The 72,089-nt window shown below is 33.8% G+C and overlaps 3 protein-coding genes across 3 annotated transcripts; 2 read left to right on the top strand and 1 right to left on the bottom strand.

Annotated features, from left to right (window-relative positions):
• The first annotated feature begins 18,978 nt into the window (after positions 1–18,978).
• LOC149555140 (uncharacterized) lies at positions 18,979–20,041 on the top strand. Its single transcript, XM_089829154.1, has one exon. It carries the CDS (start codon positions 19,202–19,204, stop codon positions 19,889–19,891), a length of 690 nt encoding a protein of 229 aa, XP_089685280.1. The 5' UTR covers positions 18,979–19,201; the 3' UTR covers positions 19,892–20,041.
• A 28,075-nt stretch (positions 20,042–48,116) lies between these two features.
• On the top strand, positions 48,117–49,057 carry LOC149555141 (uncharacterized). The gene has a single exon (XM_089829155.1). The coding sequence runs from the start codon at positions 48,213–48,215 to the stop codon at positions 48,900–48,902; it is 690 nt and encodes a 229-aa protein (XP_089685281.1). The 5' UTR covers positions 48,117–48,212; the 3' UTR covers positions 48,903–49,057.
• Positions 49,058–55,206: 6,149 nt separating this feature from the next.
• On the bottom strand, positions 55,207–56,199 carry LOC149555142 (uncharacterized). Its single transcript, XM_089833590.1, has one exon. The coding sequence runs from the start codon at positions 56,124–56,126 to the stop codon at positions 55,437–55,439; it is 690 nt and encodes a 229-aa protein (XP_089689716.1). The 5' UTR covers positions 56,127–56,199; the 3' UTR covers positions 55,207–55,436.
• Positions 56,200–72,089: the final 15,890 nt, after the last annotated feature.

Here is a 72,089-nt window from a genome sequence, read left to right on the forward strand (position 1 = left end):
ATGTGCAATAAAAGGAAAAGGGTATATTAAGCTTACAGACAAGATCTTATGTGACAATGCTTAATATGTTGAAGGACTAAATTATAACTTGTTAAGTGTGTCACAATTGAATAATTTGAGATGCAAAGTTGAGTTTCAAAAAAAATTAGCCAAGATATATGATACAAATGGAAATCTAATTGGAAAAGGTGATCAAATTAACAAAAATCTATTCTATTTGGATATAGAAGATGTTACTTGTCTTATTGCAAAATTTGATCATGTGTGGCTTTGGCACAAGAGATTATGTCATGTTAACTTTGATAATCTAATTAGTATCAATAACATAAAAAGAGTTAGAGGTTTGCCTAAGTTGAAGAAACCAAAAAAAGTAATGTGCAAACAATATCAGCTAGGAAAGATGAAAAATTCAAGCTTTAAAAGTAGAGCTTACGCCTCTAAGGAAATAACTAAAATTGTTCACAATGATTTTTGTAGACCTATTGAAGTGCAAAGCTACAAAGGAGATAGGTATATTATTCTACTTATTGATGATTACTCTAGAATGATGATAGACATGTTTCTAAAACAAAAATTAGATGCTTTTCAAATATTTTTATGGTACTTAGCAAGAGTTGAGAAAGAAATAGAGAAGAGCTTGAAATTTTTGAGATTAGACAAAGGAGGTGAATTCACTTCACATTAATTTGAGATGTTCTGCAATGATAGAGGAATCAAGAGATAGAAATTAGCACCTAGGATCCCTCCACAAAATGGAATTTCTAAAAGAAGAAATAGATCTATAATGAACTGTACAAGAACACTAATGATGGAGAAAAATGTTGCCCTGAAATACTAGAGATAAGTTGTAAGTACTATAGTATACACTATGAACCATGTACAAGTAAATAAAGGTACTCATTCTACACCTTTTGAATTATGGTATGGTCATCCACCTACTGTGAAATATTTTAAGGTATTTGGAAGCAAATGCTATATTCTTAAAGATGTTAGGAGTGGAAAGTTTGATGCTAAGAACAAAGGTATATTCCTTGGTTACTCCGCAAGAAGTAAAGCTTATAAGTGTTTAATTACTAAGACTACCAAAGTTGTGGAAAGTGCAAATGTGAATTTTGATGAGTTTATAGAAACATATGAGGCTAAAACTACAAAAAAAACAAAAGACTACAAGACATTTGCATATTATTATGAAGGAATGCCTACTGAAGCAGATGTTACAAATCATGCAGCAAGTCAACAGCAAGTTTTAAAAACTACCAAGTCACATCCTATGAATGCTGAGTTGCATTTAGATGCCAAGTTGCAAAATGAGGAGAATTTACAATCTAATTTCGTGATTGGCACACATGAAAGAGATGCTGAAATACCTGACAAAGATGCACATAGTGATATTGAAGCTGAGAGACAAAATGCAGCCACAAGAATTGAGCCAAAATTATCCAAATATGTTAATAGATACCATCCTATAGATCAAATCATTGGAGACAAATATGTAAGGCCAATGAAAAGAAATAGGTTGAGAAGTGAATCATGTTTTCTAAGCATGAAGGAACCTAAGACAGTGAGAGATGCATTGGAGGATGATGATTGGTACAAGGCTATGGAAGAGGAAATTCAACAAATAGAAAAAAAAAAACAAGACTTGGAGCCTAGTTCCTAGACTAGAGGACAAGAATGTGATTGGCACAAAATTGGTATTTAGGAACAAGTTAGATGAGAATGGTGAAGTGACAAGAAAAAAAGAAAGATTAGTTTTCAAAGGGTATGCACAAGAAGAAGGAATTGACTATGGTGAAACATTTTCCCTTGTTGCAAGAATGGAAGGAGTAAGAATTTGGCTTGCTCATGCTGCATACAAAGGTTTCAAAGTTTATCAGATGGATGTTAAGTCTGCATTTCTAAATGGAATATTAGAAGAAGAGGTATACATAGAATAGCCAAAAGGTTTTGTGGACAAAAATAATAAGAGCATGGTACATAAACTGCACAAAGCCCTATATGGATTGAAACAAGCACCAAGAGCATGATATGAGAGACTTCATACTTATCTTGTTAAGATTGGATTTGAAAGGATAGATGATAACAACAATTTGTACATGAAAATAGATGAAGAAAAAGGTATACTATTATCTGAAATATTTGTTGATGACATTATATTTGGAGGACAAGATGCTTTGTGTAAAGATTTTGCAAATCAGATGAAACAAGAGTTTGAAATGTCAATGTTTGGTGAGATCAAATTCTTTGTGGGATTACAAGTATATCAAATGAAATATGGTGTATATATCACTCAGTCAAAATATATCAAGGAGATAAGACATTTGGATTGAGAACTCAAAACTAGTAATTACACCTATGGTAACAACACTCAAGCTATCAAAGAATGATGAATCAATTGAGGTTAATCAAAGATTATATAGCTCCATGATTGGAAAATTGTAATATGTAGTACAAAGTAGACCTAATATTGCATTAGCTATAGAAATAGTTGCTAGATTCTCTACTAATCCTAGATAGAATCACTTGATGGTAGTAAAAAGGATAATGAGATACTTGAAAGGAATAGAAGAGTATGGCTTATACTATAAGAAGAGTGAAAAGTTTGAACTCAAAGCCTGCATTGATGTTGATTGGGCTAGAAATATTGATCACAGAAAGAGAACCAGTAGAGGAGCATTTTTCTTAGGTAGAAGGCTTGTTACATGGACAAGCAAAATGCAAAGTTGTGCTTCCCAATCTACTGTTGAAGCAAAGTATGTTGCTACTACTATTAATTGCACAAACATTGTATGGATCAAACAACTACTTAAGGGAATGAAAGAAGAAATCACTGAACCAGTGACACTTTATTGTGATAATATAGGTGTTTTAAATATATCAAAGAATCCTTTTATGCATATAAAGACAAAGCACATTTCAATAAAGTATCATTATGTAAGGGAGTTGGTTCAAGACAAAGAGGTGAAGATGGAATATATCATCACAAAGGAGAAAATTGTTGATAGCTTCACCAAAGCATTACCTAAGGATGCATATGAGTATCTAAGAGGTAAATTAGGGGTAATACCCCTATCAAAGGCTATGTAAAACATATAGAGAGTACCCCACATCAAACAAGCTAACATTCATTTCATACAAATTGATGTAGTGTATCTTACTTTAGGAAGTTTCCTAAAGTAATTACAGAGCTAGAATTTTAAATCAATAACAAGTATGGTGATAGAGGGAGAAAATTAAAGAGCCTGCAAAAGATTATATCTGCATATGTCAAAGATGTCAAGTGTTGTGTATATTTCTTTAGCATTATTGTCAAAGAGGGTGAATGTTCAAGAAACTAATCAAGTGCATATTGATCAAGAGGGAGATGATCAAAGCAAAAAATCAAGTTTAGAGGGAGAAAGTACATTGGGAGAAAGTTCAATAAAAGAGGAACAATTAAGTGAAGGCACATCATCAGAAGATCAGAAGATTGCAAGAAAGAAAAAGGGAGAAAGCAAAAAGAAAAAGAGGAAGATATTATGATATTCTGCTAATCCATGGAAGAAGAGAATGTTATTTTGTAACCTAAGAGGGAGTTGCTGATAGAGGGAGAAGTTTTATTCACAAGATTTATTTTTGGTATTGCCTTATTGTTTTAACCTAATTAGATTGATAGAACAAGATGTTCATCATTTGTTTGGTTGGTTGATCAGTTTGGTCTTCCATGAGTGCCAAAGAGGGAGATTGTTGATATATGATTGAAAAGATCACTTGAGTAAGAAAATGTTGAAAGAAGACTGTGTATTTTCAATCATTATTTTTTCAATGATGTCAAACCTACTATATATTGGTAAGACAATTGCTTACATGTTTCAAGCACTATCACTTAGGTGATTGATGAAAAGGATTTGATCAACAAGATGTAAAAAAAGTACCTAGAGGAAAGGTTGAGTTATGATTATGTATTTAAGTGTAAGAATTAGTGAAGACAGTGATAAAATAATGTATTGATGATCTACTTGAGGTTACAAAATGTTTGGCTACACTTACAAAGCTTAGAAGAAAAAGTTTGGACAAAGTTCATTTGCTAAGCTTGACCAAGTTGATAGAAGGTGCCGAAAAAATCATTGCAAGCTGAGAAAAAAGTCAGTTGGAGCCAAGTGAAAGAAATTTCTAGTGGATGTCGAGCTAATTAATTGGTGTCGAGTGATTTTTAGATGATGTCAAGCATTGGTAAAATCTAGTTAGAGCCAAGTGATTTTACAGTAGATGCCGAGAAACACAATATCTGTTGAGCATTAGTAAATTGATAATGCCCAACTGCTACATTATCAAAAAGATCAAAGATTCACCTAATAAAAGCTGACAAGTTTATTTTCTTGGAACTTGTAAATCAGGAGAAGATAAGATTGATGGGTTGGAGGCACAAAATCTTATGTAAACTATTTTGGAGGTGAATTCAAATGGATTTTTGGAGAAGTTTCTAGAGAAGACAAGATATGGGGTAGATACATTGTATCCTACCAAATCCATCAAAAAACCCTATTTTTTATATTGATAATGAGCGGGAAAAAGAGTTCTAATTCCCTATATGTAGGGATGTCTGGTCATGAAGCAAAGTTGGTTGGAGGTCAGAGAGTTTTTGGATGCAAAAATCTGACAAGGTGAAGGAAGAGGGTTTGCTTCATCAAGTGACCCAATAGGAGAAGTCTGCAATGGTGAACTAAGAAAGAAGGCTTAATGAGGATGAATGCTTGAAAGGTGAACAAGCTGTCAAAACTACAAAGATTGGAAACCAACCATAGTTGAGGACTGAATAGTGATCTGTAATCTGCAAGTAAGGCTGTAAGTTGTATTAGATCAAACTCTACTACTATTCTCTAAAAATTGTATCTAATTAGGGTAAATCCTTTGGAGAAAGGTTGACTTAATAGTCATTGGAAAATCTTTTAACAAGGTGGCATTCCAAGTGAATGACCTAAAGTCCTCTAACAAGGCTCACTTTTAATACGCTAATTGTGATGCAGGAGCATCCAGAGGTATAAGGGCAATCCTGTGTCACCCAAAAAAATGTACTTAGACTTAGTTTCTGTTTCATGTGTTTTCATTTTTGGACACCCATTTGGGTCAAATAAAGGTTCCAGCTCTCACAGTTCCACTGTTAGTGTGCTAGAAAATCCTGAAAAAATAGGAGCATGTAATTAGGCCATCATATTGGTGAACTAGAAGGTGTGAATTGGCTAGATGAGTGTAATTGTAATTTAAAGCATTCCAAAAAAAAATTAGGTCAAAAGGCCACACGGTTTGAAAGTTATTGCAGTTTTTCGGGTTTTGAACACCTCCTAAGAATGCTTCAAAGTCAGGTTAGGGGCATTAAATGACCTCAAAAAGGGCTAAAAATGGGGGACAAGAAAAGCTGGTCCATAGGGCTATAGAGCACTTCGAGAGCTTTTTGAAAATGTAAACGGTTTGTCAATCGGAGCTACAGTTCAAAAGTTATGCCTTCCGAAAGTTCGGTTACCATTTCTGGATTCTTCTAGATTTGCACCGACTTCTAACGCAACTTCTGGAAACTTCTATTTGGTCGGTGGATGCCTACTAGAACTTTCTAGAATGTACTCCTAGTCCTTAACCCTCTGGGGTCTATTTAAGGAGATTTCTGGCATTGTAAAAGGCAGTTCGGAGTAGAGTTTGAGAAGAGGTACTGAAAGGAGAAATTATCTCCAGATTTATGCTATTGTAAGCCCTTAGGGCATGTTTTGAAGTTTATTTTCTCTGTACTATTTGTACTAGCTTATTTTCTCAGTTAATATAATTTCCCTTTTCTGTTGTGTCCATTCTATTCTTGGGTTGTGTCCCCATCAAGTGGTATCAGAGCTGGTTTTCCTAAGTGTGTAGACAGAACGCCAACTGTGAGGCAATTTGCACTAGGACTGTGTGGTCGTGGGTTTGAGTTAGGAAGATGCCTCCATGAAGAGAGCGTGGTGGAAGGGCTAGAGCTATTAATCCTGAGGAGGTTAGAGCCCTCCAAAGGTAGGTACAAGCATTGCAAGAGGAGCTCCGTAGAGGAGCAAATGTTGCCGCAGGTGACGACAGTGAGGATGACAATGAAGAAGAAGTAATGGAACAAGAAGGGGAATTTGACAGGGAAGTTCTGAATCATGCAGAGGAAAGGCTTTTTAGGGCCATTACTAAGTTTGGGAAAAGACCCACAATTGAAGTGGGTGTATTTTCAGGAAATTTGAAACCAGATGAGTTGATCGATTGGATCAATGAACTGGAAGAATACTTTGAGTATGAGGATATCAGGGACCCGGATAGGGTTAAGTTTGCAAAGGCCAAACTGAAAGGCCATGCCAAAATTTGGTGGCAAGAGGTCCAATTGGAAAGAAATAGAAGAGGAAAGGAGAAGATCACAAGATGGGATCGCATGGTGGACAAATTGAAGAAGCAGTTCATTCCTGTGGACTATGAGCTTGATTTGTTTAAGAAGATGCATGGGTTAAAGCAAGCAGGAAGATCAGTCCAAGAATATACAGAGGAATTTTACTGACACTTGATTAGAGCAAGGCATGTAGAAGCGAATAAGGAGAAGGTTGCTCATTATATTAGTGGGTTGCGACCTAGCATCCAGGAGGAATTAAGTTTGGTAAGAATGACCAACATTGAAGAGGCATACCAGTTTTCCCTATGAGTTGAAGAGAAGCTGAATAAGAGGTTTGAAGGAAGAAAAAGAGGGCACAGTCAAGGAGGAAGGGGAAGCAGTAGATCATCTGGAGGCCGCAATGAAACCCAAAAGAAAAATGAAGATGTGGGTAATAGCAGGAACCAGAGGAATGAGGGTTTCAACTGCTCCCATGGTCAAGACTTTGAAAATCAAAGAGGAAGAGGTAGAGGACGTGGACAAGGAAGAGGAGGCTTCTGTGGTACCTGTTTCCATTGCAATGAAGAAGGTCATCGTGCCTTTGAATGCCCTCAACAACAAAGGACAGATAGGAGAGCTGAGGGCCAAGCTAGGGTTGCTCATGTGGATGAGGATGCACAATCATCACATTCAGAGGATGCAGAAAGAGGAGAGACCTTGGTAAATGAAAGATTCCTACTAAGTAGTGAGATTGAACTAGAACAACGAAGGAGTTTGTTTCGTACTAGATGCAAGTGTGAAGATAAATGTTGTGACGTGATCATTGATGGTGGTAGCATTGATAACTTGGTATTAGAAGAGATGGTCTCTAAGCTGAAGCTCAAGAGGGAGAAACATCCCCAGCCCTATCGGATTGCTTGGGTAAAAGATGATCATAAGGTCTTGGTAAGTGAACAATGTTTAGTAAAATTCAAAATTGGGAGTTACCATGATGAAGTTCTCTATGATATTATTTCGATGGATGTTTGCCATCTATTGTTGGGTAGACCATGGCAGTTTGATAGACATGCAATACATGATGGACATGCAAACACATACTCTCTGACAAAGGATGGAGTTCGCCACAAATTGAAGCCCATGAAAAAGGAAGGTGAAAAGGTATGTAGCAGTGCTAGGATTTGTCTTGTTGATGAAAGGAAGTTTTTAGATGGCATGAAACATCAGCATATGTGCTATGCTTTGATTCCTAGGAAAGATAAAGAAGGTAGTAGTGAAATACCACTAGAAGTTTCAGATTTATTAGGGGAATTTGGAGATATTATCTCTGATAATGTTCCAGATGGATTGCCACCAGTAAGGCAAATCAATCATCAGATAGATCTGATTCCAGGAGCTAGTTTTCCTAACAAGGCTTCTCACAGGATGACTCCTACTGAAACAGAGGAGCTAAATAGACAAGTTCAGGAGTTGGCGAGGAAGGGCTTGATTCGAGAGAGCCTGATTCCATGTGCAGTACCTACAGTAATCTCACCAAAGAAGGATGGAGAGTGGAGGATGTGTACAGATTCTCAAGCTATAAATAGGATAACCCTCAAGTACCGGTTTCCTTTGCCAAGGATGGATGATCTTATGGACTGCTTGAGTAGAGCTCAGTACTTCACAAAGATAGATCTCAAGAGTGGTTATTAACAAATACGGATTCGAGAAGGAGATGAGTAGAAAATAGCCTTCAAGACCAAGGAGGGTCTTTTTGAGTTGTTAGTCATGCCCTTTGGATTGACGAACGCCCCAAGCACCTTCATGCGGCTCATGAATGAGGTACTTAAGAAGTTCTTGGGAAAATTTGTTATTGTCAATTTGGATGATATTTTAATTTTCAGCAAGACTTTGGAAGAACATTTATTGCATATTCGTAGTGTCCTTGAAAGGCTAAGGGAAGAGAAACTGTTAATTTATCTAAAGAACTGTAACTTTGCAAAAAGGGAGTTAGTCTATTTGGGGTTTGTTATATCACCCGAAGGTCTCAAAATGGATCCAGAGAAGGTAAAAGCCATCTTGGAATGGCCTACTCCAAGATTTGCTACTGAGGTAAGATCATTTCATGGTCTGGTTAGTTTTTACAGGAAGTTTATTAAGAATTTCAGTGGCATATGTGCACCCCTAACTGATACAATAAGAGGGGATAGAAAAGAGTTCAAATGGACTGCAGTAGCTGCGAGAAGTTTTGAATTGCTGAAGAAGAAGGTAATAGAACAACCTATGTTGGCACTTCCAGATTTTAGAAAAGTGTTCCAGGTGGATTGTGATGCTAGTGGCAGTGCTATTGGGGTTGTATTAAGCCAAGAAGGTAAGCCTATTGCATATTTTAGTGAAAAATTGAATGATGCAAAGAAGAAGTATTCTGTTTATGATCAAGAGTTCTATGCAATAGTTCAGGCCTTAAAGAAATGGAGGCATTATTTATTGCCAAAGGAATTTGTTTTGTATATTGATCATCAGGCATTACAGTACCTAAATAGCCAAGGTAAATTAAATCAGAGGCATATGAAATGGGTAGAGTTCTTGCAGAGCTATACATTTGTGTTAAAGCATAGAAGTGGAAAATCTAATAGGGTTGCAGATGCACTAAGTAGGAGACAGTTGTTGCTTACAGTAATGCAGGTTGAAGTAGTTGGGTTTGATGAACTCAAGAATTTGTACCCTGAGGATCCTGATTTTGCTGAAGCGTGGAAAGGTTGTAAAGAACTTGTTGCTGTAGATAGAACCAAGTGGTTAGACTATTTGATTTAGGATGGCATGTTGTTCAAAGGTAGTCAATTGTGCATTCCAAGGAGTTCCATGAGGGAAAATCTAATTAAGGAGAAACACAGTGGAGGGATGGCAAGACATTTTGGTCGAGATAAGACCATTGCCATTCTTAGAGAACATTATTTTTGGCCTCAAATTTCACAAGATGTGAAGAAGTTTGTACAGATTTGCCAAGTTTGTCAAGTTGCCAAGGGGTTTAGTCACAATACTGGCCTATATCAGCCATTGCCTGTTCCATCAAGGCCATGGCAGGACATAAGTATGGATTTTGTTCTTGGATTGCTAAGGACACAAAGGGGTAATGACTCAGTATTTGTGGTGGTTAATAGGTTCTCCAAAATGGCACATTTCATTCCATGCCACAAAACTCATGATGTTGTCCATATTGCAGACTTGTTTTTCAAAGAGGTGGTAAGACTACATGGTATTCCAAGGAGTATAGTTTCTGACAGAGATACTAAATTTGTGGGGTATTTCTAGAGGACATTGTGGAAAAAGTTGAGAACAGACTTGAAATTCAGTTCCATGCATCACCCACAAACTGACGGCCAAACAGAAATGGTAAACAGAAGTCTGGACAATTTGGTGAGATGTTTAGTTGGGGATAAGCCCAAGGGATGGGATTTGATTCTACCACAAGTAGAGTTTGCTTACAATAACTCTATAAATAGGAGTACTGGAAAATCACCATTCCAAATTGTATATGGGAATAGCCCAAGGACTGCACCAGAATTGAGGAAGATAGAACAAGGGGAGAGGACAAGTGTTGAAGCTGAGGAATTTGCTGAACATATCAAGCGTCTACATGAGGAGGTTCAAGCACACATTACCAAGATGAATCAAGATTATAAAGCTAGGGTTGATCAAAGGAGAAGACATAAGGAATTCCAAGTAGGGGATCTAGTCATGGTGCACTTGTGAAAAGAATGATTTCCAGCCGGTACTTACAACAAGCTGAAAATGAAGAAATTTTGCCCTTGCAAAATTTTGAAGAAACATGACTCAGGAAATGCATATGAAGTGGAGCTGCTAGATGGTATTCACATTTCTCCTATTTTCAACAATACAGATTTAACAGAGTATCATGATGATGGTGCAGATGAGGAGCTGGTGTTAGAGCCATGTCCAATTCCTGCTTCTAAGAAGGAGGAGATAGAAGACATTCTAGATCATCGTGTGGGTAGGAGTACCAGAAACAGGCAGTATGAAGAGTATTTGGTCAAATGGAAAGGACGACCGATCGAGGACTCAACTTGGATTTCAGCAGCTGAGGTTTCCCATTTGGGATTTCCTCTACCATTCATAAAGTGACAGGGTCACTTTTCAATCTACCCTGGGTGTCTGATGCAGGAGCATCTAGAGGTATAAGGGCAATCTTGTGTCACCCAAAAAAATATACTTAGATTTAGTTTCTGTTTCATGTGTTTTCATTTTTGGACACCCATTTGGGTCAAATAAAGGTTCCAACTCTCACAGTTCCACTATCAATGTGTTAGAAAATCCTGAAAAAATAGGAGCATGTAATTGGGCCATCATTTTGGTGAACTAGAAGGTTTGAATTGTCTAGATGAATGTAATTGTAATTTAGAGCATTCCAGAAAAAGAATCAGGTCAAAAAGCCACACGGTTTGAAAGCTATTGCAGTTTTTCAAGTTTTGGAGACCTCCTAAGAATGCTTCAAAGTCAGGTTACGGGCATCAAATGACCTCAAAAAGGGCTGAAAATAGGGTACGAGAAAAGCTGGTCCATAGGGCTGTAGAGCGCTTCGAGAGCTTTCCAAAAATGTAAACGGTTTGTCAATCGGAGCTATGATTCAAAAGTTATGCCTCCCGGAAGTTCGGTTACCGTTTCTGGATTCTTCTAGATTTGCACCGACTTCTAATGCGGCTTCTGGAACCTTCTATTTGGTCGGTGGATGCCTACTAGCACTTTCTAGAATGTACTCCTAGTCCTTAACCCTCCAAGTTCTATTTAAGGAGATTTCTGGCATTGTAAAAGGCAGTTCGGAGTGGAGTTTGAGAGGAGGTACTGAAAGGAGAAATTATCTCCAGATTTATGCTATTGTAAGCCCTTAGGGCATGTTTAGAAGTTTATTTTCTTTGTACTATTTGTACTAGCTTATTTTCTCAGTTAATATAATTTCCCTTTTTTGTTGTGTCCATTCTGTTCTTGGGTTGTGTCCCCATCAAATTGAAATTCCTTAACTAGGTCACATTTAACAGTGTGTGTTGTAACCTTTAATAGAGTTGGCCTTTAACAGGGCATCACTTCAGAAGAGTGAAAAAGCAGTAGCATGTTGCTAGTGGTTTTTCCCAAATTGGGTTTCCACATTAAATCATTGTGACAAGTGTACTGATGGATATGTTGTGTTTTATGTTTTACATTCCTTCATGTTGATCTAATAGTAAAATATCAATTTTGGTTAACACATTAAATTCATGCATCGTTAAGAATGTTGTATGGGTTCACTGAATTGTAAAAAGGTTTTATTTGGACATTTGAACCTTGAATAATTGATTCACCGCCCCCCTCCCCCACCCCGCCCCCCTCAGCTATTCTAAAAAGAATTCCAACAAACATAGCATACCAACCTACGTTTTACTAACTTTTTGGTTTTAGGAATGTACAAAATAAAGAGCTTCAATAGAAATGGTGTGGGCTAGAGCCAATGCCCTACTAAATTCCCTTATCCCAACTATCCAACAATTTTGTGAACTTGACCTGCAATTACCCATAGATCGGCAAAATCCCACTTTTCACTAGTTTTTAAACACTTTTATTAGGGGCTCAGAGGTGGTTAAATATTGTGAGAGCATTGGCTCTTCAAATGTATTTTGCAGGACTAGATATGCCATGCTACATAGATAGTCAAGCTAGAAAAGGAGATCAATGGCTTCACGGGTTCCATCCCAGCCCAAATGGAGCTAGATGCTAGAAATCTTGTGGCAACCCTAAAAGATGTGTGCAAGGAATTGTAGTGTCTATGTACAAGTAGCACCCTGAATTGCATGATTCTACAACAAATGAATTTGTAAAAGCTTCCTAGATCATTCAACATTTAAATTTAGTTTTTTAATCCTTTTCCAAAAGACACTACTAGCTAAGTACAATTGCTATGCTCCCAAAAGTTAATATGCTTATGTGATTAATTGGAAATATAGATTTTTAATGAATATTGTTAATGTTGTTCAAGCCAGATCCAAGATTTGAGGAGGTCAAAGATTTCATTAGGAGAGGGGTGTTTGGAAAATATGACTAGTTTAGTAGTGACAGAACTATACATGAATATGCGAAGGATATATGGGAGATCAAGCTAGTCCAAATAAGCTAGGGATTACCTTTTTCTTCCTTGAAAGTTCTTGTCGAGTTTAGTCAATGTCACCAAATACTAGCACTTTTGTGCCAACTTCAATGAGGCTTAAGACATCAATAATCAAGCAGTTGTTGAAGTTATTCAATTGATATGTTTTTCAAAGCATTGTATGCTTTTCTTGATTCCAATGCAATGTTGTTCCTTCAAAATTACTGTAGTTGTAGGAAAGAACTAAACATGTAATTAAACTTATTAATAAAGGGAGCCCTTAGATTTATATGTACTACAAAATAAATCTCATTTTTATTATTCAATTATCCTATTTTTCATTTCTTTGGAAGCCCTTGAAATTTTCATGAATCTTATTAATCCAACTTGAAATGTTAAGCTATTTGTCTCAAACGGTGTTTGTTTTAATTTTATTGTCTTTTCTTGCACAGAGATCTTTGTTTTAAAGAATTTATAGATCAATTATAACTATTTAGCACTTAATGAGTGAACCATTCCTCTCTCTAATGTATTTTCCATATCAAGTCATTCTTGATAAAACTACCAAAAAATTGCAAGAGCATAGAAACTATTATAGGGACATAGAAAAATCTATTTTGTGCTTAAAATTATGCAATAGGACATTGCACTTTAAGATTGTAAATAACAATTTTGCAACCCATATCATAGAGTGATGAAGATACAGGAAAGAAGGACAAGGATAAAAATTATATTGACATATATGTCCTATACTTAGTCAAATTTGTTAGACTAAATAATTAATTTGCTAATTATTTATTCTATTTACTAAAGCTTACTTAGGTTAATGCATTTATTTATTAGTTGTAGTCTAGGAGTTTGTTATAAGTTGTTGACAATATGAGAGTTTGTTCTCTCTAAGTCATACTTATCCTCCCACCTTGTTCGAGGACTTTCCACCTTATGTGGATGTATGCTTAGTTGTCACACTTATCTCCTAGCATCTTCTAGCTTGCTCTAGAAGATTCTTTGAGTCATTTATATTCAGGCTCCCTCATTGTATTTTCATAACACATTCAGCATATTGTAAATACATATTTTCTTGTGTTTGCATATCTTGTTGTCTCTCATGTGACCCGTTTAGGGCTTTTCCCTAGCTCCATGTTCTTCCTTCCTTGGCTTCCCTTTGATAGGTTATTTGCATGCAGGTAATCTTGGGTGTCTTCAAAGTTGGATTTCATCAACTCTAACATGGTATCAGAGCCTTCCTTCTACTACTTCGTTGAAGGATTTTTGAAGCCATGATTTGAAGTCACAAACTCTAATTTGTTTATGCATTTTTCTTCAAATCAGGGGTAGACCAATTTTTTGGAGCACATTGAGCCCAAACGGACACTGCCATTAGATTCAGAAGGCATTTTTCAACTAGGATCCATATAAAATTTGTCAATTTTGGAGATAGAGCTCCAGGAGGCAAAAAAAATTTAATTGCAGGAGGTTCTGTATGGCTGTACGAATGATTTGGCATTAAAAAAATTTTAATAATCAATTTTAGGCCACACCATTGTGAGGCCACCCACCCTCCACTCACACCTGGCCAGTTGCCGGCTCACAACCATTGTAGAGCTCAGCCTCCTCCCTAGCCTCTCTACCGCTCCTCCCAGTTGCGCTTCCTGCATAGTGCCACCTCCGCTTCTAGTTTAACGCTGCTCCACCAGCTTTGTTTTGATTTTTTTCACTCTACTAGCAGTTGACGCTCGTCCATAGCCTCCATGCTGCCCCTATACACATTAGCACCCATGTTAATTTATCTGTACAATCAGCACACTATTGGCACTTACGTGGAATACTTTACTGAGTCAACAAAAGAGGTACAGTCAACCAGTACATTAGCACACTTGGCAGTTTTCCATACTGATAGGTTGCAGGGGTGTCATGTGGCACTTTGCCACGTGGACCCAGCCATGTCAGCCACACCTACCACATGGCACCCACGTGGCATATTTTTGTGGCAACGGCCTCCAAGCCGTCAAATTTAAGCCACTAGTTGTTGACATCAACATGATGTCATCCCAGCATCAGTAGATGTTCTTGACCTCTCCTCCAAGGTCCTTTTTGACCTACGATTTTTTGGCCATAACTTAGGCATACGGAGGTATTTTTTCGATCCGAAAGAAGCGCCAAAAAGTCAGTTCTGAGATAGAGACATTGGTGTAGGTCTTTTTTAGGTTTTGATACAATTTTATACTTTTTTTGCAGTCAAAGTCTAAAGTCCTATTTTTGACTCTGACAAGCTTTTCTTTTGCATCCCTTACCCGTTTTTTGAAAATGTTATATTTCTAGAAAGCTTTTTCTATCTACTTTTCAGAAATGTTGTTATTTCCTTCAAATTCTACCCCATGCTCTTTCTATCATTATTTTTGCATTTTTAGTCCATGGTGGATATCTTGGGTATTTCAGGTCTGAGGATCATTTTCTTAGTATGGGATCCTTTGTTTTGGACTCTACTATGTTTTGTATCAGCTTGTTTTTTGTTTTGATCATTGTAGCTATCATTTTGAAGAAATTTTATGTATCACACTGAGATAAAGTGTCACTCTTACATTTCGGGGGTCATGAACGTTGTTTTGAAATAGTTGTACTTGCACTATTTTTCATAAAGCGTCATGGGGGGATAGGTTTTGCCATTTTTTTTCCCTCTTCCTTTGTCAAGTGAGTGTCCCTTCCATGAAATTAGCCCGCGCAGAGTTAGTTTGACCATGCCTTTATGGATGTTTGTACCTCTTCATCTTTCTCTTTGTTCTTGGTTTGTCTGCAGGAGATTTTGGCCCATTTTTTCAGTTGCCTATCATCTCACCCTATCTGCATTAAGGGGGGGTTATGTTGTTGTTCTAATGCATCTTTGGTTCGATGGTTCGATAGTGTGAACTATGTATTCAGTAGTTGATCCTATATACAAGGTGATTGCAATGGTTGGCTACCTATGCATTTCGGTGAGATGGATCATCTACTAGATAGACACGCTCGGTTCATGCCTTCTTCTTCCATGGAGGTTCTTCATATCATTAGTTTCTTCTTGATGGCAGAGTTTTTACAGCTTCTTCATGCTTCAATGATGCTCTTCATGATCACTCTTTGTTCCTGTTTTAAGGGACATTCCCTAGTTGGAGGCTTCTTCAGTTCTTCACTAGGTTCTTACCTCTTTTTGGGGGAGGATTTTTCCCATGTGGTTTTCTCTCTTTCCCCATTTTTAGATGTTGCATTTTGTTGCATTGTTCATGGGTACCTAACATGGCCTCGTTGCCGAGACCCATTTTGTATTTCATCTTAGTTTTGTGAGCTTAAGGCATTTCCCTAAGTTGCGCTTAAGGGGGGCTGTTAGAGTAAATAATTAATTTACTAATTATTTATTCTATTTACTTAAGATTACTTAGGTTAATGCATTTATTTATTAGTTGTAGTCTAGGAGTTTGTTATAAGTTGTTGACAATACAAGAGTTTTTTCTCTCTAAATCATACTTATCCTCTCACCTTTTTCAAGGACTTTCCACCTCATGTAGATGTATGCTTAGTTGTCACACTTATCTCCTAGCATCTTTTAGGTCGCTCTAGAAGATTCCTTGAGTCCTTTATATTTGAGCTCCCTCATTGTATTTTCATAACACATTTAGCATATTGTAAATACATATTTTCTTATGTTTGCATATCTTGTTGTCTCTCATGTTCGTTTAGGGTTTTTCCCTAGCTCCATGCTCTTCCTTCCTTGGCTTCCCTTTGACAGGTTATTTTCATGTAGGTGATCTTGGGCATTTTCGAAGTTGGATTTCATCAACTCCAACAAGATTAGTGTGCATATCCACAAATCCAAGAATTTTAAGGCTGCAACCTGTGTCAAACTATTGAAATGGAAGAGTCTAATAAATGCTCTACTCTTGGCAATTTTCCTATGAAATCTCAATTTTATGTGGGATAGGAGAAGCCTATTAAGGATTTGAAGGAGATTTTGTTAAAGAGCAAGGTGTCGATTATTGGGGTTTATTGTATGGGCAGTGGTGGGAAAACTACTTTGGTTGTTTTGGTAGAAAGATGGGTTGTGTAGACATGAAGTACGAAATGGATGACTTGAATAAGAAGGAAAGAGAATGACTTCAAAGTAGGGTGACTTGAGAGTCTTGCCAAAGATTTCCAACAATGACATTTTCTCTCTTATCAAATTTTTAAAAAAATTCAAATGATTTATGATAGAAAATAATAAGAAATCTAAAAGAAATGCTAGATTTCAACATATCTAAATTTATTTTACAAATTTTCTTATTATTATTTGTTTATTTTGTTTGTCTAATACTCTTTGATGCATTTGTAGCAATTTGGGGTAAATCGGCTAGGATTTGGAATCCTGGGAAGTCTCTGCTTATCAATGCTTTGACCATCCAACTCCGTTTGTTTGTAAAAGTTAAGATAATCAAATTTTAAGATGACAAAACTGATAGCATGAAAGGCTACTTTAAAGTTAGACAAGACATTCAATAGAATCATCTGGTGGGTGAGTCAAGCGGAGTTTTCACATGTGTGTTGATTGGGTATTTGTTGCCAGGAATGGCTCGTGTTGGTTCTGCAACTGATTGGCGTGCACTTGCAGCCTTGGGGCTTAGTTTATTCACCTTTGAGTTTTACTATTTGACAGCTTTGTTCTACAATCCTCCACCAGTCGCCCATGAATTTTTTATAACCCCTTCAGTAATCAATATAGTTATAATCGTATCAATTATATTGGTAGTTTTACTTTCAAGCTATGCAATTTTAGCAGGTAAAACAATTCGTGGTACACTAGTGCAAAGGATTAGTGTCATTCAGTGCGATAAGAGGAAGAGAAGTGAAGAGGGACCATGGCAAAAATTTGAAGGTGAGATAGTTGAATCATATTTTTTGTCTCAAGTTTGAAGCAAGCGAAGGATACGTTCAAGAAAAATAAAGAAAGGGGTTGTAAGTGCAAGGATCTAATCAATTTCATCAAGCCTCACTTTCATTTGGACACCCATGATGATGAAAGATTTGTAACTTGAATTAAATGGTTGTCAATTGTTGTAAAGCAATGATATCAGCTCTTAACTAGTACCAATTAATCTGCTAGCCACAACCTCTACAAATCATTGTTCCATATGTTTGACAACTTCATGCATTTGGTGCATTTATAGTAGCTCCCTTCTCTATTTGGCAGAGCTCATTGATGCCCTGAAAATGCAAGATAATGTCTTATTTTCTAATCGTACATTTACGTGGTGGATGATGAAGGGTAGATTCACAATCCATATATTCAGCTGGTGAGATAACATTCACAGTTAGGAATCAAAAATCCATTGAAATTTATGCTGACAATGATGGAAACCAGTGGCTGTTTAATCATTAGGGTTTGACAAGAGGCTAAATGCGATTCTAATCTTTGAAAAGTCCATTGAACCTAACTGAGAACAAAACGCCATACCTCTATGGAATGCAGACTCAACTATGATAATCCAGATGAAACGTGAAGCCGCTGCAGATTGAACCCTGAAAATGGGGAGTGAAGCCATTGTGGAGTGAAAATGGAGAGTGAAACCATTATGGAGTGGAGAAGAAAATGATTTGGCTACCAAAACATTTTAACCCTTATGTGCAAACTCACGGATCCGAAAAAATATGAAATTTGGAATAATAGGATTGAGAATAGGAATGGCCTATTTTAATAACATTTTTTTGGCATAGACTTATGCTTGTTTTAGGGGTAAAATTGGAATACAAAACTCTATTCTCTATTCCGAATTGGCATACCAAGTACATAATAGAAAACATATTCGAGAATGTTTGTTCCTATTCCAGCAACGAAACGAGCCCTAATTGATAGCTCTTTTGATTAGTAGAGAATCTATACAGCTGTATTAGTCACATTTGTTGTAAAATTGTTGAAATAGTCACATAAATAGTTGCGACATTAATGTATTCACATCAAGTGGAGAATCTATACAACTGTATTAGTCACATTTGTTGTAAAATTGGTGAAATAGTCACATAAATAGTTGCGACATTACTGTATTAACATCAAGTGGAGAATCTATACAGCTGTATTAGTCACATTTGTTGTAAAATTGTTGAAATAGTCACATAAATAATTGCCACATTAATATATTCACATCAAGTGGAGAATCTATACAACTGTGTTAGTCACATTTATTGTAAAATTGTTGAAATAGTCACATAAATAGTTGCGACATTAATATATTCACATCAATTCTCATCCCCGACGACATTGATGTATTGAGCAAGAGATGCTTTTGCTTCCCACCGAGAGAAAATAAATCAATTATTGGACAAAATTTGACGTCAGCTATGGGATAACTTATGTCGTCAGGGATGAGAATTGAATAACACCAAGGACAGTTTTGTACAGTTTTGTATGGTCTTCGTTAAAGGATTGAATAACACCAAGGACAGTTTGAATGGGCTCTCTAATGTCGGTGTTTGACGAAGCATAAATGGCATCTTCGTATATGAGCCATATATTTTAGATAAGAATGCAAGCGTTATGAATGAGAAACTGCAAGGACATGAAGCGCACGTAGCTTTGACTGAGTTTTAAAGTGCCTTTAGAGTCCGTAAGTGACACGACATAGCCACGGGAACTCATGTAGATATAATCCCCTCCACACCATTCATTCTCGACAACAAACATAAGCTGCCTATCAACTCTGTCTCTCTACACCTTCCTTCTGTGGTAAGAAAATCTTGGCAGGAGAATGGCAAGTCGCGCTGCTTTAGTGCTGGGCTTCATAGCCCTTGCAGCGATTTTAATGTTTCATACAACGGAAGCGTTGGTTTTTGCATTCTCTAATCACGCTCAAGGAACCACCGGCGGCGACAAATTCGATCAAGAGATTGGGTCCAGCGGAGCCTTTGAAATTATGGACTCCTCCACCAAATTCATCTGGAACACCTTCCACCAGAGCTCCGCTACGGATAGGAAGAGTGTGGAAAAAGTTACTCTGATCGTGGAAAGCATGGACGGCGTTGCGTACACAAGTGCTGACGAAATTCACCTGAGTTCAGACTATGTTGGCAACTACGGAGGAGACGTGAAGGCAGAGATACGAGGAGTTTTGTACCACGAGATGACTCACGTGTGGCAGTGGAACGGCCAAGGGAATGCCCCCAGTGGTCTTATTGAAGGAATTGCTGACTATGTACGCTTAACTGCAGGGTTGGCTCCTTCTCACTGGGTTAAGCCTGGCAGTGGTGACAAATGGGACCAGGGTTATGATGTCACTGCCCTTTTCTTGCAGTATTGTGACAGTGTTAGCTCTGGTTTTGTTGCCAATATGAATGCTAAAATGGCTTTTGGGTGGAATCTGGGCTTCTTTAATGATCTCACTGGTAAATCCGTTGATCAGCTTTGGAGCGACTACAAGGCTAAGTATACTTCTGCCTAGACGAGATTATTGTGTGTTAATATGATCTTCCAGAAATGGTTAGCTATGTCAAATAAGTGAACCCCATACGGGAATTATAAATTACGCACAAACAAAGCTTGAAGGTGTTCAATTTATAGATATATAAAATAAAATTTTAAGTTGAATCAATCTCTTCTGATTGAGAGCCGATGGTTTATGTTAGAATTGAACCATGTTTTAATGCTATTGACACCTTTGGCGATAAATCACAATGCCAGATATATATGTTGTTTTCTTTGTATGATTTTAATAAATATATTCTGAAAGTTTAATTATCAATATGCCTCTTCATGAATATAAATCTAAAATATAAATGAGACTATTATATACAATTATATTCACCAGCAAAAGGTTAAGAAAAAAACTATATGATTGCACAACACAATTATATTTACCAAAATTACAATCGTAGATAAATATATAAAAGTCAATGATACAACAACAAAATTAACTATAGGTATGTATGATAAAAATTTTGATGAACAGTCCCTTTCTATTAATTAAAATAATAAAGTTACATATTAAAAAAAAAAGGGCGGCAGGATACAAAGATCATCCCACAAGAGTTCATACAGCCCAAAGTCAGAAAGCTAACAAATATTCATTAAAAAATAGATAAGTTGCCCTCAGACAACCAAAGCAGTGCCATCCGAGTTTGGAGGATTACATCAATCATTAGAGCCCCATACATCAGTGGGGTTTGTGGGTGGCTCGAGTGGAGCCCACACATCATCAATAACTGTATCCTTATCTATATCTTCCTCTCCCTCTGCCATAGGAGGTGAGATCACCAAATCATGGCGGTTGAATGACCACTTCAGATCTCTACTGGAGGAGGGCCAACCACAAACAAGATGAGGGACTTAAACTCCACCATTTAATAGAAATGTTAGTAGCTTAAAAACTAGATTTAGAGAACTGCAATTTTTTTTTTAAAATCACATCTTCAAATGTTGAATGCAACTATCTCCAATTTCTTGTTGAAGTTTAGATTTGTATGATTTCAAAAAAAAAAAAAGTGGCAACCTATACCCCCATTTTGGTCCTCCATCTTTGCACTCTTACTCTGCATACTTCAAATACAAAAATGAGCCCCCCAGCTATAGAGTAATTTTTAAGTGGGAGCATACCATTGTGATACTAATGCCAATGACACCCAAACCTGTCCATATATGAATTCATCTAGAGATACCACTTTATTTATGGATCTTGCATTTGCCTCTACAACTAATATAAATTATGTCTAATTCTAATGTTAATCAAATTTTTGTTGGCTTATATGAGTTAGGGTTTCATTTATTTAATTTATTATTCTTCTTATTTTTCTTGAAAGTTATGTGCACAACTAATATTTCTGTGTGTTTGTGAGTATTTTGATCCATGAATCACCAAATTCACATAAATACATATTTTATAGCTTGGATGCATCACTACCTATTATGTTATCTAGAATCCAACATTTGTAAATTTATTTCAGCTAATGTGAAACCCTAATTAGAAAGAGCAATTTGAAGCATGACTATCCCAACTTAGGAATGATCATCCTTAGAAGCCTTTTTTGAATGAAAGTGCAAATGGTGGACCTCTTGCATAATAAAGTAAGAAAAATATTCCTCCTTAATTCTCCATCTTATAGATTTGGTTTGCATGCTACAAGATCATTCAATTACCTACATAAGAATAATGAGAAAATCATCCATCAATTAAGATTGAATTATTGAGCATTTAACTTGATTGTTTTCTTGACTACATCTTATTTCTACCTTGGTTTTTAGCATTGGACTAGTCTAAGAAGATTTCCATAGAGGGTAAATTTTTTGGAGAGAAACTAAAATTATTTGCATTGCAACTATTGTTATAAGAAACAATGCAAACCAAATCTATAAGATGGAGAATTAAGGAGGAAGGAATATTTATTTTTCTTACTTTATTATGCAGGAGATCCACCATTTGCACTTTCATTCAAAAAAGGCTTCTAAGGATGATCATTCCTAAGTTGGGCTAGTCATGCTTCAAATTGCTCTTTCTAATTAGGGTTTCACATTGGCTGAAATAAATTTACAAATGTTGGATTCTAGATAACATAATAGGTAGTGATGTGTTTGATCCATGAATCACCAAATTCACATAAATACATATTTTATAGCTTGGATATAAAAGTTTTCAAGCTAGTCCTTCATCACGTTAGAGTCTCTAAAAAACTAAAAGATAACATAATCAAATGAAAACCAATTCACATAAAACATAATGACAATTACTAGTCACCAAGAGGGAGTATATTTTACGTGATACGTTGTGTTCAAGGAGTGTTAAAAAAATTACCAAACTTCAAAAATATGCATCACATCACATTTAATACATCTTGATAATCACATCTTTTCCTTTTTAATCTCACACATTTCTAAATTCAAAATACAACATGCAATATGTGTGCAAACAAAATCCATGTTCTTCTTACATATCATACTAGGTTACTTAAAGAACCGCATGAATCTGGAATCAAAAATCTTGCACCACATATGTATCACATGTCATTTACACAATAAAAGACATATTTTCATTTCTATCACAAGCCCAATCTAGAATTTTGCAGGCACTCATATCCTAGTTCAAAGTAAACCACCATTTGACTATCTCAATAGATACTATAAAACCACATCCTTCTTGGATCACACATGCAAAAATAAGTACTTCATGTATAACCATAACTATCTAAGGTATGCAGAATACAAATAATTCTAGAAATTTCCATTTTGACAGTCTTTAAAAGAATGCAAGGTCAACACAAAATCATGACATACATAAGGAGCATCCTATCCTTCTATATCAAACTAATCATAATTTAGAGAGACAATAATCAATTCAAAAACCAACACATATGCACATAGACTACACTTAGGTTACTTACAATTTCGTTTCATAGGGTTATGTTTAAATAAGCATAGTGAACTCAAGGCATGAGTGTGGAACTAAGAGATTTGATGCCATTTGTAAAGACTACCCTTGGAAAAACAATACCATAAATCTGCATAAAATGCAAAATTCAAAGAGAGTCAAGGTGATTTGAATATTGACTAGTAAATGCTAGTTATTAATTATCATTAAATTTTAAAAAGAACTATATCAGGTCTAAAAGACTCTTAATTTAGTCACCACAATATCAAGTTGTACCGAATATGTTGACCCAACTATCAAAGGCTCCAAAACCTATCAAAGAAAATAAAGGAGTGAGAATATTGTAGGAATGCTTTACCACCCTACCATGAACTTGTTAAGCTTCCTCATAATCTTTCTTGGCATGAAAGATATCCAACCCAACATCAAGGAAGACTAACCAAGAAAAACTATGAGCATTAATAGAATTTGTGCATCACATTGTATACCATATAATCATAAAGTCACCATCCACCCATGCTTTATCATATTTGTAACATAAATACATCCCTACCACTTTCTTCCATTATGTGGAATCCACTCCATATCACCATGTGATTAATTTAGTGGTGATTATTGTAATAAAAATCATCAAAGAGCAACAAATCATCAATAATATACAAATGATTATTAACTTCAAATAAATAAAATGTGAATAAATATGTATAATATTTGCCTTATCTAAACACATAGGCCTGTCAAATTTAACACAAGCTCTTAAGTGATCCCAAAGATTATTCTAACTATTAATTTATTTAAACATCATTAAACTTCACAAGATGATGCTTCAAAAAGACAAAAAAATGAAATTCTCTCAAGTACAACTCCCCCATTAAATTGAAATTACTTCTAACAAAGAAACTTAGCCCTCTATTAGGAATTTTGAAACCAAAATACTGTACTTTGAAACTTGCATCAGAATTAAAATAACACAAGTTCCTAACACATTCACAATTAACACAAGCTCTTAACATATTCAATCTTGCAAGAAAGCCTCATATGTTAAACTCTATTTTGTTTTCTAATTCAAGTTCATACATAACTGATCATAACATGATAAGTCAAGAGACCAATTCAACTATTATTATGCATCTAACAAGATGATTTTTTTTTATAGAATAAATTTCTCATTATCAATCAATATGGAATTTACACAACATATATAGTCTAGCTTAGCCTAAATACACAATTCACATTGTTACAATATGGAAGAACACCCCCAATTCTATCATTTCAATACCCAAGTGATACATTATCCCAGAACTTGTAATTTCTAAGAGATAGTGTGATAGCGTGTTTAAATCTAATTCTAAGAACAAATACTTAATCACTTCATCAATTAATTCACAAAAGAATTAATTGCTAAACAATTAATGTATTTGGTAACCACAAAAAAAAGTATACTACACTATCCATATGAATTCAAATGACATAAACGAAGAGACATTTAGCATTCTCGTAACACCTTCATAGAATTGTAATAATAGATATTAACAAATTCCCCAATAATTACTATTCACCTCAACAAACAATGATATTTTATTCCAACAAACATATAAGGATGAAGATACTTTTATTTGTTGTTAAGATAACATGCTATTTACATGCACAACTAGTAACAGAAAAATTGAAACATAAGATCTGAGGAGGCCTTCCTTTTATGCACCCAACTGCTAACACTTTTAAAGAATTATTTCAAAGAAAAGTCAACTACATGGGCCCTTCATCAACAACTTTATGTACCCCAAACATTTAACCATTCCGCTCTTATTACTAATTCCTAAATATGAGAATTGAATCTGACCGCTTGCCTAGAAGGTTCGGTTGGGCATCACTTTGAGATATTAATCCAAGTGGTTAATACATTTGTTTATCCCGATCTTCATTTGAATATATATAACGTACCAATATCTTGACTTCTGATCATTATTAGACACTATGACATTTAGAGTCATTATACAAATGATAGCAATTGAATAATATATTTCTGTGCATACCTTAAACCTACAGGGTCGTCACATGTTCCCATACCCTAATCAATTTCATGAATTGGCTGGTTAGAAGGCATTTGGAGCCTCATAGAAAAGAATGTAAACGTGCACTAGTAAGTCTTATAGGTTGGAGACATAGGCAATTATTGAACAAACTTTGTATTATATCTTGAATCGTGAATCAAGGTTAGAGTTAATGGCTTATTTGGATTTTCTAGTAAGAGGAGAATCATTACCAATCTCGTTAAGGAAGCATAAAAAATATTCCAATATAACAAAACTTCTCATGCGGTGCTATGAAGTTTCCTTAACAATATTTCAATAGTGTTAATTCAACACACAGACTAAAGGATTCAAATGACTAATAACATAATTAAGAGATCCATTACCAAGATACAATACCTACTCAATGGCTCAAACATTATTTTCCAATTACCTTTTGGACAAGAAGGAAACCTGAATGGAATTAGTGTCTCTTGCTTCTCTGATCCAAAGTGGAGCCCCATTCACTCCCCTTTCGTTTCTATTTCCCTTTGATCTGTCACTGCCCTCCTCGGAGGTTTTCTGTCAAGATTACGAAAGAAAATCCATCTCTCTAACATGCCCTCCCCAACTGGTTACTAGCTGCCATGAATTTAAGTTATAGCCGACCTTCTAATTTCCGCACACCCCGAAGTAGTTATAACCGTCTCATACATTTCAATGAAAATTTTCTAACTAAGAATTTTTTTTGATAAAAATCCACATGTCAAAGAATTATCGACTATTTAGGCATCCAATGAAGTGGGTTGTGACAAGGAGAAAGAAATACCTTCTACAGATAACTGTTCTCTGATAGACATGATTGTAAAATATTGAAGGACATGCCAACTGTTTGTTAGAGTGCTTCATAGGATTGTGTTTGCATGGAAACTCCTGCTTGCCAGATTCTTAGGAAGAGGATATAGAAACTCTTAATAAATTTTGACTTGCAGACTTCGATTTAGAATTCTTAGTATTTTCCAACGTCCTCAAGCGTTTCAATAGGCTACACGTGGAAATTTTTTTTCAGATGTAACCATTAAAGCCTGCAACTTCTCTCATAGATGTTTGCAAAAGCCCGAAGTAGGGCATATGAATTGTTGGTCCCCAAAGAAATATGAGTTCATAGAATGTGCTGATTGTACGATACTCGCAAAGAATATCCATTTGATAGTCTTAAGATACTTTGAAGAAAATCCAATTAGCATGTGTAAATGTTGAATGAGAATGAGAGACTTGGCACAGGGTATGAATATCTGTGAAAATATCGAAGATAATATTTTTTTCTAATGTTATTGTTGCACCGCTCTAGTACACATGTATGTAAAACGTGAAATCGTATACGAGACGTCCAAACTCTTTGACAATACGCCTATAGAAATTTGGGTTTATGGAATTCCATGATTGTAGGAATTCCCTGATTGCGGCATATGAGCAAAGGAAAATTGTATGAATATTAATGAACTTCAAGAATAAATGAATTCGGTACTTGTAGACCCAGTCATCTCCTATGATAAAAATTAATCTTTTTAACCAATCTTCTATAGTTTTGAATATTTCTTTTTATTGTGGCATCTTATGATAAAAATTAATCTTTTTACCAATCTTCCATAGTTTTGAATATTTCTTTTTATTGTGGCATCTTTTGTATTTGACGAAAAATATCTGTCATTCCCTCTTGGAAAGTGAACATGTAAGAATTCATTTTATAATATGATCACAAACTTCATAGACAATTATTTCTAAATCTTGTTTTAATTAATAATTTACTAGTTATATGAACTCTTTACGAATTTTTGTTTTTGATATACGAGAAGAGACTGTATTTAAAGTTTATCTCATGAAAATGTCTCTTTTTCTTAGCAGATATGTTGGTTCATATATATCATTTCTAACTAATTTATCTTCAATTTTCTTTAAGTTATTTTTGACTTCTTCAATTTAGAAATGTCAACATATATTACTGAAATTGCACTAATTACAGATACATATGGTATGTCAATTATCCTAAGATTGGGTAGTTTTTAAGTTTTCTTAGAGACTAGCGAGTCTTCTAAAGACCTCCTTGCATCTTCCTAATTAGATTTGTAAAGCTAAGAGAACTCCTTCAAGAATAAATAAATTTGGTACTTGTAGCTTTTGAATCTTTCTTTCTACTATGGCATTTTTTTTTACTTGACCCAAAAACTTTCTCTTCCATTCTCTCCAAGAATGTGAACATGTAAGAATTGATTTCCTAATATTGAACAAAATTTTTTATTTTTATTTTTGATACATCAGAGGAGATCTCTGACTTTAAAGTTTATCTCATCAAAATGTCTCTTTTTCTTGGAAAATATGTTGGTTCATATACATCATTTGTAATATATCTACAATTTTCTTAGAGTTTTTTTTGGCTTCTTTAGTTTAGAAATCTCAACATATAATACTTAAATTGAATTAAGTACAAACATATTTTCTATGCCAACAATCCAAGGTTGAATATTTTTAAAGTTCTCTCATGGACTAGTGAGTCTTATAAAGACCTCCTTGCCTTTTTCTAATGGGATTTGCAAGTCTAAGTGAACTCCTTTAAGAATAAATTAATTAGCTACTTGTCAAGCCAATCATCTCCTATGATAAAATGGGAGTCCTTTTTAAATTATTTTTCCTAGCTAGTAATTAACCTCTTTTCTAATTGATTCTCTACTTTTGAATATTTATTTTTACTATTTCATCTTTTTTGCTTGACAAAAAGATATTCTCTGGCAGTCCCTCTTCGAAAGTGACCATGTAAGAATTCATTTCATAGTATCGATCACAAGCATCATATACAATTACTTCTTAATTTTATTTTAATTTAAAACTTACTAATTTTATAAACTCTTTAAGAATTATTATTTTTATTTTTTATAGATGAGAGAAGACTCTTTGTCTTTAAAGTTTATCTCATTAAAATGTCTCTTTTTCTTGGGAAATATGCTAGTTCATATATATCATTTGTATTTAATTTATCTTCAATTTTCTTTAAGTTATTTTTCTCTTCTTTAATATAGAAATCTCAACATGTATTACATTAAGCGTGGATACATTTTCTATACCAACAATCCTAATATTGGAAATTTTTAAGTTCTTTGATAGAGTATTGAATTGGATAAAGGCGTGCTTGCCTCTTTCTAATGATATTTGTAAATTTAAGAGAACTCCTTCAGGAATAAATCAATTTGGTACTTGGAGAACTAATCATCTACTATGATAAAATGGGAGTATTCTTAAAATGGGAGTATTCTTTAACCTGTTTTTTACTCTTTTCTCTACTTTTGAATCTTTCTTTTTACTATGGCATCTTTTTCTACTTGACCAAAAACTTTCTCTTTCTTTCCCTCTGAACATGTAAGAAGTTCTTTCATAGTATTGACCATAGACTTCTTACACAATTACTTCTTAATCTTGTCTTAATTAAAAATTTACTAATTATATGAATTTTTTAAAAATATAATTTTTATTTTTTATATGTGAGAGTAGCCTCTCCCTCTTTAAAGCTTATCTCATCAATATGTCTCTTTCTCTTGGAAAATGTGTTGGTTTAGATACATCATTTGTAATTAGTTTATCTTCAATTTTTCTTTAAGTTATTTTGGGCTTCTTCAATTTAGAAATCTGAACATATATTATTGAAATTGCATTAATTACAGATACATTTTCTATGCCAACAATACTAAGATTGGATATTTAATAAGTTCTTTCATAGGCTACCGAGTCTTATAAGGACCATGTTGCCTCTTCCTAATTACATTTTTAAATCTAAGAGAACTCATTCAAGAATAAATGAATTTCGTACTTGTAGAATCAGTCATATCCCATGGTAAAATTGGAGTCCTTTCTAAATTGTTTTTCCTAACTAGCAATTCAAGTCATTTATAATCTTTTCTCTACTTTTCAATCTTGCTTTTAATTGTGGCATCTTTCTCTACTTGACCCAAAAAAAATCTCTCTCATTCCCTCTTAGAAAGTAAACATGAAAGAATTAATTTTAGAGTATCGATCATAAAATTTATACACAATTACTTCTTAATCTTGTCTTAATGAAAAATTTACTAATTATATAAAATTTTAAAGAATTTTTGTTTTTTTTTTTTGATACATGAGAGTAGACTCTTTATCTTTAAAGTGTATCTCATAAAAGTGTCTCTTTATTTTGGGAAATATGGTTGTTCATATACATCATTTGTAAATAATTTGTCTTCAATTATTTTTTGAGTTATTTTCAACTTATAAACACCTCCTTGCCTCTTCCTAATTAGATTTGTAAATCTAAGAGAACTCCTCAAAGAATAAATGAATTTGGTACTTGCAGAGCCAATCATCTCCTATGATAAAATGGGAGTCTTTTTTAAATTGTTTTTTGTGGCTAACAATCTCTTTTTTAATTTTTCCTCTACTCTTGAATCTTTCTTTTTACTATGGAATCTTTTTCTACTTGACCAAAATACTTTCTTTTCCATAATATCAATTACAAACTTCATACACAATTACTTCTTAATCTTGCCTTAATTAGAAAATTAATAATTATGTAGATTGCTTAAGAATTTTTTTCTATTTTAGTTTTGATACATGAGAGGAGACTCTCTTTCTTTAAAGTTTTATCTCATCAAAAGGTCTCCTTTTCTTGGGAAAAATACTTGTTCACATATATCATTTGTAGTTATTTTACCTTCAATTTTCTTTTTGTTAATTTTGGCTTCTTCAATTTAGAATTCTCAACATATATTAAGTTGAAATTTCCTTAATTAAGGATACATTTGCTATGTCAACAATCCTAACATTGGATATTTTTTTAATTCTCTTATGGACTAGCAAGTCTTATAAAGACCTCCTTGCCTCTTCCTAGTTAGATTTGTAAATCTAAGGGAACTCCTTCAAGAATAAATGATTTTGGTACTTGTTTTTACTACATAGCAATTAACCTATTTTGTAATATTTTCTCTACTTTTGAATCTTTTTTTTTTGTGGCATCCTTTTCTATGTGACTAGAAAACTTTCTCTGTCATCCCCTCTTGGAAATTGAACATGTAAGAATTCATTTCATAGTATCAACAACAAAATTCATATCTAGAATTGTACTTCTTAATCTTGTCTTATTTTAAAATTTACTAATTATATGAACTCTTTAAGAATTTCTATTTTTATTTTTTATACATGAGAAGAGAGTCTCTATCTTTCTAGTTTATCTCATCAAAATGTCTCTTTTTCTTGGGAAATATGTTGGTTCATGTACATCATTTCTAATTAATTTATCTTTACTATATCTTTGAATTATTTTCAGCTTCAATTCAGAAATATCAACATATATAATCAAAATTGCATTAATTACGGATATATTTTCTATGCTCAATTTGATATTTTATAAGTTCTCTCATAGGCTACTAAGTCTTATAAGGAGCTCCTTACCTCTTTCTAATTAGATTTCTAAATCTAAGAAAACTCATTCAAGAATAAATGAATTTAGTACTTATAGAGCTAGACATATAATATGATAGAATAGGAGCCTTTTTAAAATTGTTTTACCTAGATAGCAATTAACCTCTTTTCTAATCTTTTCTATACTTTTTAATAAAAAACAATTTATTGTGGCATCTTTTTCTATCATTCTCTCTTGTAAAGTCAACATGTACGAATTAACTTCATAGTGTCAATTGCAAACTTCATACACAATTGGTTCTTAATCTTGTCTTAATTAAAAACTCACTAACTATATAAACTCTTTAAGATTTTTTTTTTTTTTCAATTTTGATACATGAGAGGAGACTCTCTATCTATAAAGTTTATCTCATTGAAGTGTGTCTTTTTCTTGGGAAATATGTTGGTTCATATACATCATTTTTAATTAATTTATCTTTAACTTTCTTTGATTTATTTTCAGTATCTTCAATTTAGAAATCTCAACATATACTACTAAAATTGCATCAATTTTGGATACATTTTTTATACCAACAATCCTAAGATTAGATATTTTTATAAGTTCTCTCAGACTATCGAGTCTTATAAGGACATCCTTGCCTACTCCTTATTAGATTTGTAAATCTAAGAGAACTAATTCAAGAATAAATAAATTTGGTACTTGTAGAACTAAACATCTCCTATCATAAAATGTGCATCATTTTTAAATTGTTTTTTCTAGCCAGCAATTAACATATTTTCTAATCTTTTCTATACTTTTGAATCTTTAGTTTTACATTGGTACATTTATCTACTTGACCAAAAAACTTTCTTTGTTTGTCCCTCTTGGAAAGTGAACATTTTAGAAATAACTTAATAGTATCGATCAAAAAATTCATACACAATTACTTCTTAAAGATCTCTCTATTAAAAATTCACTAACTAAATGGACTCTATAAGAATTTTTATTTTTATTTTTATTTTTGATAGATAAAAGGAGACTCTCTATCTTTATAGTTTATCTCTTGAAAGTGTCCCTTTTTCTTGGGAAATATGTTGGTTCATATACATCATTTGTAATTAATTTATCTTCAATTTTCTTTGAGTTATTTCTAGCTTCTTCAATTTAGAAATCTCAACATATATTACTGTTCAAATTGCATTAATTACTAATATATTTTCTATTCCAATAATCCTAAGATTCAATATTTTTTAAGTTATCTCACAGACTAGCGAGTCTTATTAAGATGTCTTTGTCTCTTTCTAATTAGATTTGTAAGTTCATGTGAACACCTTCAAGAATAAATGATTTTTGTACTTGTAAAGCTAGTCATCTCCTATGATAAAATGGGAGGCTTTTTTAAATTTCTTTTCCTAACTAGCAATTAACCTCTTTTGTAATCTTTTGTGTACATTTGAATTTTTCTTTTTACTAAAACATCTTTTTCTACTTGACCAAAGATAATTCTCTATCATTCCCTCTTGGAATGTGAAAATCTAAGAGTTCATTTCATAGTATCAATCACAAGCTTCACACTCAACTACTTCTTGATCTTTTCTTCATGAAAATTTTACTAATTATATGAACTCTTTAAGATTTTAAATTTTAAATTTTTGATACATTGGAGGAGACTCTATTTTTAAAATTTATCTAATCAAAGTATCTTTTTTTATTAGAAAATATGTTGGTTCATATGCATCATTTGTAATTAATTTATTTTGAATTTTCTTTTGGTTATTTTGGGCTTCTTCAAGTTAGAAATCTCAACATATATTACTAAAATTCAATTAATTATCGACATATTTTCTATGCCAAAATCCTAAGATATTGGATAATTTTTAAGTTCTCTCTCATAATAACAAGTCTTATAAAGACCACCTTGCATCTTCCTAATTAGATTTATAAATCTAAGACAAGTCCTTTAAGAATCAAAGAATTTGGTAGATGTATAACTAGACATCTCCTATGATAAAATGAGAGTCTTTTTTAAATTGTTTTTCCTAGCTAGCAATTAATCTCTATTCTAATTCTTTTCTCTACTTTTGAATCGTTCTTTTTTCTTTAGCAACTTTTTCTACTTGACCAAAAAAAGATTCATTTTCATTCCCTTGTGGAAAGTGAATATGTAAGAATTCGTTACATAATATCCATCACAGACTTCATACAAAATTACTTCTTAATCTTGTCTTAATTAAAAAATTGCTAATTAAATGAACTCTTTAAGAATTTTTATTTTTATTTTTGATACATAAGAGGAGACTGTATCTTTAAAGTTTATCTCAATAAAATATCTCTTTTTATTGGGAAATTTGCTTGTCCATATACATAATTTGTAATCAATTTATCTTTAATTTTGTTTGAGTTATTTTTTGCTTCTTCAATTGAGAAATCTCAACATATATTACTAAAATTGCATTAATTAAGGATACATTTTCTATGTAAACAATAATAAGATTGGACATGTTTTAAGTTCTCCCACAGATTAATGAGTCTTATAAAGACCTCATTTCCTCTTCTTAATTAGATTTGTAAATGTAAGATAACTCTTTCAAGAATAAATGAATTTGTTAAGTTTTTAGAACGAGTCAACTATTCCCCCCATGGAAAGTGAACGTGTAAGAATTCATTTCATAGTATTGATTGCAAACTTAATACACAATTACTTCGTAATCCTTTCTTAATTAAAAATATACTAATTCAATGAAATCTTTAAGATTTTTATTTTTTATATTTTCATAGATGAGAGGAAACTCTCCATATTTGAAGTTTATCCCATCAAAATGTCTCTTTTTCTTAAGAAATATGTTGGTTAAGATACATCATTTCTAATTAGTTTATATTCAATTTTCTTTGAGTTATTTTTAGCTTCTTAAAATTATAAATCACAACATATATTAGTCAAATTGCATTGTGTAGACCAAACTATGCTCTTAAGTGGCAATACAAAATAGAAAATCATGGTTATGTCAACATAAAATGTAATTTTCTACTTATTTTTGAAGTAATTGATAGTAGCCAACAAGACAGGCAGCTGACACCAAAGTACAAAAGGCTGATGAAATAGCCAGAGGTAACCTCCCAGTCAACTAACCAATACCAACTTTAAACTTCAAAAAAAAATATATGTCCATAGTCAGCTTAAAAGTACTAACATTCTTTAAACTAATATGCATAATAGACTATAAAATAAAACAACAACCCTTAAAAAAATTGTTGCTATAAGTCCCCTCAATCGACATAAACATAAAGATCACGTGGGGTACCAAGTTCATAGGCATAATCATAAATACAAATGAAAAAGAAAAAGACATAGAGTTAGCTGCACTTTTCGAGCCCATGGTTTTCATCCTTCTCAGGCACATCATTGTCCCCATCCTCTCATTCAACTTTAACTAGTTTATTCGGGATGGTCTTTAACCAATCCTCAGCTAGGAACCCATAGATGGATCAAGTGGTCTTAATGAATTTTCCTAGGTTTTTCTCCTTTTTGTTTTCCTACAAAAAATATAGGGTGGTGGCCGCGTAGGGCATGATCTTGGAGGAAAACTCCACCAAGGTTTTAAACCTCTGGTGCATAGTAGTTTGGTTTTCAGCCAGGTCCCTCATGGAATTCTCCAACCTTTCCATCTCACCTTACTAAGGCTATGCTTACCCTTCTTTCCAACACCTTTCGAGGTTTCTTTTCTCAGGGATGTAATATCTTCCCCCCCCACTCCTAGTCATGGTAGCCTTGAGGGTGTTAGGGAGATGGGAGGGAGTTATAGGGCTTGGGGTAAGTTTTTAGTCCTAAGGCATTCTCTTCCTTTTGGCAAGTTTGGCATCACTTTTGGAGGGGACTTATATTTTTCCATTTGGAGACATTTGCTAGACCTCCTAGCACTTCGCTTAACCTTCTTAGAGTTTGAATCTAACTCAATTAGGGTTATTTTAACCTTAGGATTAATTTTGACATCTGGGGTAGGGATTTTCTTGAACTTCCTATGGCTAGGGCTAGGGCTAGGGTCAAAGGAGGTTTTATGGTTGATAGAGGCAAGAGGATTAACCAAAAGTGGTGGATTGAGGGAAAGATGTTGGATATAAATTTTATTCATTAGCCCTTGGTGGATGAAGTAGAAGGTTTTCCCCTCATGTTTCCTCATAGCCTTAAAATATAATTGTCCAATGAATGGAATAACAAAAATGGGAAGAAGACATGGTCCAAATTCCTAAAATGATTTATGATGGGGAAATAGTAGTAGTATAGTACCTAGAAAGAGTTCTCCAAGGTGATGTGTCACATGATAGAATAGCAGATGCTATCCCAGGCCTTAGGAAGGGCATCCCAAGAAGAGCCTCCATGCATTCTCTCTGGTTCCTCCTTGCCTTTGAAGAATTTTCCCAAGGTAGCCTCCTTATCGATATTGGCCTACCTCCACTAGTTAGTTCCTTCCATAGAAAATTCACCATCCCTCACAATGGTTTCCTCTAAAATGTAGAACTCATGCCATTGATAGTCACCTTCCCATCCCTTCAAGTCTAGAAGAATTGCATCGATATTACCACTTCATGATACCCTCCATTTATTGTAAAATGTCTCCTTCTTGAAGGTACGCCATTGCTACCTTGCTACTACAAATGCTATCTTCCCCGCCCACTAGTTCAATTTGATCACTATTTCCCATACCATCACCTAGATCAACCACTAATTCTTTAGATGACATAGCCTTATTGCAGGTTCTAACATTGCTGGATATAAATTGAAGAACCTTAGCAATTAAAATGAAAAGGCATTGCATGAACATCATAAGTCTACAATGTGTCCCAAAAATAAAATACCACTCTTCATGACACGTGTGAGAATTCTCTTTCCTTTCGTAAATGACTGTTGCTAGTTGTATCCTATGCAGGAATTCATTAACTTATAATTTTGATCATTACTATATTGTTTGCTACATCTTTCTAAATCCACCCTATATGTCCTTTTATTGTAGTAATCAATGTTCATGGCAACCAAAGTCACAATGCAAATCAGTAAGCAATCATGCCAAAAAATCCTTTTATGAAACATCTTACTCACACGCCCACTTGGAGAAAAGAAGGCCTTCCACCTATTTTGATTATTCATATGATATTTATAAATGTATGCTCCCTTTCCATTACAATTTGAGTTGATGACGATAATAATTTGATGTCATCCCATTCCACAAGGTGCATGATACTACGGCCAAATTTAGCAAGCCCATCTGCCATGCCATTTCCCTCATGATATATGTGAGCAACGTGGATCTCTTGGAAGTCTTCTACCAACCTTCGGATTTCATTGATTATAACTTTAGTCAACTAGTTTCTTCTGCCTTCACCCTTTGTAGCCTTAATAATTAACATTGAGTCTCCCTCAATAGCCAACTTATCAACACCCTAAGCACTTGCAATTCTCAACCCCCAAAGAAATGTCACCGCTTTAGCTTCATTGTTAGAGTCCCCTCCATAGTTACTCATGTAGGCGACAACCATATTTCACATACTGTTCCAAGGGATACCTCCTACAAAAGTGCTACCTATCATAGCCAAACTATCAATGTTTAGCTTGATCCAGGAGTCAAGGGGGGATGACACATAGTCTTCTCTAGCCAAAACTTTGGAATTGTCAAATTGAGCCACTATTGGGCCAACATTCCAAGTCGAAGCCCATTTCATATCAAGCTTGCCCAAGGGGTTCGAGGGGGCTTCCATCGCCAGACCTTGCTACATTCTTTTAGAAGCATGATAGTAAGTTGGGCCACCCTTCGGCTGGTAATGGCTTGGTCCCTAAAAATCCTATTGTTCTTCTCCTTCTAGATATTCAATGAAATGTATGGGGGGGGGAGAATTGCCCATAAGTTTTTGAGGTATGGGTGGTCAATTGAGTTGTTCTAGTGAACAAATTGTTTTAGATCTCTATCTATACATCATTGAACCTCCCATAAAGAAAGAACCTCCCTCTAAACCTTCGTAGCAAAGGGGTAGTGAATAAGCAAGTGAGTAATAGATTCATATTCATGGAGACATAAAATGTAGCAATTAGCAAGTTGGCACCCTCTACGTTGGAGGTTGTTAATATTGAGAATCAACCCATGCAAGGTCGTCCACCAAATGAAGTTTATCTTTGCCAAGTTTTGCATTGCTTCCCCCTAGGTCTATGAAGCAAGCATCCATGTAACCAGCCATTTTGAGAAGGCCTATAAATGTAACCTTTTATGAAGTTAATAAGATCAACAAAATTTACTTTGGGAAAACCCCTGTAGATGGTACTAGTGCACATGACTTTCAGTTCATTTTAAGTTTTTTTTATCATTTAATTATAGTATAGTGTATGTAATGAATGTGATAATGTTGAAAGCTGAATGAATGTGATCAACAAACTTGGTTTTGTTTCCTTCATTCAATAGATTTTATGTTTTACTTTCTTTGGCATAAGCATCTTGTTTGTTATCTATGATGTACATCATGGTCTATGTGTTTAGTATAGTCCATTTCATAAGGAAGTTGGAAACTGGTGTGTGGAGTAGCTAAGAGATAGACAATCTAGGTATTGTCAAAGCATTAGCTAGCTCTATAATCTAGGAATTACTTATTTCACCATCTCTTCCTATTGTTGTAGTTGTTTACATATGTTTCCTTTCCCTGCATCTAGGTTCTAATAGATTACATGTTGTGATGTAGTCCCCTTTTCAATTTCCTAGGATGTTTAAAGTGTTGAACAACTCAATTTTTGCCTCTTCTCTCTAGTTAAAAGCATATGCCAAAACCAAAAAGAAAAAATTCATTATGTATCTTGCATTCATATAAGGGAGTTGTACCTTTCAATTCAAGGGTCCGTGATAGACTACTATAGTGACCTATTAAGTTGTTAACAACTTTGTCCTCCACAAGCCATTGAGTAGTCTGAGAGTCAAGGTATAAACCAAAAAGATAAGGAAGAAAAACTATTACCCAACATTTTTTGGAGCCTCTACTAGGGAAGATACTCATATGTCCTAAGTTCTCTTAAGTAAGTAAATCTGTAGCTTTACTGAGAAACTTAGAGATTATGTTTGTGGCATTCAAATAGTTGAGTCATGCATAAAAACTTATAAGAAGAAATGGTATTTTCTCACAAGGGACAAATCCCAGTAATGCAACCCAATCTTAGTTTCAAGAAAAAATAGTTGAATATCCTTGCGTAGAAAAGTCGAATGTCCCTCGAGTAAGCTTCACCCTTGAAAGAGAGGAAGAAAATGTTGAATATTGGGAGGGAGTATTACGAGAAAGAAGATTAAGAGAAGCATGCCCATTGTGAGCTAAGATAGTTCACACTGGATTCTACATATACCAATGCTCATGGTAAAGGGAAAGTTAATCCTGTGTTTGAAGAATTATAGAAAGTTGAGTTCCCTATATTGGAAGGTCCTATAGGAAGAGGGAGAACATGGTCTTGGGATCTAGTATATCAAGGTATCATTGGTGATCTTTTTTTGCCTCCTCACCCTATTTCTTGGATACATGACCATTCATCTTTGCCTCCTATTTCCACACTTAAATCCCATAACTGTGCAACACCCTAACTCTTCATAGAGTTGTTACCCCTAATGTTGTCACTTTTTAAGATGTACCAATAATCCTCCTTGCCTTAATGGTTGTTCCCTAGGGTAATGTTGTTGGACCTTTGTGAGTTGCTACCAATAATGACTTGCCTAGAGCTTCTAGAAATAATTTCCCAAATTTCAATGGAACTTGTCGAAAGGTCTCTACTGATGAGCACATCAGGGCTTTCTTTGTTGCATGTAGTTTCGTTTGTCCTCAACATAAAGATGTAGCAGTGAGGATGTTAGTGGAAACCTTCATTGACAATGTAGCTAACTAGTTTGAGCACCTTCCAGAAGGATGTATCACAACTTGGGATGACATGTAGAACTAACTTGAAGCACGCTATAAGAGTACAGAGGATGAGCATACTCTCTTGACTCAACTTACCCATATAAAGAAGGAACCTAGTGTTCCTATGAGGGAATTCATTGCTAAATTCAATAATTTGGTCAATAGGATCCCTGCCATAAGCTCCATGACCCCTGACATAAGCTTTCAAATTAGACGTGCGCATGTAGCTAATTTTTTGGCTACTCAAACCTTGGAAATTGAATTAAGGGAACTATTGAAGACCCCCATAATTGAGCAAGTATCTAGAGGAAAAGAAAACCTAAAAGATGTAATCTTATCCCAATATACCAATCTCCTAAAATTTGAATTTGAAGCATTAATATTAGAAAGGCTCTACAAAAAATTATTTCTAATATGGAAAATGTAACACACAATAAGTTGTTCTTAGATAGGAGTAACTCGCCTTGCATGATAGCTTCATTCTAAAAGACAACAACACCTCTTGACACTCCTTGGGAACTACAGCCAAAAACTTTACCATTCTTGAAAAAATAAATTATTCTACTTTATCACTTTCCATCTTAGTTTCTTTAACCAAAAGAACATCTAGTTTATCACCCCAAACTACATTTTGCAAAATATCCTATTTTTTAGGATCATTCAATCCTCTTATATTCTATGACATAATCTTCATTTAGAATTTTACTCCAATTATCTTAGATGGTGAAGTTGTTTCCAATTAGCAATTTTGACTTTACTATCCATTTCTCTTCTTTTTATTTATGTGAGTTTGTAATCAAGTGGAAACATTAATTAAATAAGTGTCTTATAGGGGGTTTAGGTTAACAAATTGGGCAAGATAAGTGATATTGGGCTACACTCATAGTGTTGGAGTGTTGGGACTATATGTCATCTTGTATAAGGTCTTAATGTGGTAAGGTGATGATAGTTCAGGAGGTTAATCCCAACATTAACGAAAGTGATAAGGACACATATACCCTGTGGAGTACCAGGACCATATGTCATTCTGTATAAGGCATGGATGTGGCAGAATGACATTGGTTCAAGAGGTTTCTCCCAACATTTAAAGGGTACATGATAAAACTCACCTATATGTGGTTGAACCCCTAACTCTTATTTTTCCTCTTGTTGTCCATTTTCCTTGTCATTTCATTTTGGGCATTATTCTTTTTATGTACTTGTGATATTTGTGTACCTTTATTTTTGGAGTATAAGACTTAGATTACCTTAGTATCTACGTGGATCATGGTCTTATCTCCTAGCTTTGGGGAGTGGACCATTTATGGATCAAAATTGTTGGGTGGTAAAAATATTTTGAGGTAGTATTCAAGTTTTCATGGATGATTTTATATGGATCCTTGTTGATTAGGAATAAAAATTGGTTTCTTGAAGTCTATATGTTGCATCTCCTTGAAACAAATGTATGTAATATTATAATGGAAACTCTTGAAGAAACTAAAAGCTCATATGTATATACCATGAAATGAAAAGTTATGTGAAAATGGTAAAGGGTATCTCTAGGATGAATAAAGGGAAATGTGAACATGTTGTACTCTTTCAAAAGATAAATGAAGTTATGATGATGCCATGACATTGTGTAATTCTTTGTATTTAGATGAATGTATGATGAATAAAGGATCTATGTACTTTTAAAAATGTTATCAAATAAAATATTTGTGATTTAGTTTACATGTGTAGTTGGTAATTTAAATCTATTTCATGCATCTTTATTGCATGCTAAGTATATTATAAGGATTAGGGAATTAGATAGTTATTTGTAAATGGATATTAGGATGGACAAGTGTAAAATCATGAGTAGACATGAAACTAATAAATGGTTTACTTTAAGTAGTAAGGATAAAATGTTAGAAAGAAAACTAAGTAATGTTGTTTAAAGATGATATTAGGGAACCTGTTAGGACTTTACACCTATGATTAATGAGCTAACATGAAAAAGATGTATTTTTTTAAAAAGAAAATTTATTCACCAAACTTAGTAACATTTAGACTTACCCTTTTAGGTTCCCTTATAGGGCATTAAATTTTGTATCTGAGCCCTAGCTTGCTACACTAGGAGCTCTAGGGCCTATTATGCTTACAAAAATAGATAACAATGAAAACATGAAACATTATAAATCTCATTGCCTTGTAACACGTAGGATACCTCCTCAGGCATGAAGATTAGAAAAGAGTAGAGCCCTCCATAATTTCCCAACAAGGGAGTTTTAACTAATGGTATATTAGAATCACAAAATCCTAACTTTGGTAAAACGATACAACACTAAAGATAAGTGTGTCATAAATTTCACTTAAATACTTCATCTTGGTGGTGATAGGAAAATGATATTTTTCTAGGAATTTTAGATAAGCTATATTTTTCTAGTACATAACTCTTGGGAAAGACCTATGTAAGTACTACATAATTCTCTATTTAGGATAATTTTATACTTGGAAAATTTAATGTTAGACATTATAGTAATTTCCAAGCTTAATTAAGATAAACTCTACCATGTTCTATGATTACAATTGTATAGAAATATTGTTAAGCAATCCTTGAAATTTCTAAACATGTTTCTTAAACTCATTTTGGAACATATAATATTTTTGTATGGACTCATTGGATATTATACATTCTTGGGTCATGAATTATGAAACATGAATTCCTAGTGTATGGAATTAAGAAAATAAGATTATATCGTATGATGGATAATCATCATTCATTTTATATAAAATTTAAGACATGATAAGACTACAAGTTTCAAAGAATCGTTTATCATAAAACCATTAGTTGTTAAGTTTATATAAGTACTATGTGAATAATCGATAAAATATTTGTTAAGGAATGCATTTGATTTTCCCTACCTTAACTTATGATGAAAATACACTTCTAGAGAATAGATTAAAAATGTTATACAAAGAAGTTATAGATACATGGCCTTCCTATTCTAGTATGATAAACGATGAACCATTAAACTAAATATATTTTCTGTTTCTTTCCAAAATCCTATGAAAGGCCAACAATTTGGAGTAATGGAGAGTAGTAAGTTACAAAAATATTAGGTCTTGAGTCCCTCTACTCCTATTATATACAAATTAATCACTCTGATCTCAAAATAGGTTGAATAGTTGGATAACTCTAATAAGTATGATTATTATCCTTGTTAATATATTATCAATAAGAAAACATTCTTAATGACTAATGAGGGCTGATATGAAATTAACCAATAGTTATGAGAAAGCAATTAAATATCTACATGATATCAGTAAATCATATGTTAAGCATATGGTTTAAAACTTGTAGATTATTGTAGGATATCCCAAAGCTACTTTGAGCTAGGAAGACTTTGGAAAATGATGAGGATCAGTTCTAACTAAGGTAATATTTTGATACTAGAAAATAATAAGACAATTAACCATAAAAATAGATTAGAAAGATGTATCCCACCAAGGGATTTGTGATATTTAATGAATAGAAAAGATAGAATAAAGAACTCCTTATTGATCACAACATTTGAGGGGTATATGACGACACTCACCTAGATGTGCTTGAACTCTTAACTCTTCTTTTGCCTCTTGTCCATTTGCCTTGTGATTTCATTTTATGCATTGTTCTTTGTGTATCATTATGATATCTATGTACATTTTTTTTTGGAATATAAGCCTTAGATTACCTTAGAACCTGTGGATCATGGTCTTATCTCCTAGCTCCGAGGAGTGGACCATTTATGGATCCACATTGTTGGGTGGAAAAATATTTTTAGGTGCTAGTCAAGAGTTCATGGATGGATTTATATGGATCCTTGTTGAGTAGTGGTCGAGGATCATTTCTTGAAGTCTATATGTTGCATCTCCTTGAAGAAAATCTACGTAATATTGTAATGTGAACTCTTGAAGAAAGAAAAACCTCATATGTATATACCATTAAATGAAAAGCTATATAAAAGGGTAAAGGGTGTCTCAAGGAGAAATAAAAGGAAATGCAAACATATTGTATTCTTTAAAAAGATGAATGTAGTTATGATGATGCCATGACATTTTATATTTCTTTGCATTTAGATGAATATATGAAGAATAAAAGATTTCTATACTTGTCATAATGATATCAAATGAACAATCAATAATTTAATTCACATATGTAGTTGGTCATTTAAATCTATTTCATGTTTCTTTATTGCATGCTAAGTAAATTGTAAGGATTGGGAAATTAGTTATTTTTTGTAAATGGATATTAGGATGGACAAAGTATCAAATCATAAGTAGAAATAAAATTAATTTAGATGTTCTAATTTAAGTAGTAAGGACAAAATGTTAGAACATAAAATAAGTAATATTATTAAAATATTATATAAGAGAACCCATTAGGAATTTACATGTATGATTAATGAGCTTAATGGGAAAATGATGTGTTCTAAAAAAATGACTCACCAAACTTAGTAACATTTAGACTTACCCTTTTGGATTCCCTAGCAGGGCATTATGTAGCAGTCCAACATTCTAACTAGAGAATTTGGCCCAATCCATTATTTCTCAACATGTAATTATAAATTTTCATGTATTATCTTCCCTTAACAAAAACTAATTTTGCAGGTTTAATGACCTTAGGGAGGATATCTTCCAATCTCGCTAACACGATTTTGGCATAAATTTTGTATGTCACATTGAGTAGTGTGATTGGTTTTGAATTTTTAATGAGGGTCTTGTATTTATTTTTTGGAGTCATCTTAATAAGATCTACATTGGTCTCTAATCCTAGAGATCTCATGGACATGGCATAATATGTATAGATGTTTGAGCTCATGACTTATCTTGTCTATATTAGTTTTGAAGAATTCAACTAGAAGGCCCTCATGGACAAGGGTTTTATCTTTGGCCATGATTTGAATAGACCTCTTAATTTCTCCCAAGATGATAGGGGCTTCAAGATGTAGGGACTCTTCCTCCGAGATTATTTTGGGTATAAAAAAACAAAAAATGTCTAGCCAATTTCATGCAACAATTATCATCTTCAAATCCATATAGATTTGTGTAGTATCTTCCAAAGGAGTCAATGATAGACTCAAGATTAGTTATTTTATCCCCACCCTCACACAAAAAGTTAGATTTATCTTTGGTGTCCTTGGACTTTAGCATATAAAATAAGATTTTAGAGCCTCTATCTCTAACTTTTAATAGGTTAATCCTTGATCTTACTCTGGATCCTTATGCCCTGCTAGTTTGAGGTTTTCTTAGGTTATGTCTAGCTTTGGCCATAGATTCCACAAATTTCTCATTGGATGGATGGAATTGAGTAGATGATTTAGCTTCATGTAGAAAGGAGATTTATTTATACTCTTGAGCCCTTGAATCTTTATCGTTTTTTCTACTCACTATCTTCAATAGATTCTGCCAAGATTGAAGGTTGAGGTTCTATTTGTTGAGTGGGTTATCGTGCTTCCATATAGAAGAAATATACCAATCAATGATTTCCACTGAAGCCCAAATATCTTAATCCTCAAGGAGGGAATTATTAAATGCAAAGGAGTTTGGTTTACTAGAGTGAAAATTAGGGTGACCAATCCTGAAAAATAATTTGCGATGGGATGATGATTAGAGAGTGAGAATGGAACAACTTGAACATGATTGTCACCCCAAGACTTGGAGCGGCTGAAATTATTTTTATTGAAGTATACCTTATCTAGCCCGCAATATATTCTTCTATCACCTTTCTATAAATTTGACCATGTCTACCATAAACCTTTTGAATGGTACCCATTAAGAGGGTCAATGAGGTTTAATTTACTAGTAAATCCATTCCATATGTATTCTTCATTAATTTTCCAATCAAATGTGGCACCTCCAAACTTGTCTTGGGCTTGTTCCACCATGTTAAAATCTTCTACCACAACCCATGGAATGTTAGGAAAAGAAGGGATCCACTTCCAAATCTTTATTCTATCATAGGGATCATTGGGGTTGTAAATCAAACAGATCCAAAGTCAAAATCATTCACTTGGATATAAACCCAGGAAACTCGACTATAGGGAGAGAAACCCCATTATCTAATAAAATTATTCCACCTAGGGCTAACTAAGATAGAGGTGCCTCCTTTAGCTTTAGGGTGATAGGTAGAGAAGAGTAATGCATCTTTCCAGATACATTTCAAAGCAATATCTAGATTTAAAAATATAGATTTCACTTCCTAGAACAAAAGGATATATACCTCTTTCACCCATCGAAGGAATATATTCACAACGTATTTCCTATTAGAGGATTACATGCCTTTGACATTCCAAGATGTCAACTTAATATTATCCATGAAAGGTGTTTACTTATCAATTTTCAAGGGGCATGAAAGCCTTTGTAATAGTGTAGGAGCTTCTCTCTAGAAACTTTGGAAGGCTTCAAATTATTTCAGAATGGTGGGGCCTTCCTCTTTTTCTTCTCACCATTTCCCATTTAACTAGTAAAAGTGAGTCTACCTTGTACCATTTTTTTTCTACTTTCAATAGGTTCAACTTTGAAGGTAAAAGAGCCTGGCTCATTTTTCTCCCCTTCCTTAGGATCTATCCCTATACATGACATTGTGAGAATATCAACATATGCCTTCTTCGGAAGCTGATTGACACCTCCATGGGAATTGGTTTTAGCATTCACTTTAACCCTATCAAAGTTAGGGAGGATCTGCCCTATATTTAGGGGAGAGGCATTTGAGGAGTAGAAAGAATAATAACCATATCAAAATTAGTTAACCTCTCTTTAGGAAGAAGATGGTCTACAATGTAAGGGATTTGAGGTTCCCATGATTCAATATTATCCTCCACCCCCTAGCATTCACTAAGAACCTCCATAAGGGTGTCGGTAGAAGGAAGGGTAGGTAGAGAATTCACCAAAAAGGGAGTATAGGAAGAGTTTAATGATTTTAGAGAGGGAGAAGACTTATGGAGCAGGGATCTTTCATTATTGCTTTTGAGAGCCAATTTTTTAGCATTTTGAAAAATATTAAGGTTGTTGGGGGGCTTAAAGCCAAGGCCAAAATCCACACTTAATCTTAGGCAAAATATCCTTTCCATCCAGAGGGTCTTGTTTGATCCTCAAAACCAAGTCATTGGGGGTTTTAGATAAATAAGATTTGAGATTATCTAAAGAGGTGAATATTCCATCAACATTCTTCATCTAGTCTCTATTAGTCGGGTCAAGCTAAGGGAAGCCTAAGGCAGGACGCAATTTTGTAGGTTAAAAATCATATATAAGCTTCAATGGTTCCTTCAGAATAGAGGGGACTTGGGTAGAAGAGGGGAGAAAGGAAGATGGAGCTTTACTCTTCAAAATAAGGAAATCTTTCCTTTTATGACCCTCTTTTCTGCATAGATAGCACACATTAAGGCCTCCCATCTCTAAGTGATTTGGCATAAAACTAGGGTTTTATCCATATCTAGACAAATGCAATCTAGTGTGTCTATACCAAGTTAAATAGATGGCATAACCCACACATCTAAGTTAGGTATTAATGTATTGGAGTGGTCAATTCTCAAGACCTTACAAATTGGTTCCAAGGATAGAGTGATAAAATTCCATATATGTTGTGGGAGGTTACTAACTACAACCCATCTTAGACTTGAGAGGGCAAGAATTTCTTTTTTAATAGAATTCATGATCTACTACAACTTTTGGACTTAAGGCTAGCAAAAATCAGAAGGAAGAAGTGTTTTTGAATCATGTGGAAAATAGAGTAATAAAACCTTAATTTCAGCCCCTAGACCTTGAGAGTCAATTGTTTAATAAATTACTTGATGGAAAATTTGTTGGATCCATTGTAGCAAAGAAAATTAGACAATATCTAGGTCTATCTTTCTCATTAGCCAACTCTAATTGCATTTGATCATTAGGCCTAATGATGAATTTAGGGAAAGCTAGGTTCTTACCTCTAGTTCCCTCCCTTTAGGAAACTTTGGTGCTTGGCTATGACTTGACAAATTTTTCTCCTAGAGTGACGACTTAGGATCCTTGGAGCACCTTCTTGAAAGACCTTCTATTGGTGCCTTGCTCTCATCTACTATTCCTTTCTCCATGGTTGGGGTTCCTTGATGCATAAATTATTACTGTCAAGTGTTGTTTGTAGAGGCTTTGTGAAGGAAGCTTGAAAGCGAAGAAGAAACACCACTATAAATATTCTTGGGTTGGGGGGGTGTTGGGGGTGGGGTGGGGGTGGGTGGGTGGGGTGGGATTCCTTAAAACAAGAAGACATGTGTTCAATGCCATCCCTAGGAGATGCAAAAGCTATAAATGGTTGTGTGGCATAGTGAAGAGGACTCTACAACCTTTGGGTGACACAGCCCTCTTTTTGTTCAAGATGATCTTCCAAAACTAAATAATAATATAGACCAATGACACATATGATTTAGTGAATTGCTTCAAGTGTCAAACAACTTATTATGGAAATTCATCAAAGCATGAAAGAGAAAGCAAAGTTTCCAAAAGAATAAAATAGAGAAATATAAGGTTGGATACATTGTGTAATCAAGAAGGAAAAATGTTGTCAACTCAAAGAAAGAGTAAGAAGATTGTTTGATGGTTGTGAGAATCATAAATTTTTAGATTATATAAAGTCAATTGCTCATAAATTTATATTTTAATTAATAGTTTGAATAATAAATATTTTTAGGAGCATATATGTAATTTATGAAATTTGTTTTCCTATGCCTATATTCTTATGGAGATGTGTCAATGGGATATTTTCTCGAAACTGCATAAGCTTAAATTAAAAATTAAAAATTTCTTTCACTCAACCTTTTGTTTTACTCGCAATTTTTCTTCACTATGACATTTATGTGATCCAAAAAAATTGTTAAAATATAAACTTATATATATATATATCCAAAAAAATTAAATTATTTAACTTACCTTGTTATTTAATATGCATATGATGTTTGAATTGAAACCACAAGGGCAACAAGTTATAAATTATTGAACTTACCAAAAACATCTAAATTATTTATTTTGTTGTTTAATATGCATATGATGTTTGGATTGAAACCACAGAGGCAAAAAGTCTTAAATTGTTGAACTTACCAAAAACTTCTAAATTATTTAACTTACCTTATTATTTAACTTGCCTTGTTGTTTAATATGCATATGATGTTTGAATTGAAACCACAATGGCAACAAGTCTTAAATTATCTAACTTACCAAAAACTTCTAAATCATTTAATTTACCATATTGTTTAATATGCATATGATGCTTGAATTGAAACCACATTGGATTTTTATATCTATTTCAAAACTCTCTGAATTTTATTTATTTTTAAATAGAATAAGAGTTTTTTTTTTTTGCCACACTTTAATCAGAATCATTTTCGATTTTCCTAAAGCAAGCCCTTCAACTCCAATATTCTTAAACTAGAAAGACTGGAGAACCTTACCGCACAGTTATCTTAGTTCAGATACATGTTATTTTAAATGCTTTTCAATATTTTATACAAATCCCTATCAGTATTTTATAAAATGTTATTTTATGCAAGTGGTAATTAATTTATCTGCAATACCTGGAATGGTAGCGTGCTAAACACGATCAAATTCACGACTGGGCCCGTAGGAAGAGGACTTTCCATATGCGTGCGAGTCAAAGTCTGTTGTTCTCGAAGAAATTGTGTGGGAGAAACGCGGTACCGAAGATAATGGTGTTCACCAAATGATTAAATAATAGCGAAGGCAGTTTGAATGGGCTCTCTACTGTAGGTGTTTGACGAAGCAATCCAACTCCGCACTGTAAATGCCATCTTCATATACGACCCAAGTCTTCCCATTTATTTTACATAAGAAAGATAACGTCATTAGCAAAGCGTACGATGCACGGGGGTTATAGATGATGCGTACAAAGCTCGCTTTGACTGAGTTTTCTAGTGCGTTGTCAACATAAGCGACACGACATAGCGACGGGAACTCATGTATATATAATCTACTCCACACCATTCAGTCTCGATAACAAAGATAAGCTGTTTGTCTCTCGTGCTATTTATATATATACATCTTCCTGCTGTGGTAAGAAAATCTTGGCTGTAGAATGGCAAATCGCGCTGCTCCAGTGCTGGGCTTCATAGCCCTTGCAGCGATTTTAATGGGCCAAACTACTGAAGCGCTGGTTTTTGCATTCTCTAATCACGCTCAAGGAACCACCGGCGGCGACAAATTCGATCAACAGATTGGGTCGAGCGGAGCCTTTGAAATTATGGACTCCTCCACCAAATTCATCTGGAACACCTTCCACCAGAGTTCCGCTGCGGATAGGAAGAGTGTGGAAAAAGTTACTCTGATCGTGGAAAGCATGGACGGCGTTGCGTACACAAGTGCTGACGAAATTCACCTGAGTGCAGACTATGTTGGCAACTACGGAGGAGACGTGAAGGCAGAGATACGAGGAGTTTTGTACCATGAGATGACGCACGTGTGGCAGTGGAACGGCCAAGGGAATGCCCCCGGTGGTCTCATCGAAGGTATGGCAGACTATGTACGCCTGACTGCAGGGTTGGCTCCTTCTCACTGGGTTAAGCCAGGCAGCGGAGACAAATGGGACCAGGGTTATGATGTCACTGCCCTTTTCTTGCAGTATTGCGAAAGTGTTAGCTCTGGTTTTGTTGCCAACATGAATGCTAAGATGGCTTCTGGTTGGAATCTGGGCTTCTTCAATGACCTCACGGGTAAATCCGTTGATCAGCTTTGGGGCGACTACAAGGCGAAGTATGCTTCTGCCTAGACGAGATTATTGTCTGTTATTATGACCTGCCAGAAATGGTTAACTATTGCAAATAAGTGAACTCCATATGGGAATTATATATAAATTCCCCACAAACAGAGGTTGAAGGGGTTTCATATATAGATAAATAAATCTGATTGAGAGTCGATGGTTTATCACAGTGCCAGATATTTATGTTGTTGTGCTCATTTGGCACTTTTATATATTTTAAGAGAGCTCAACTTTAATTTCTACAATGAAACTTAATATTCTTACCAAGCCTTCAACCCCTTGAACTTAATAATGTAATCTATTAAAAAATATTTTAACACAAGAGAAAAGAAAATCATGAATGTTGGAAAGGAAAATGGTTGACTGATGCAAGCACTACTATGATGATTGAATCTATTTCAACTAATTCAATCTATCAGATGCCCTGTTTCTGTCTATTATTATAACTCATTTAAGGGAAATTGAACATGATGTATTTGTTCACAATATGTAGGTGCCAAGCATATGATTTGATCCATGCTAGATGGGAAATGTTTGGAGTCTTTGGTTGCATCATCAATGAGGCCTTTAATAAATTTTGTTCTTATTATCTTCCTAAATCTATCTAGTTCAAGGTCTACCCCTTCTCTTATTACCTCTCTTTAATATAGTTTGTGAATTACTTGAATGGCATATTTCTACAATCTTGCACAAATTTATAGGGCTTGATTGCTCTTCACATCTAAACTTTTTAGACTAGCTTCCATGAAAAAGATTATTTAGCTCATTTGGTATTTCTTGAGCTTTTGATTCAATTTTGATTCCAGCGCCATGCTTTACGAAAAAGGTCCAAACCATTTTTTCTGGAAAACATAATTTAGTTTATCTAATCTTCATGAGATTTTAAAGTAATTTTGGTTTAGGAAAAGAGTGAATGAAAATTGAGCTTTGACCAAGTGTAAGATTCCTTATAAAATTTGTGTTTGTAGATGGGGGCTCTTCTCCTTCATGTTAGCACATTAAGCTATTTTGATGTCAACTTTCCCATCAATTTAGTGATTTTTTTCATTGCAAAAGTGATACTTATCAGTAGAATTAAAAACTACCAAATTACAAATTGGCTGGCCAGATAAATTATTTTTAAAATTTTAATCAATAGAATTGAAAGAGTGGTTTTGTTATGATAATTGTCTTTATCTTTACATTCTAAATTTAAACTTGTTTAGCAAGGGCTATGTGGAATCAATCTTTTCTAATAAAAATTATTTATTTGTAAGAATTTCAATGAATATAATATCAAATTGTTGGTAAATAGATTGTTCTTTCTAATGTAACTCTTAAATGCCGGAACCTGTGAGAAATAGTTTGACACCAACAATTGGATAATCTATCATGAGGTTGATAGATTTCCTCTTAATTGAAAGGTACAGCTCCCTTATCAATGATATTCAGTGAATTTTTTTGTTTCTAAACTAATTGGGTACATTCTTAACCCGAGAACGAAAGAGGAAAACCAAACCAGCCCTAGACAGAACTAACTCGAGCAGAGAATTCAGTTCTACACCTAGCCAACCCCAGGAATTCACATTTCCTATGACTCCCCAACATTGGTAATGCAATGTGAATGCTATGTATGCAAATGCATTGGAAAATGAAATGAAAGAGAGTGTTAAATAATCCCAATTCTTGTAATAGGAACGTCTGCAAATACTCTGATCTACAACCCATTCATAATTCAACACAAGATGGAAGATGATGCCCAAAATTGAAAATAACAATACTTTGATTGATAATAATCAAAGGAGAAATACTAAATGCTCTGATTTAGAATAAAACCCCTGTTGTTTTGAACATCACAAATAAGAATACTCAGATTTTATTTGCTCACAACTTATGCTCAATCTGTTACAAAAACTTGAACTCTTAACATGAATAATGAAAATGCAAAACAAAAAAAACTAAGTTCCTTCCCCCTACTCCAACTCTCTGACTCTTGCAAAAAAGAAGAACCTATATGCAATGCAATAAAATATCTAAACTAAAATGTCCTCTCTTCTGTCCCAGCTCTCTGACTGTCTGCCGTCAAGAAGAAACCCCCGTTTCAATGTCATCGAATTTAACACTTTCCTTCTGCTTGGCGGTGACTTTTCAGTTGCCAAGATAACTCTTTCTTTTAAGGAGTTGATTAATCACTTTCATCTAATCCACTTGCTGGCTGATGGCATTCTATTTTTAAATATAATGCCTTTGTAATTCTTTTTGAATTTGAAACTTTACATCAATTACACTTTGGTTAGTGTAATCGAACCATGGATTAATAATTGATATTCTGCATTCATAAACAAGTGTCTATTTTGCATTCAATAGGTTCCTCCTTTACAACTTTCCACTTTCTCAAAACCCTGAGATTCTTCCAATTTTTATGAGAATCGTTATGAGGTCTCTCCATTCCTAGCAAACAAAGATCCACGAAATAAGTTGAACCTGCCATCCTTCCACCGGATCAACGCCGAGGGTTAGAGACAAAATATTCCATGCCAACCGATGGTATACCAACAAACATTTCCACTCTTATGGAATTATCTGCTTTGCCAAATTTTGTTTGCTGTTCGGCGCTGATTGTTTCGTCATATCTCTCAATCTTTGCTTCCTCAGCTTGAGAGCCTTCCGCTGGCTTCTCACTTGTGTCATGCTCTTCCTTTTTTGCTACTCCTTGTTGGGCAGTATCTAGTCTTGGTTTCTTTCGATTACAAATTTCAATTTGGAACTTTGGATTGTCATTTCTCCGTGCACTAGTATTGTCTTTTTTATTAGCAGTCCCCTTTGTACAATCCCACATACCTAGCTGGCTTTGTAAAAAGTTTCTCGACTTTGAATCACTAGGTTCTGCAAGGTGTAAGGGTAGCCAAATTATCTTCCTTAAATATTTGTCTGCCAAGTCCTCATTGAAATTGTTATTAGCTCTGTTATTTTTGTTCCCATGCTTTCTAATTATTGCCCTCTGGATCATGCTATTTTCCATCATATCTTCATAGTTATGAAACCAAGGACGAGGAGGAGGAGGATACTCATCTGACATTAGGCCCATGGGGGGGTCACATTTAGAGCGAACATAACAACCTTGTAAACATCAGCTGGCAAGCTTGCCTTATAGTAACAGACTTTTGCATTAGCATTTGAATCTCCTTCTTTAAATTCGCATAAGAACTCCTTTATCCTATTAAGCATAAGCAAATCTATTGCTTCCCCATTGGATCGATATTAATTGGTGGCCAAGTTTGGTGGTGCTATTCTACCAATAGACGGCATCTAGATGTATCTCCTCCACTGAATGTGAGTGTAACTCGTGTCGTTGGCAAAGCAACTCCATCCTCAATACACAAAATGGACAGAGATTGAGCACCTATATTCACAACATATGCAGAAACTACTCTATTTCCAAATGTTGCTACAATGCTTTCCATGATTGTCAAATGTATCTGAAATAACCATAACTGCAGAGAACATATGGCGATTATGTGAAGAAAGGTGCAACTTTTCCCATAATATCCAATCCTAGGGGCGGTAAAGATCTTCAAATAACTATTTATCATTATACTTTAATTTTCTCATTCAATCTTGAAGAAACTCATAATCTTTATTGAACACGCTTGATGGAATATTACTTTTAGAAGGAGAAATACGTAGCAGATTTCTCATTTTGCACTTCTACATTCCAATGCCAATTCAAATTCCCAATGCTGGTTTTGTAATCCTATTCTGCATTCTCCTTTCTAATTTCAACTGAAATTATGAGTTAGAATTGAGGCAATGGAATCTGAATTTGGAAATCTCAAACAAGGCATTTGACATCTGCATATGAAGATTATGATCTTCATCCCTTACAATGACATATTAGAGGAAAGTTTAGGCATCTCATGAGAAATCTGACCAAGACAACCAAATATCAAAGTTTTGAAATAGGGGTACTAAAAGTGCACCTACACAAAACAAACTTGCATACATTTTATTTTTATTTTTTAAATTATATAAGATTAATCTATTTGCATAACTTTTTATGAGCCATGTAAGATTAAAGTTTATAGGGTAATGTTCAAAATTGTCTACAAGAATAGAAATGGTATTTGCTATTACAAGTTTTGTTTACCATGGATAAATTATATACAAAGCATCAAATTCCAATTCCTATAACTAAGTACTAAATTTTTTCTTGCAAACATGATTGTAACATGCATTGAGAAGTGATTCATAGATATAAAAATGACATTAGGTTTATAATCATATAAATTTTGCAATGAGATCAAGAAGTTATGTATAAGAATTTCTTGATGATTATAAATTCTTATTATTTTAGATTCATATTAGGTGATTTTTGGATTATATTGAATTCTTTAATCCATCCAGTTACCTCAATGCCTAGTTTTTTCATTCAAGACTTTTTTTTTGGACTCCTAGTTTCATTATCTTTATGTTACCTTTCAGAAAAATATTTTAAATGTAGTAATGGCTACCTTTTCAGTGGTTGAACACAATCTAATCTTACATCATTCTCTTCTTAAAGAATGATCATAGTTGTTTCCCCTATACTTTCGAAGGAAGTTGTGTGTGTGTGTGTGTGTGTGTGTGTGTTTGTGCATGTGCACGTGTGTGTGTGTGTTTGAGTGTGAGTGAGTGAGTTAGTGAGTGTGTGTGTTTGTGTGTGTGTCCAAGGGGTTTAGCTTAGTTGGTTGAAGCAATGAGTTCTCATTGTGGAGACCTTGGTTCAAATCCCAAGAGGGGCATCTTTGTATAATTCTATGTTGTGACTCTTGGTCTTCTATTGGTTGTATTTGTCTCATTGTAAAAGGTTGATTCTAAGTTGTGACTCTTGGTCTTCCAATTGTTGTTTCTAGTGTGGTTGCTCATAAGGGGCTTAAATAAGATTGTAAGTCACGTGTTGTTGCTTGAATAAGCATAAGATTTGTAAATGATTTCAAAACACACACACACACACACACACACACACATGTATCTATATGTATATACAAATGTGTGTGTGTGTGTGTATGGGCATGCGCGCATGTGTGTATGCATAGATATACATATATATACATACATACATATGTATATATATATGTGTGTATATACATCAAGGATCTAAGGCTCATTCATATCTAATTCATTAAATTTTGAGCATTTCTGGTGTATCCATTAAAAGTTTTATGTTAAGAGCAATGGATAACAATGAGGTCTCATAGAAGGTTGGGTTGCAATTAAAATGTTTACTACTTCCATGGGCCAATGCAGATCATTTGTCTATAAAATTGTATGTTAGGATCAAAACTTGCAGTTGTTGGGAAGTGAGTTTGTAGGATGAGTCTAAGTTGCAAGTTGTTATGGGGTGCTAGAATGTAAATTTCTACCATGTCCATTTTCTCACGAGACCATTTGTTTGTAAAATTGCAAGTTAAGGATCTAAACATGAAAAAGCAAGGAATGTATTAAGTTGAGCATGGATCTAAGCTACTAGTTGTGGTGGGATACGTGGACTTTCTATAACATCAAATGTATTTTTAGCATTTTTGGGGCCAAATAGTAGGTGGTTACTTTGTTCCGATTTTTGTAATAATTTGTTCTTATTAGAGTCTATACATCTATTGATGATTCCAATGAATAAAATTTTAAGCATATCACTCAAGATAAATGAATTATTGAATTTTGCAAGGATTCCTTTAGAAAGGAAATTGCTAGCTGATAAAAGAAGACACAAATTTATTGTGAGAAATGGTTGCATCATGTTTTTTCTCTATTCATTTCATTTCGCTCTCACTTAGTATTATTACCATCAAATGTTAGTTGCTTCTATTGTGAAAGTTTAAAGGCTCGTTATAGTTTACAAGATGAGAGGAAAAATTAAATCTATATTTTTCTTAATTTCCAAATATTCTAGTGTAAGATTTCTACATTTGACATCATCTACACACTCTTGAATTTCAAAATAATGATAATATAATCACAAGTACAATGAATTATTGTTCAATGCATCGACAAATATTTTTCTATTTCGTCACAACTATACATCTGTACATTTGAAAAGGAATGGACTGCTTAAACATCACACACTAAGACTTTATTCCTAAACTAAAAGTATTAAATAGTTAAAGATTAGCTTATTTTTAACGTGACCAAAAAGAACTATAACACTTTGTAGCTCTTATTAAGTTTTAAGTTATGCAATCAACTTATTTAAGGTTTCCCAAATTATGAGCCTTCGTAGCTTTGATTTATCTCATCTACAACAGTCGACAAATTTATCCTTCATCCCTACGAGAAAGAATTACAAGTGACAAACGTAGCAGGAAATAGTCTTTCTCTGATGTTATTATTATTATGTTAAAAGAAAATAGAACAATAAACTCATTGGCGACTCCACAATAACCTTAGAAGCGGATCAGCTTGAAATTTTATTTATTACTAGACATAACCCTTCGCCTTATTTCCAAAGGCCAAACATACGATTCGAATTTGAAGTTCAATTTCTTATATAAATAGACACAATACATCAAATGCCGAAACAATTATTATCTAGCTGGAAGAAGCATGCTTAGCCTTGTAGTTCCTCCAAAGCTGAGCAACGAATTTACCAGTAATCTCATTAAAGAACTTCACGTCCCATCCAGAAGCCATTTTAGCATTCATTTTGGCAACAAAGCCAGAGCTGACACTCTCACAATACCGCAAGAAAAGGGCAGTGACATCATAACCCTGATCCCATCTGTCTCCGCTGCCTGGCTTAACCCAGTGAGAAGGAGCCAACCCTGCAGTTAAGCGTACATAGTCAGCAATTCCTTCAATGAGACCACCGGGGGCATTTCCCTTTCCGTTCCACTGCCACACGTGTGTCATCTCGTGGTACAAAACTCCTCGTATCTCCGCCTTCACGTCTCCGCTATAGTTGCCCACATACTCTGCACTCAGATGAATTGCGTCTCCACTTGTGTATGCAACGCCGCTCATACTTTCCACGATAAGACTAACTTTGTTCACATTCTTCCTTTGTGCAGCCGATCGCTGGTGGAAGGTGTTCCAGATGAATTTGGTGGAGGAGTCCATAATTTTAAGAGCTCCACTTTGCCCAATTTCTCGATCAAATCTTTTGCCGCCAGCCGTTCCTTTCGCACGATTTGAAAATGCAAAAACCAGTGCTTCACTTGTTTGAGGCGTAAATAACATCAGAGCTATCAATCCCAGCATTACAGAAGAACCAGCAGCCATTCTTGCTTTTATACTTTCCAACACAAAGAAAAATTGTGGGGGGGGAGGGACTCTAAATTCAAAGAATTGTTAGGAAGCTTATCTTTGCTATGAACGATGAATGGTGTGGGGGGGAATTATATAGAGGGCGTGTATCAGACCAAACCGCGTGAGTTGTAGGATTGGATCAGACTCAGACCATTCTGTCCAACTTTGCGATTAGAAAGCCCAGTCAACTCCGCGTTTTGTCCGCCTGATTTTATTTTATGATACTTTTGATCGATTGTCCAAGTCTTTGAACTGATCATACCCTGACTTTGCGGGTCGGCATATTTTCATCTCATATTGTTCATATCGAACATTGAATCTGTTCAACCTTTCCATTCTACCCTGCAATTATACAAATCTATCGGCTAGTTAGCCACTGGCTTTGAGATTCGCCTGTTCTCCATATGGACACTTGCTCATTTGATATGTTTTTAACTCCATGTGCACTCATCTTTTGAGTCAATTTAAGATATTTTAAGTCCTGCTTTTCATCAAGATTATATCAAGCACATCTACCATATAGGAAGTCAATTGTTTAATATATAGAAATGAGCTGCACATTACTAAACTTCGGATCTATCAAATCTTCCTAACTAATATTCATTATGTTAAAAGTTTTCATATCAATTTGAAAACGGTTCTGTGTAGTTTAAATCTTAGTTTAATAACTAGTCTATTAAGAGTTTGATCAAGAATCAATTTTTTTTTTTTTAATTTAAATACCATTCATTTGTTAGAAGGTGTTACTAGGAGTTAGATAAGAAAAAAAAAAGAATGATGCTAATAATTCATTTATTAAATATAAAAATCAAAGTTCATTTATGTATGTACATATAGATATAATTGAGTAATGTTTACATTTTTTTAAATTTACTTTCTCAATTACAAAAGTGCTCAAAATTGATTCAATTTATATTTAATTACCACACAGGTATACATAAACATTAAAATCCAATATCATTTTACATGTTTTTGTTTGATTTCTCTATTTATTTAAATACCTTCTTGAATAATCAATAACAAATTTTAATATTTTTAAAATATCCTGCAAATCTATTTTTTTTAAATAATGTTAAATGAAACATCATTTAAAAGAATTTTTTGCATATTTATATCTAGTTGCATCCAAAAAAATTGTATATTTTATTTAACATGTAAAAGATATACCCAAACACTCATTGACTATTATGAACATAATGGAATTTGTTTCAAATGAGCATAAGCCACATCTATTACATAATTACCTTGATTGCATTGAAAACATATTTGTTAAGAGCAATTCATTCCCAAATGTTTTGTAAAATTAATGTTGTTATATGGAGCCTAATCAGACTTAGAGGTCAATATTTACCACTTCCTTTGGTACAAATTTTCCCTAGAATTTTTTCTACGTGGATTTGGAGGTAATGCCCCCAATGATAGGGGTCCAGGGGTAGTTTTGAAGGCAAGGTCCTAGGGTCGGACCCTTGGCTCACTCCCTATCGCAACAAGATGGGGTCAATGAGCAGTGTCCCAAAGCTAAAAATGAATTTACAATTGTGAAAGGCATTGGAAGTTATTGTATCTATTGGATGTTGTATTCTAGCTCTAAATTTTGTAAGCAATATAAGTCTTATATAAAATGGATTTAGGTTAGGAATTTTATGTTGTGTGATGATTTAGTAGCTTCTTGCTATGGTATTAAGTTGCTAGGAATTGCAAATTGTAATTAGGTTAAAATTGGTGGATAATAATATTGGACCTATTGTTTGGCGGATGTAGCCCCAAGGTTGGGTGAACTAGATTACATTTCTGTGTCTTATGTTCCCTTATGTGTTCTTTACTCCTTTACGATATTGGTTCAATTTTTCTATGATTATTATTTCTATCTTTGAAATCTAAACAACTAATTCAATATTATTCAACATGTCATCAAAAAGAGAGAAAGGGTATAAAAAATCATGATTTATATAAATTCATTTAAGCAAAATCCATTTAATTTATTTTCACCTAGTAAGTCATGTGTTAACGAATAAAGCTCAAAACTGCAAGAATGAAATAATGAAACACAATATTTAATTAACCTATTTTTCCTTCAAAAATATGTATTTTAATTGCTACTCCAATTTGAGAAGTCATATATGATACAAGTTCACATAGAAGTCAACAAACACACTATTCATGATATTCATAGCCAAAACTATATGAAGCAATCACATTGTCGATGAAAATATTATTATAATGAACAATGTTCTAAGGTAATTGTAAGCTTCAATAATAATAGGCATGATGAAAAATTCTGAGTAAAAGAAGTTCACGATAAATGTAGAGATACTTTCTTGATACCAAATAACAATCAATAAATTTTGGAAAATTCTTTCACCACCACCCACCACATTATTGAAGATATAATATCCTAAATAAGCACAAAGTCAAGGAAATAATAGCAAAACTTATTTTGGAAAACTAGGTAATATCATGTTATAGTGGTATCAAAGAAGCATATCAGGTCACCATAGTAGGTACAATTTAGGATAAGTAGACGATAACATGACTAGAAGAGTAGCATGTTTTGATATATTCTTATTCACTACCCTTGAGAGGAATTTATATGCAATATGAATTTACTAAGAGTCACTAATATTTAATTTTACAATTGATAGTTATAAGAAACCTATTTACTTTATTCCATGTAATTTTTTTTCCAATAAAAATTGATTGGAGTGTATAACCATTATCACATTATTATAATACACAAAAAAGGGCATTAGTGAATACAAGAAAAGAGAAACAAAAGAATATATAAGTGTACTAACACATAATTATTAGGTCAAAATTCTAATATAGGTTTAAAATAGGATCCATGTAAAAGCATATTTATGAGATTTCTAGGTCCACTAGCTATACAAATCAACAAGTAGAACAAAGAACTCAACACCAGAGCTAGTGGTTCAAATTTTTTTACTGAAATGATGGTTTGGTTGATGGATCTGATAAAATTTAAGAAAAATTATCAAATACAAAGTGGAGTTGAAAAATTTCTAAAGAGAGTTTAGAAAATTATTGCTTGTCTGAGCATGCAAGTGGTTAAGATCCATCTAAAAAAGGAAAAATAGTAAATGAAAAAATAGTTTGTTCTAGTGGAAGAAAAAATGTGAAAAAATAAATTTAAAAAGTTTCATTACAAATCTTTTGGATGGATACATGTAAAAATCATTTTATCTAATTTAAAAACTACCTTTTGGACACATAGGAAACTATTATTGACATGTTTATGCATAAAGAGAGACAAAACATCATAATTGGCATTGGTTTTAGATATTTCTAGTGATGATAATTTAGATATCTATATAGGTTGGAACTAATCATACAAAACATTTTTAGAGGATTTCTTTTGAAGACATTAGTGCTAGTGAGTTTGGGAGTGTCTCTTTGATAGAGTTAAGCACTCACAAGGAGGACAAGAAGAACTTTATATTTAATAAAGCATTTATCCTTTTGGCACATGAAAGTCAAATATATTGACACCATAGTATAATAGAAATCCTACATAAGATTAATTTAATTTTTATTTTTTTGATAAATATAATACAAGAATTAAGGATCATTATGATTATTGTGATGAAGGTGATGAAGAAAAAAATGATTTTATTTGTACAGGGATAATTTTGAGTAGATTTTTAGGGACTTGATGATTTAAATCCATAATATGTTCCTTAAAATGATAATGAGGATGAATGAGAGACTTGGGATAGCCTTTGAGTCATTACTAAAATATATGAGAGTTATGTTTTTTATATTCGATTTAGAATTATGCATGAATTAGTCACTAATAATTATAATATGACATGGTTGGTAATTTTACTTTTCCTTCTATAGAAAACAAGAATTAATTATTCTTTTTCAATGTTATTTCTACCTATCATGATTTACTTTTATCTATTTGAAATAGCACGTCTTTTAAAAATTATGCCAATGCATTCTAATTTTATGCATGGATAATATCATATATGCTTCACATTGGTATGAAATTCGGAAAAGTGCAAGTAAAATTGTTTTGTGTTATGTTTTCTGTGAGTAATCAAAGTGTTGCATAATTTAAAGCATTATGGAACTACATTAGCTTACTTTCCCATTAGAACTAAACAAGTAGCAATTTTGTCTTCACATTTGAACTTCCCAAAATTTTCTCTTTCCAAGGAATGTCAAGTTCCATTTTATATTTATATTGGGAAAGCTTAATAGTCTCCAACGGTCCTAATTGAATCACCTTATAAGAATTATTTTTCCTTTTTAAGTAAATAAAATTTTGATTGCCATTATTTCTAATCCCATTTATCATCCAAGTTTTAGTCAATAAAAAATTTTCATTGATTGAATTTTGTTGTTAAACATTTTTGATCTTTTGGTGAGTTTGTAAACTTTGGAGCCCTTGGAAAAGTTGCTTTGATCATTTAAAAAATTACATTTGCAATTAACTAAACTAGTTGGTTTACGAGCCCAAAAAAACTCTGAAATGGTGTAATTTTAGGCAAACTTAATGAAATTATAACCATGGATATTCATTAGGCATCCTTCATGATTAAATATTTATGCATATTAATCTTGAAAATCTCTTTACAAGCAGACTAATAGGAACCAATTGAAACAAAATCTAAATGTAAAATCAAATTAAAGTAAAATTTTAAGGCGAACCTGAAATGTTTTAGGCAATGCAAGATCACTTGTCGACCTAGATCCACCAACATTTCCCTCTCCGCCTTGTTGACCTATATCCACTACAACTAGACCTCCTCCAAACACTTATTCTCATAGTTCTCCAATGCTTTGTTTCTCAACTCATTTTCTCTTTCTCATTTGATTCAACTGACTATAGCCCAACCTCCTCTAACCAAAACTACCCTACGAACCCCTCTACATTCACCAACCCATACAACCCTCCTTTACATCTAGTGTTGCAATAACGAGAAAAAATATTCTACTCAAAACATGCAACCAATAAGCTTAGTGTCTTCTCTCATAGTATCAATCCCAATAACCTTGCATTCCTATTACTCCTTGTTCAACTCTCATTCCTACTAAACTAATTATAGCTTCATGTCGAAAGCCTCCATTTACATTTGCATCTTTAAAATGATTATGAAATACTTATATTCAATTGTTTTAATGGCATCTACATATAACTTGATTCAAAACCTTACTCCAAAATCTACTATACTAAAGATAGAAACATTGGCACTTGCACTCCTTGTTTTACTTATATTTTTCAAAATATAGAAACACTAATTAATATTAATTTATTGAAATAATATAATATAATTTATTCACGGTCATAATCTAGACATGAAAGTTGTAGAAATTAGAAGCAGATCCAAATTGAAAATTTTATTTATTGCTAGATAGAACCCCTTATTCTTTTCTTGAAGGGGCCGCACTTACAATTCCCATTTGGAGTTGAGTTTATTACATAGACATCATAATAGCAGAGAAAATTATTATTTAACTGGAAGCACCATACTTGGCCTTGTAGTCCCTCCAAAGCTGATCAACAGATTTGCCAGTAATATCATTGAAGAACTTCATAAAGTCCCATCCGGAAGCCATTTTAGCATTCATTTTGGCAACAAATCCAGAGCTGACACTCTCACAATACCTCAAGAAAAGGGCAGTAACATCATAGCATTACAGCAGAGCCAACAGCCATATTGGTGCTAAGGTTTTCGAACACAAGCAAAAATTGGCAGAACGCTAAACAATCAATTGTTAGGCAGCTTACCTCTGCTATGAAAATGAACGGTGTGGTGGGGACTAGATAGTGGAAATCGAGTGACTTGTAGAATTGGATAAGAGAATTCCGTCCAGCTTTGTGAGTGGAAAGCCCAGTCAATTGCGTATTCTGCTTCGATTGTTCAAGTCTTTTAACTTATCTTGTTGGACACTCTATATGTTTTTGTACAGCCGTGTATTTAGAAATTATAGAGAAGACTTCTTGAGAATAATACAAAGTGGCTTTTATAATATGTTTTTTTTTAATATATTTGTATAGATGTTGCCCCTTTTTAACAAATCGAATAATGAATCTGCGACTTTCCGCTCCACCCTTTTCAAATTGCTCCAACTCAAATGGACACCTCGTTATTAGATTTTTTTTTAATCTCATCAGCATTGCTTTTGTGGGTCTACTGTAAAAAAATTAGTTGTACCTCTCATCCGAGATTAAACTCGGAGGATTATTTTAAGTTAATTTTTACGGCAGCTTATTTTACGTCAATTTTTACGGCAGATTATTTTAGTGTTTGAAAGTGAGAAGCTAATTTGTTCATCTACTGGTAGAAGAAAGACAAAAAGAAAATTTTAATGTCTGTAAGACTAAACATAGCCTATGAGACAGCTCGCCACTTTCAAAAGATCAAGTCTTTTCTTGTGCAAAATGGTGATGACGGCCCTACACATCACAATATTCTTCTCCTTAAAAACTGTATCCCAGGGGCAAGCTAATAGAATCTCCCTTAAACTGCCCCTGCTGTCCTTGAAGGTAGCACAGTTAAAAACAAAATGGCACTCAGTTTCCACGTTTCTAGAGTTGCAAAAGGTACAAACCCTTTCTTCCCATCATCTTGCATTAAAAAAAAATTATGGAAAGAGAAAGTGACAAAAATTAGAAGAAAAATAATAAATAAATAAATAAAATAGGAGAAAAGAGGGAAAAGGCATTTAATAGGTGGCATTATTAAATGTAACTTGTGATTAAAGGGTTTATTTAATTTAACTTGCTAGGCTGACTTGTGGCTTGAGGGTTTATTTAATGTAACTTGCTAGTGGCTAACTTGTGGCTTGGTTTGGTATAAGTAGAGGGTTTTGTATTGTCATTATGGATTCATTCATTCATTCATTTGGAGGATTGAGTGTGGAAAGTAGCTAAAGAGCGAGCTTTCTTCCTAAGTTTGTGGACAAAGCACCAAATGTAAAGAAATTTATAGTAGGATTGTGATTAATCATCCAACCTAGAGAAGAGCATTGAAAATGGACTAGCTGAGTGAGAAAAATTTTCTAGAGTGTGTGGACATAGTGTTGAATGTGAGATGGTTTACACTTGGATCTTGGATTAAGTTTGAGAAGGGCTAGTAACTGAAGCTTGGAAAAAAAAATGGAGATCGTTTGGTGGGCTTGTGAGCACAAGTTGAGATCTTCTTTGGAGGTTTCTACCAGAGTGTGGATCTGGACTAGCTAGAATTGGGATTGGACCTTGAGGGATCTTGTAGAACTATTATTATAATTGCTATTGTATTTGGTCATAACTAAGAAGGCCTTATAGCCTAACACATTACATGTAAACAGTTATTTTATGAATGAAATTTTTTGATTTGGTATCAGATCTTGCATTACTATTGTGTTTCTGTCATGTGGTTATTTTCTGAAGGCTAGGACATCTCCTTTGGGGATTCTCCTACCTTGCACTACATCATCACGTCTCTTTAGGCTTTTTCCAACACTTGGTCTCATTGCGAAGCTAATGTGAGTTAGTCCTCAACTAAGCAATAAGAAGCTTATCTTTCCAAGTAATATTGGCCCCAATGTAAGGCTTTTTTAGTTTGTCATATGTGGGATTGAACTTGTTGATATAGTTATGATTCTTCATGCCTATCATTTTATCCCACATCCTCTTATGGAATTTATCCAAAACAAAGGCCTTAATTTTTTCTTACTAGTAGGGCATGCGTTCAAATGAATGTTCCACCTACTCAACTACTTGATGTTTTGGAGCATCCACATCTTCTTTCTCTTGCACACACCATCATTAAAGATAATCTTAGGCCATCTACCATTTTTTATTTTCTTGATTCTTTTCAAATAACAAATGAGATGGATCATAGTGATAGCCTCAACAAGGGAAATACCCATTTCAATAAAAATTATGTCATGTGAAACCATACACTTGATTTTGAACTTACTAGTGATCAAACATTTTTAATACCCTCAATTTTTTTCCATTGGGAAATGGAAGTGTTGCTAGCTGACACCTCATAGCCATAGAGAACAACCACTAAAACCAAAAGACCAAAAAGGGTTTGGATAGGCTTCTAATCCCAAACCTCAACTTCCCTACACCTATTTTGAAGAGTGTAAAAGGCCTTCCAGCCACCCAGAATTCTCTTCTTTCTACAACTTTCCCTTCTTAAATTCTTGTTAAAGTCTAAGACAAGATACTTGTAATCCAAAACTTCTTCGATGATGTTGCCATTAAAATAGAACTAATGTTGATTCTTCTTTTTGCTAGTAGAGAACACCATGAGTTTGGTTAAATGCTAATGTTGACCTATATTCCCACCATAGTACACAAATGCTCCAACGCAAGTAAATGCTCATGTAAACCACACACATACTTCACCATTAGAATAAGATCATTTGCATAAGGGAGCAGCTTGATAACAAATTCCCCCAATTGGACTCCTTCCCCATTGTGCATGTTTAACCATTCCTCCATCTTGTTAATATAAAGACCAAACAAGGTAGGCAAGAGGGGACAACCTTGTTTGACCTCGATATCACACCTAAAGCTTTCAGAGATGCTAGCAGAAGTTTTGACTTTGATATTAGATAAGGAAAGAAAGACCATCCAAATGATGCCATGCATACATACTTTTCTTTGTAACCATGTGTTCGTATTTTATCAATTTACATTTTTCAGTCATTAATATGTTTGTCAGCTAATGCGGTCATAGAGACTACTTGAGAGTCTGACATGAATAGACTCTACAATTAGGTTTGGGTGAATTAGGGCTTTTGGCATTAGGTCTCACTTGAATTTATGGTAATTGTTTGGTTGGATCGTAGAATTTTTTTTTGTTTATTGTTAGGTTGTCTTAAGATGTCATACATTTTTTAAAAAAAGTAAATCAATTTTAACTATTTAATACTTTTAGCTCAAAAATCAAGTCATTCATTATTATTGCCACCTATATATACCGAAACATTATTCATTCCTTCAATATTTTTTACCATTCTATAAATACTACAACCACTATCATTTAAACTGTGTGTGTGTGTGTGTGTGTGTATACGCGCGCGCATGTGTGCGTGTGTGTGCGTGCGTGTGTGTTACTTAGAACTTATTTTATCTATATTTTATTAGTCTCACCCAAAGTTTCTCATTCTTCCAAGGGAGAAAGAAATCAGAGGTTCAACAACATGTAGAAAATGAATTTTGAGACAAGCCCTCTATTTTGCATAAAACATGTCATGAAAAAATAATCTGCAAAAGTTATTTTGTGTCTACATTTTCACATGTTGAGAGTTTCTTTTTTAGAAATTTTGTTAAGGTAAAGTTTGAACTCAAGACCTCCCAAATGAGTGGTTTAGAGTTTATCATTCTATTATAAGATCTTTCCTTAAAAATATAATATATTTATTTATTTTATTTTATTTTATTTACATTTTAAAAATTTAGCAAACTCTTTTATCTATTACATATGCTTATAAATAATATATCTTAAACCATGATTTATTTTCTTCCTAATATATATCATTAGATTAATTTAGCTCAATATTATAATGATATTTATAGTTTACAAGCACTAAAAAAATAAATCTTAGATTTTAAAAACTAAATGTAAAATATGACACTAAAGCATGTAATCTTATTATTTTATGCAAAATTTTACCTAAGTTTTTGTTCAAAATCTAAAAATATCATATTCATATTATAATAAAACAAGTCAATTCTTGTTTAAAAAATGTCTTATTACTATGAAGTTGACGTAAAAGGAGACAAGCATAAGCCTAACCTCCTAGATAAAAACTCACAAAAAAAAAAATCCAAATTCAATTTTTCACGTCGTATGAATTGAAATATCTATAGCATGCCACTTTGTGATCCTTCTCTTCTTTTCTCTCCTTTTTATTAGTTCACAAAATATTTTACAACACATAGAAATATCATGCAAAAAGTATCCATCTAAATTTCTCTTAGGTGATGTACAATAAGCCAACTAGGTTTACTCCATGTCAATCAATAATTTATCTTTATTATTGAGTTAGTATCTACTCATTCTATCTTTGACACCCAATTGTCTTTTATCCACAACCATAGGCCCAAACAACGCACCCTTCCTTTTTAGTTGTTCTTTTTTTCTGAAGATTATTCTTTTAAATTGTGATTATATCGATGCGCTTGTTTTGTTAAATAAATAGAAAAACTCATTGTTTTCTTTCTCAAATTTGGTGGTGTACATGTTTAGAGTGTTGAATAATAGATGCAAATTTATTTGTACTTAAACTCTCTCTCTCTTTCTTTGTGTGTGTGTGTGTGTAAATCAAATATGTAATAAAAATATATTCATTGTGTATGTAATATCACTAACTTGATATCCTCTTATAAGGAAAAATTATTTTCCTACTAATGCTTCAGCGTCTGCATCCAATGATCTATATTATTGTCTATTTTTTGATGGTGTCTAACCCCAACCTCCATACTACACATATATTTTACATTAATTTCAATTGTTGAATTTATACGTTGTACAAAAGTCATACACAATAAACTAGAGTGGGTCTTACAAACAAGATAACTCATGAAAACCTTGAAAAATAGCCTTGCTTCTAAGTGTATACAAAGTTTAAGGGAAAATGCACAATCTACATAGATAAAAACCTATCAGGTTATTGCTTTGAGTACCGAATCCAACTTTATGATAATTTAACTCTATTTTAGAATGAAAATACGAATCTCAAATTGTTAGGCTTGTGGAGCCAAGGCTATGCTTTGCACATGCTTTGTGTTTTCATACAACTCATGTACACTATTTGAAAACATATTTATGGACTGCAACTGATGGCTCATTCTATTTTTTCTTTTTCTTTTGCTAGTTCCCTTTTCTACCCCCAACAATGCACATGTGTTTTGTAGAAGGTGAAATCTTTGCTCACTCTCCTCCTAAAAATGCCTCCTTGTTGCCAAAGATCAAAATTGGGTTCACCAAGTATGTTTTCTAACCTTTTTTTTGCATTGTTTTGTATATTGTTTTTAATTTTTCTTCAAGTTTGTTTAGTTTTTTTTTTAATTAAATTAGTTTCTTATCAAGAAATGTGAATAGTCAACTACCAATCCCCAACCTTATCAACAAAATCCTACACAAAATCAAAATTAAAACCCTCCACAAGATCAAAATGAAAACCCTTGTGAGGAAGAGCAAGAACCTCTGCAACCTCCACCAACTAAAAAACCTCCTCCTTGCACCCAAGACAATATAATAAATGAAATAGAAAGAGAGAAAACTCAATTAGAAGAAATCATTGGTAGGTTAAAAGCTTATAGTAAAACTAATCATATGAGAGCATAATTGGCATCTTCCCTTGAGTACATTATGAGTCAAGTAAATTATGTTAGTGGTAAGTTGGATATTTAGCATGTTAAAAGAGAGGAAAAAAGAAGATATTATGCAAACAAATTATCGTATGAAGATGTTAAAAAAAGGACATAATGAAAAGTAACATATGTGCATTGTTTAAAAAGTTAGGAGAATAAAAAATTATTAAAACTACAACTAAAAGGTTCTCCATCCACTAGTGCATTCATGATGATATTAGAAATAACTTTTGAGATAGACGGTGGAAGGTCTTTGATGCCTCTCCCTGCAATAATCACGAGGTTCCAATATATTTCTTATAGAAATTGTATTGTGAATTTTTCCTCGAGGAGATCCCCAATTATTTTGACATGTTAGATTCTCAAGGTAGAGGTTGGGGGTCATCATTTGAGAGGTTGGGGACACATCGTGACCCTACTGCAATTAGGTTTCCTGTTGTCATGCCATAGGGTGAGCATGTCATTATTCCTTCAGTTGTGAAGGAACATGTAAAGACTAGTACTCTAAGGACTATCAATTCTTTAACACAGACACTTGTTCATTGCACTAGTCCATTAGTTGAGGAGGAGCCTTCTTTTTACCATAGTCACATGTGCACATCATGTGGATCCTTATGCACATTTGATAGTTACGTTGGAGACACTATGGACAATGGGCTAGTCACTAATGACTTCCTAAGTGAGACATTTGGCATTGACACATACGTAAATTATAAATATAATAAACTAATTTGATCAGATTTCATATGTACAATGAATGACTAATAAATTAGTATGTCTTGACATTGTTCAAAATTCAAGGTAAGAGTGTTGATGGCCCTAGTACAAATTCTTTGACCACATTTTACATCCCTTTGATGAGTTGACAGGTATGTATTGATTTAATTATTTAAATTAATACACATATTTATTAAGTAATCATATGAAGGATTGACAAAAAAAATTTATCCATGTGCATTAGTTCTCTACTGGACCATTGACATTCACAAGGGACTCTAAGCCTAGGCATGATACGAGCTTCATAAAGGTACATTTGTTTCATGATAACTTAATTTATTTGATTATATTAAATTCTATTAAAAAATGTAAATTGTATTATATGGTTTGAGAGACTTCTCATCTTTGCTAATCCATCAATCGCAGAGTTGTTGTCGTGATGGCTAGTTCAGAGCCATTAACTAGGGTATGAAAGAATTTTCATAGTTTTAGTTATTATTTATAATAGTTAGTATTGAATTTCAAATGGTATTTATAAGTATGATTGAGTGATTATATTGATTGAATTTTTGTAGGGCCTTGTTACTCTTGATCATCTACAAGCCTTTGAGATGGATGTACAGAGTGACTATTTGATGGCAATAAAAAAATAATTAATTTTGTGTGTACATATATTTGATTTCAATGTATAATAATTATTGATTCATATATACTTTGTTTGTATCATCTATAGTTAGAGAGGAGCCTAAACAAGAGGACGAGTGAGAGTATGAGGAAAGCCCAATCATCCCCATCATCTCCCTCCATAGAACGACTGGAGACCTCTAGGGATTTTTTTCCTTCCCCTTATGTGAAGAAGAAGATATAGGTATGGACACACATATAGGGATTAGTGGACATATTCTAGGATTTTATGTTAGTGGACATATTCGACATACATTTGATGTATACATTACATTATATATTTGATGTATGACATTTATTTGATACATGGCATTATTAGACTTACAACTTTGATGCATCATTTTTTTCATGTATGACATTATTGGTTTTCAATATATATATCTTTTTTTTCTTGTTTATGTTTTAATATTTCATATATTTCATTTTAATGTAATTTTTATCCAAAATAAGGGTAGGAATAATTATATAATAAGCTTTGATAGTATCTTTTCACATGTGAATAAGGCTATGATATTAATTTGTATTTATATTTTACAAGTTATGACTACTTTTAATTATGAGTAACTTATTTGGAGTTTTTGTTAAGATGAGAACAATGAAACTTGAATTCTTATTACTATTATACAATTAACATTGAGATTTAAATCTTGAGTTGGTTGCATTATGTAAATGTCTAAGCTTGAATTTTAGTGTCATCATAAACATGTCAATAGTTTATATATGCTTTATCTTCACAACACAAGAATACTCAAAATAATATTTTTAATTTATTCCTAGAATTTGATATCAATACTGCTTGCTTATCCATCTCTTCAAGAGCTTCATTCATGGAAATACATTATACATGCTCTCCTTATGATTCCTATAGCTATAGTTGTTGTCACTTTTTCTTGCATATCTTTGACTACACTACAAGTGTTAGGATCACTCGAGATGGGGATGCAAAATCAAAATGAAATCCAATCTCCAAAAAGAGAGAGGTTATTATAGGTGTCGACAACACAATCTTGTAGCACCCAAAATTGCATCCATACCTTGCATGAGCTCTGAGATATGCCCTATCAAAGTTCATTGCCCTATGCATTTAGTGACTCTTAGGGTCAATTCTATTTGGTGTGTCCAAGAATGTTTGAGCACTCAAGAAGATAGTATGAGCTTGGGAATAGGGTTTACCTAGCCACTTAAAGCTAATAAAATATACATTTTGGTCCCACTACAAATGTTCAGAGAGATTCACTAGTTGGCAACTTTGTACTAGCCAACACTACAAGTTTCAAAATCACCTGAGATGGGGCCGCAAAATCAAAATGAAAACTAGTTTCAAAAAAGTGAGAGAGGTTATTGTAGGTATCAAAAAAATGATGTTGTAGCACCCAAAATTCATCCATACTTTGCATGAGCTTCGAGATAGACCCCATCAAAGTTTGTTGACCTATGGCATTTAGTGATTGTTAGGGTCAATTCCATTTGGCATGCCTAAGAATGTTTGAGCAGTCAAAAAGATAGGACAAGCTTGGGACTAGAGTTTACTCAACCACTCAAAGTTAATGGAGTAGATAATTTAGTCCATGATGAATGGTTAGAGAGATTCACTAGTTGGCACCTTTGTACTAGCCAACACTACAAGTTTCAACATCGCCTGAAATAGGGCTAAAAAATCAAAATAGAATCTAATATCCAAAAAGAGAGAGAGGTTATTGTAGGTGTCAACAACAAAATCTTGTAGCACCCAACATTGCATACATACCTCGTACAAGCTCTAAGAAATGCCCCATCAAAGTTTGTTGCCTTATGGCATTCAGTAACTCCTAGGGTCAATTTCGTTCGGCATGCCTGAGAACATTTGAGCGGTCAATGGGACAAGATGACCTTAAGACTAGGTTTTAACTAGCCACTCAAAGATAACAAAGTAGACATTTTGGTCCCATAATGAATGATTAGAGAGATTCACTAGTTGGTGACTTTGTACTAGCCAATACTATAAGTTTTGACATCACCCAAGATGGGGCCACAAAATCAAAATGGAATCAATTCTCCAAGAAGTGAGAGACATTATTGTAGGTGTTGACAAGATGATCTTGTAACACCCAACATTGTATCCATACTACACATGAGCTTAGAGATATGCCCCATCAAATTTTTCTACCCTATGGCATTTAGTGACTCTTAGGGTCAATTCCATTCGGTGAGCCTGAGAACATTCGAGGGGTCAACGGGATGGGAAAAGGTTGGGACTATGGTTTACCAAGCCACTCATAGCTAACAGAGTAGATAGCTCAGTCCCACAATGAACTATTAGAGAGATTCACAGGTTGGCAACTTTGTAATGGCCAACACTACAAGTTTGAGCATCACCTGAGATGGCGCTGCAAAATCAAAATAGAATCCAATCTCCAAAAAGAGAAAGAGGTTATTGTAGGTGTTGATAGCATGATCCTGTAGCACCTTGCATTCCATTAATACCTTGCATGAGCACTGAGATATGCCCCATCAAATTTCACTTTCCTATGGCATTTAGCGACTCTTAGGGTTAATTACATTTGGTGTGCCCAAGAACGTTTGATCAATCAATGGGACAAGACAAGCTTGTGAGTAGGGTTTACCAAACCACTCAAAGCTAATGGAGTAGATAGTTTGATCCCATGATGAATGGTTAGAGAGATTCACTAGTTGGAAAATTTGTACTGGCCAACACTACAAGTTTTAGCATCACCCAAAATGGGTTCACAAAATCAAAACAAAATCCAATATCCAAAAAGAGAGAGAGAGAGAGAGAGAGAGGTTATTGTAGGTGTCAACAACAAGACCATGTAGCACCTAGCATTACATCCATACCTTGCACGAGCTCTGAGATATGCCTCATCAAAGTTCATTGCCCTATGGTATTTAGTGACTCTCACGGTCAGTTCTATTTGGTGTGCCCAAGAACATCTGAAAGATCAATAGGATGGGAAAATCTTTAGACTAGAGTTTACCTGGCCACTCAAAGCTAACATAGCAAACAATTTGGTCTCATGAAGAACGGTTAGAGAGATACATCAGCTGGGAACTTTGTATTAGCTAACACTACAAGTTTTAGCATCACTCGAGGTGGGGCCGCAAAACTCAAATGGAATCCAATCTCCAAAAAATAAAGAGGTTAATGTAGGTGTTGACAATAGAATCATGTACCACCTAGTATTGCATCCATA

The sequence above is a fragment of the Cupressus sempervirens genome, chromosome 5 (assembly GCF_028749045.1).
Source record: "Cupressus sempervirens isolate cs-2001-9-10 chromosome 5, ASM2874904v1, whole genome shotgun sequence".
Lineage (NCBI taxonomy): Eukaryota > Viridiplantae > Streptophyta > Pinopsida > Cupressales > Cupressaceae > Cupressus > Cupressus sempervirens.

What these genes read in the sequence shown, in the direction of transcription:
- LOC149555140 (XM_089829154.1), top strand. Translation starts at nt 19,202, where the DNA reads ATGGCAAGTCGCGCTGCTTTAGTGCTGGGCTTCATAGCCCTTGCAGCG.
- LOC149555141 (XM_089829155.1), top strand. Translation starts at nt 48,213, where the DNA reads ATGGCAAATCGCGCTGCTCCAGTGCTGGGCTTCATAGCCCTTGCAGCG.
- LOC149555142 (XM_089833590.1), bottom strand. Translation starts at nt 56,126, where the DNA reads ATGGCTGCTGGTTCTTCTGTAATGCTGGGATTGATAGCTCTGATGTTA.